The sequence below is a fragment of the Castor canadensis genome, chromosome X (genome assembly GCF_047511655.1).
Source record: "Castor canadensis chromosome X, mCasCan1.hap1v2, whole genome shotgun sequence".
NCBI lineage: Eukaryota > Metazoa > Chordata > Mammalia > Rodentia > Castoridae > Castor > Castor canadensis.
The window spans coordinates 99,618,911-99,686,840 of record NC_133405.1 but is presented as its reverse complement, the minus strand read 5'-3'; the positions used below and the strand labels follow the sequence as shown (position 1 = coordinate 99,686,840).

The 67,930-nt window shown below is 49.5% G+C and overlaps 4 protein-coding genes across 12 annotated transcripts in view; 3 read left to right on the top strand and 1 right to left on the bottom strand.

Annotated features, from left to right (window-relative positions):
* The window catches only part of Rbm10 (RNA binding motif protein 10), a 33,810-nt gene extending 8,126 nt beyond the window's left edge, over positions 1-25,684 (top strand). For 2 of the 6 annotated variants that reach the window (XM_074064022.1, XM_074064025.1), the window contains exons 3-24: positions 10,427-10,610; positions 12,115-12,345; positions 14,131-14,200; positions 16,008-16,081; positions 17,487-17,573; positions 19,572-19,632; positions 19,770-19,946; positions 20,317-20,477; positions 20,648-20,745; positions 20,833-20,920; positions 21,610-21,796; positions 21,907-22,046; positions 22,164-22,281; positions 22,367-22,458; positions 22,567-22,731; positions 23,909-24,058; positions 24,153-24,218; positions 24,296-24,484; positions 24,569-24,643; positions 24,957-25,063; positions 25,147-25,276; positions 25,371-25,684. In XM_074064022.1, the coding sequence (XP_073920123.1) occupies positions 10,427-10,610; positions 12,115-12,345; positions 14,131-14,200; positions 16,008-16,081; positions 17,487-17,573; positions 19,572-19,632; positions 19,770-19,946; positions 20,317-20,477; positions 20,648-20,745; positions 20,833-20,920; positions 21,610-21,796; positions 21,907-22,046; positions 22,164-22,281; positions 22,367-22,458; positions 22,567-22,731; positions 23,909-24,058; positions 24,153-24,218; positions 24,296-24,484; positions 24,569-24,643; positions 24,957-25,063; positions 25,147-25,276; positions 25,371-25,496 (2,776 nt within the window). In that variant the 3' untranslated portion in view covers positions 25,497-25,684. The remainder of the gene's footprint in view (positions 1-10,426; positions 10,611-12,114; positions 12,346-14,130; positions 14,201-16,007; positions 16,082-17,486; positions 17,574-19,571; positions 19,633-19,769; positions 19,947-20,316; positions 20,478-20,647; positions 20,746-20,832; positions 20,921-21,609; positions 21,797-21,906; positions 22,047-22,163; positions 22,282-22,366; positions 22,459-22,566; positions 22,732-23,908; positions 24,059-24,152; positions 24,219-24,295; positions 24,485-24,568; positions 24,644-24,956; positions 25,064-25,146; positions 25,277-25,370) is intronic. The other 4 variants (XM_074064024.1, XM_074064023.1, XM_074064027.1 and 1 more) reach the window with 4 other exon arrangements.
* On the bottom strand, positions 3,436-4,257 carry LOC109699786 (histone H3.3A-like). The gene has a single exon (XM_020184641.2). It carries the CDS (start codon positions 4,147-4,149, stop codon positions 3,739-3,741), a length of 411 nt encoding a protein of 136 aa, XP_020040230.1. The 5' UTR covers positions 4,150-4,257; the 3' UTR covers positions 3,436-3,738.
* A 5,220-nt stretch (positions 25,685-30,904) lies between the features above and the next one.
* Uba1 (ubiquitin like modifier activating enzyme 1) lies at positions 30,905-50,690 on the top strand. Of its 2 annotated transcripts, none has more exons than XM_074064251.1 (26): positions 30,905-30,925; positions 37,573-37,689; positions 37,817-37,875; positions 37,974-38,142; positions 38,247-38,381; positions 39,351-39,457; positions 39,696-39,786; positions 39,936-40,068; positions 40,591-40,688; positions 40,793-40,939; positions 41,070-41,246; positions 41,358-41,462; positions 41,552-41,632; positions 41,981-42,136; positions 43,724-43,889; positions 44,021-44,217; positions 45,590-45,654; positions 45,897-46,092; positions 47,100-47,174; positions 47,281-47,470; positions 48,048-48,136; positions 48,403-48,495; positions 48,620-48,811; positions 49,876-49,977; positions 50,076-50,176; positions 50,353-50,690. In XM_074064251.1, exons 2-26 carry the CDS (start codon positions 37,573-37,575, stop codon positions 50,486-50,488), a joined length of 3,177 nt encoding a protein of 1,058 aa, XP_073920352.1. In that variant the 5' UTR covers positions 30,905-30,925; the 3' UTR covers positions 50,489-50,690. The 2 variants fall into 2 exon arrangements, with proteins under 2 accessions (XP_073920352.1, XP_020029544.1); XM_020173955.2 differs by lacking the exon at positions 30,905-30,925 and adding an exon at positions 37,180-37,354.
* A 3,209-nt stretch (positions 50,691-53,899) lies between these two features.
* Cdk16 (cyclin dependent kinase 16) lies at positions 53,900-65,488 on the top strand. 3 transcript variants are annotated; one of them, XM_074062164.1, is made up of 16 exons: positions 53,900-54,264; positions 59,048-59,255; positions 59,842-59,975; positions 60,079-60,204; positions 60,300-60,356; positions 60,453-60,567; positions 61,295-61,389; positions 61,487-61,549; positions 61,799-61,922; positions 62,118-62,238; positions 62,333-62,430; positions 62,515-62,620; positions 62,682-62,745; positions 62,886-62,976; positions 65,055-65,132; positions 65,216-65,488. In XM_074062164.1, exons 2-16 carry the CDS (start codon positions 59,054-59,056, stop codon positions 65,251-65,253), a joined length of 1,512 nt encoding a protein of 503 aa, XP_073918265.1. In that variant the 5' UTR covers positions 53,900-54,264; positions 59,048-59,053; the 3' UTR covers positions 65,254-65,488. The 3 variants fall into 3 exon arrangements, with proteins under 3 accessions (XP_073918265.1, XP_020029543.1, XP_020029541.1); XM_020173954.2 differs by lacking the exon at positions 53,900-54,264 and adding an exon at positions 54,308-54,706; XM_020173952.2 differs by lacking the exon at positions 53,900-54,264 and having other exon boundaries at positions 62,703-62,745.
* The last annotated feature ends 2,442 nt before the right edge of the window (positions 65,489-67,930 follow it).

The following is a 67,930-nucleotide window of genomic DNA, read 5'->3' as shown; positions in this document are numbered from 1 at the left end:
AATATTTACCATATTTTGACTTTTTTTTTTTTTTTTGGCAGTACGGGGGTTTGAACTCAGGGCCTACACCTTGAGCTATTCCGCCAGCCCTTTTTTGCATTGGATTTTTTCAAGATAAGGTCTTGTGAACTATTTGCTGGAGCTGGCTTTGAATTGCAGTCCTCCTGATCTCTGACTACTAAGTAGCTAGGATTATAGGTGTGAGCCACCAGCACCCAGTTTATGGTTAAGTTTTAATCTGCTGTGAAAAGTTTTTTCTGAGCTATATGCACCCTATTTTAATGGTTTTTTCTTAGTGTGGACTTACAAACTTACTACAGGTATCCTGAGCCAGGAATACAGTCAGCTTTTAGGCCAGTTTGATACTGCTATTCTTAATTCTTTTATGAGTGTAGGACTTCACATGTTATATCAGTGGGGCTGTGCTGTCTGTGAATTTAGTAAATTTATCATTTTCTTCAGACTTGAAGAACAGTGATAAATAAAGCTTAGCATCATGGGATGTTAATGTACATCTTAAGGACTGAAATTTTTATAAATCAATTGTGGATTATTAAATGATTTTCTAGTATAAAACTGCAAGAACAAAAGTAAGTTCTCTGGCTAAAAAAGAATCTAGCCTTTAAAAAAATCAAGAAAATTCTCGAATCTTAGTTTGCAAAGGTTGGCCATAGGACTGGAGGTGTAGTTCAGTGGCAGAGCACTTGCCTATCATTCATGAGGTCCTGGGTTTGATCCCAAGCACTGCCAGAAAAAAAAAAATCATAAGTGAGTACCAAACTATAATTATGTGCTTTTTTCTCTTTTTGCCCATTAATTTTACAAATTGCATTAAATTACATTCTTGGCATTCTCAAGTTATGTCCTACTTATTTGTGGGATGTATCTGTTTATTTATATTTTGAAAAATTTCAGGCTGAGGCAGGAGGATCACAAATTCAAGGCCAGTCAGTGCTACATAAAAGGTTCCAGACCATCCTGGCTACATAGCAAGATCCTGTCTCAAAAAAACCAAAAAAGAAAAAAGAAAGCCAAGTATGGTGGCGCATGCTTGTAATCCCACTTACTTGAGAGGCAGAGGCAGGAGGATCACAAGTTTGAGCCCCGCCCAGGCAAAGTTAGCATTTAGACCCTGTCTCAAAAACAAAAGTGCTGGGGCTATAACTGAAGTGGTAGACTAGCACTAGCATGCACAAGGCCCTTGGCCTAATCCTTAGTGCCACAAAAAAAGAAAAGAAAAAAGGACAAAAGAAAAAAATTTCAAATTTATAGAAAAGGTTTAAGGAAAAAAACATGAACTCCCATGTGTTCTCTACCCAGAATCATTAATTGTAAATACTTTGCTATATTCGCTTTATCACTCTATATGTACACACGCACGCACACACACCATGTATTTTTGAAGGGGGAAGTACTGGAGTTTGAACTCAGGGCCTCAAACTAGGCAGATGCTCTACCACTTGATCCACTCCACCAGCCCACATGTTTTTCCTGAAACATTTGAGTTAGTGCAGACATGACTCTTTAAGCCTGGCTGCATGTGTGTCCTGAGAACAAGGACTCTATTCCATAACCACAGTATACTAACCAATATCATGAACTTTGTCATAAAATACTTCTATTTTATGTAAAGCTCATATTCTTATGTCAGTAAGTATCTCAATAATTTCCTTTATAGCTGCTGTTCCCCAGTCTAGGATCCAATCCAAGTTCAAGCATTGCAGGCCAGGTGTGATGGTTTATGCCTGTAATCCCAATCATTTGGAGGCAGAGGCAGGAGGATCTCAAGTTTGAGGCCAGCCTGGGCTACATAGCAAAGATCCTCTCTCAAAAATAAAACAATAAGATCAGTCATTGCATTGAACTATTTTGTATTTTTAGTCTCCCTTAATCTGGAAGTTATTCAGTCTTTTTTTGTCTTTTATGACCTTGGCATGTTTTAAGGTCAGTTGCTTTGTAGACTGTTTCTCAAATTGGGTTTTTCCGGTGCTTACTAGGAAATTTTGGGCAAGGTCTGGTGGAGTGACTCAAGGTGTAGGCTCCAGTATCGCAAAAAAAAAAGAAAGAAAGAAAAATCAAGGTAGCTTCGTGGCATAAATTGGGACTTTTGCTATTTCTCTCCTTGTTGGGGAAATTTCTGTAAGAATTATTTTTACCTTGCAAACTTGATAGAAATCACTTTTTAAAGCATCAGAGCCTAAGTTTGCTTTTGCAGTGCTGAGGGTGGAACCCCGGGTTGGGCATGCTAGGCAAGCTTACTGCCGATGAGCAGTAAGCCCTAGGTTTGTGGTGGGGTTGTTTTTGTTTTTGGAAGGCTGGCCTCAAACTCATGATCCTCCTACTCAGCCTCCTGAATGCTAGTATAATAGGTGTGTGCTACCACAACTGGCTGTGTATGGGGTTTTGATTGTCTTTTTTGTCTCTTTTGCTAATTTTGGCATTTTATATTTTTCCAGAAATATATTCATTTTGTGGAGGTCCTCATGTGTTGTGATTCAGTCTAGATTCCTAGAATTATATTATAAAAGAAGACTGCCTTTGGAAGGTGTTTATTCAAAGTATTCTGTGGCCAATTAAAAATATCCTTTACTATCTAAATATGTTGTCTTTCCTTAATTTAGATAGGAAGAGTTCATACCTAAATTTGTTTGGTTTGGATCCTGGGTATCAGTTTAAGATTTCATCTAAGAATTTAGGAGGCTGGGAATATAGCTCAGTAGAAGAGTGCTTGCATATCAGGTGTGAGTCCTGGGTTTGATCCCTAGCACTGCAATAAACAAGTAAGTAAATACATAAAAATATGCTGGATACCAGTGCCTCATGTGTGTAATCCTAGCTACTTGGGAGGCTGCAGTTTGAGGCCAGTCCAGGCAAATAGTTTGAGAGACCCCATCTCAAAATAACCAGAGCAAAATGGGCTGGAGGTGTGGTTCAAGCAGTAGAGCGCCTGCTTTGCAATGAAAAGCCCTGAGCTGAAACCCCAGTCCCACCAGAAAACCTTTATTCATACTGACTCAGTTCATGAAATTCTGATGGTGAGGGAAATATATATATACATACATAAAATAAGCAAATATGGAGAAAACATTGAATACAAACCCTTAAAAATACTCATACCTCTTGACAGTGATTTCTTGTGTGGGCATTTATACAGAAACAATTTGGGTTCCAAGCTGAGCTCATGAAAACAGGGAGTTTATTTTGTTCACAGCAGTATTTCCAGTCCTAGAACAGTGCCTGACTTATAACAAATGTTACATTAGTATTTGTCACATGAATAAATGAAAAAAATTATAGAAAATTAAAAACTGGTTGAAATGTCTTAAAGGATATTTTCTCCATTTGTTACTTTATGATGTTTTCCCAATATTTGTTTTTTTTTTTTTTTTTTCCGTCAATAAGAAATTTACTTATTTTAATGCTGGCATCATCCAGAAAAATTTAACAGGTTTATTTATAATTGTTATAAAGTTGAACTGCTGAAACTTGTTCACTGAAACATTTGACTTGCATTAATGCTTTACATCCCTGCATTTATATTAAAAATCCACACACAAATGAAAATGGAAAAACTGCCAATATCTGATTTCTGTCCCCTATTTTTCCACTTGCAATCATATACTTAGGTACCTTTTGACCCCATGGGAAAAAAAGATCTAACATTCAGAACTACCAGTAACAGGAAGAAGAGAAAAAACAATTGTTTAAAGAATGAAATGTTTCCCACCCTGGTGGTTCTTAAGCACGCTCTCCACGTACGCGGCGTGCTAGCTGGATGTCTTTTGGCATAATTGTCACACGTTTGGCATGGATAGCACACAGGTTGGTATCTTCAAAAAGGCCAACCAGATAGGCCTCACTTGCCTCCTGCAAAGCACCAATAGCTGCACTCTGGAAGCGCAGATCTGTTTTGAACTCCTGAGCAATTTCTCCCACCAGACGTTGGAAGGGGAGTTTGAGAATCAGAAGTTCAGTGGACTTCTGATAGCGTCTAATTTCACGGAGTGCCACAGTACCAGGCCTGTAACGATGAGGTTTCTTCACCCCTCCGGTAGAGGGCGCGCTCTTGCGAGTGGCTTTTGTAGCCAGTTGTTTCCTGGGCGCTTTACCACTGGTGGATTCGCGGGCGGTCTGCTTAGTACGAGCCATGGCACAGAGCTCTCCTTACTTAACCCCCTTCTCCTTCGGCTGGAGCTCAGCGAGCGAGAGGCAGCGCTGGCGTTAGAGAGCGGCGGCGGCACGGGGGCGGCTGCAAACACAATTCCCAATATTTGTAAACACAGCAAAGTTGAAAAAATTTTACAGTGGATACTATCTACCCATCCACTAGATCCTGCCATTTTACTGTACGTCTACTGCACTCATTTTATCTCATTTATTTCTCTAAGTTTTTTAGGGTTTGTATTTTTTTTAGTGAAAGTAACAGTAAAGTTTATTTGGAAAGAAATTTAGTATAACAGGATAAAAGTGGGAAGAAACGGAGGAAAAAGGAGAAGCATTTCCTGCTCCTCATGCAGGAAATGGGAATAAAGACTCCCAAGTTTAGGGTTTTTGTTTTTTTACACTTTAGATATTTTTAACTGTTACATAAAGTCAGATTTATCCATGTTTTCTTTTGTGACTCTTGGGTTTTATCTTAGGAAAAAATCCCATTTTTTCCCCCAGCAGTACTGGGTTTTGAACTCAGGGCCTCACGCTTGCTAGGCAAGCGCTTTACCACTTGAGCCACTCTGCCAGCCCTTTTTGTGTTGGGTATTTTTCAGATAGGGTCTTAAGCTATTTGCCCCAGCTGGCTTTGAACCTCGATCTTCCTTATCTTTGCCTTCCAAGTAGCTAGATTACAGGTGAGAGCCACCAGCACCCAGCAGCATTTCCCATTCTTGAAGTGATAACATTTTTTTCTTTTGTTTTCTTCTTGATGTATTTTATGGTTTCTATTTGGGATTTAAATTTCTGATCCATCAGAAATTTATTTGGTATAAGAAGTGAGGTAGAGCTGGATGTAGTGATATACATCTGTAATTTTAGCACTTAGGAGGCAGAGTCAGGAGGATAATGAGATACATATAGTGAGACTCTGTTGCCCTCTGCCCTGCCGGCCCCACAAAAAAAATGAGGTAGTCCCATTGCTTGTCGTGCTGAGGCAAGAGGACCCCTTGAGCAAAGAGTTTGAGACAAGCCTGGGCAATGTAGTGAGACTCCGTCTGAAACGAAAAAAAAAAGCTGGGCATCCACGGCTCATGCTTGTAATCCTAGCTACTTGGGAGGATGAGATGGGGAAGATCTCTGTTCAAGGCCAGCCCAGGCAAAAAGTTTGTAAGACCCTATCTCAACCAATAGCTGGGCACAGTGATATGCACCTGTCATCCCAAGCTACATGAGGGGCTGGGATTGGGAGGATCAATGTTCCAGGCCAGCCTGGGTAAAATTAGTGAGACCCCCATTACAACAGAAAAAAGCTGGGCATGGTGGCATGTGCCCATCATCTCAGTGACGGTGGGAGGTATAAAATGGGAGGAGCATGGTCTGGGCTGGCCTGGACAAAAATCGAGACCCCATCTCCAAAATAACCAGAGCAAAAAGGGCTGGAGGTAGAGCATCTGACTAGCAAGTGCAAAGCTCTGAATTTAAGCCCCAGGACTGCCCCTCCAAAAAAAATGAAGTGAGGTAGATAGACAACTTCACTTAGAAAGTGAAGGGAGCCAGGCACTGGTGGCTCACACCTGTAATCCTAGCTACTAAGGAGGCACAGATCAGGAGGATCGTAATTCGAAGCCAGCCGAGGCAAATAGTCCGAGGGGCCCTATCTAGAAAATACCCATCACAAAAAAGGGTGGAGTGGCTCAAGGTGCAGGCCCTGAGTTCAAACTTCAGTACTGCAAAACAACCACCACCACAAAAAAAGACAGCAAAGGAAAAAATGGAGCCCAGCAAAAATGTGTCATGACAGTATCCATGATAGCAGACAAATTGACCTTGATACTGAACTAGCTCTGATAGAATAACTTTCTTGCTCGAGATGGACCTGTGTGCTGGATGCCCATGGCTCATGCCTGTAATCCTGGCTACTCAAGAGGCCAACATCAAGAGGATCGAGGTTCAAAGCCAGCCCAGGCAAATAGTGGCGAAACCCTATCTTGAAAAAACCCATCACAAAAATAAGGCTGGTGGAATGGCTCAAGGTATAGGCCCTGAGTTCAAACCCCAGTACCCCCCCCCAAAAAAAAAAAAGAAGAAAAAGAAAGTGAAGTGGGTCAGCACATTTGTAGAGGACCGTGTAAATATTTTTGTTATTGCAGACAGTATAGTTTCTAATGTAACTACTCATATGAAAGCAGGCACCGACCATGTGTAAATGAATGGGTAGAGCTATATTCCAATAAAACCTTATTTAAAGCAGCTAGATTTGGCCTGCTGGCTACAATTTGCCAATCCCTAGGCCAGGTAGTTATTACCACTATTATTTGTTGACTAATCCATTTTTCCTTGTTAATTTGAAATACAACCTTTAGCTTCACTAAATTTCCTTGTATTTTGTTATATGCTATAGACTCTTAGGCTCTTATTCTATTTTGCTGATCTTTGCACTCACTTTTTAATTGATCTACCTTTATAATATGTTTTAATATTTGCTTGAGCTCTTCTTCCCTTGCTAATCTTTTTTAGCAGAATTTCCCTGATTCTTTTAAGTTGTTTCTTGCCCTTTTTTATTTTTTTGGTGGGCCTGGGGTTTGTTATTTATTTTTTAATGTATTGAGATTTTAACCTAGGACTTCATGCTTGCAAAGCAGGTGCTCTATTACTTACTTAAGCCATACTTCCAGTCCATTTTACTGTGATTATTTTAGAGACAGACTTGAGAACTATTTGCCTGGGCTGGCCTCAAACCACAGTCCTCCCATTCTCAGCCTCCCAAGTAGTTAGGATTACAGGTGTGAGCCACTGGTATCCGGCTTCCTTTGATGTTTTAAATAGTGCTGAGATGAATAACATTTTTGCACATGTTCAGATTTATCTGTACATTCAATTCCCAGAAGTAGACTGTGGTTCAGAGTGCCTATAGATTTAGTTTTGCCAGCTGTTGCCCAATTCCTTTCCTAGGGGTGGTTGTATTTTTATCCCTACCAGCAGTATGAGAGTTTATCTCCCACACAGCCTTGCCAGCAGAATTTGTTGAACTTTTGGGCTTTTGTAAATATGTTGGATTAAAAATGTTCTGTCACAGATCTTCCTTATAGAAAAGTTCCAATACTATGTGTAGATATTGTCACCTCCAGGAGGCAGAACTTAGTTCCTGTCTTGATTATGGGCTGGTTTAGTGACTCACTTCCAAACAATAGAGATGGAAAAGAGAACTAGAAACTTTACAGGGGGAAATAATGGCAAATACTGACTTAACCATCTTATATATCATGATGATACCCTGTACTGCTCACTGTGGTACAAGCAGAAGGGCTTCTCACTTCTGTTGCATGCTTGTCAAAAAAAAAAAAAATCCAGAATATCAAGTCTAATTAGGAGAACACCAAATTGAGGAGGGACATTATACAAAATACCTGACCAATACTCTTTAAAAAAAAACTGTTATGATTCTTTAAAAATAAACAAAAAACTGGGCACAGTTATTTACACCTGTAGTCCCAGCTACTCAGGAGGATCAAGGTTTGAGGCTAGCCTGGGCAAAAAAGTTACGGAGACCTCATCTCAACTAATAAACTGGGGGTGGTGGTACATGCCTATCATCCCAGCTACGTGGGATATTGGAGATAGGAGGGTCACGGTCCAAGGCAGCCCCAGGCAAAAACAAAAGACTGTACCTGAAAAAATAACTAAAAGCAAGAAAGAACTAGGGGCATGGCTCCATTGGAAGCATGAGGTCCTGAGTTCAAACTCTAGTACTGAAAAAAAAATTTCAAGGAAAGACTGAGAAAGTTTTACAGACCAGAGGAGACTTGCGGGAGCATTATGACTAGATGCAGTACAGTATCCTGGATTACACACTGGAAACTACAAAAAGGCCACACAGGAGAAAACTGGTGGAATCCTATGAAAGTCTGTAGTCTAATTTCTTAGTTTTGAGAAATGTGCTATATCTCTCTGAATATTAGGAGAAGGGCAGAGGGTTTATAAGATTCTGTTATCTTTGAACTTTTCTGCAAGTCAAAAATTATTTCAAAATAAGTTTGACTTCATCAAGGTTAGAAACTTTTGTACATCAAAGGACACTATCAAGAGAATGAAAAAGACAACCCACAGAATGGGAACATGTGTCTGCAAGTCATATATCTGATAAGGGCTTCATGTCTAAACTATATAAAGAACACAGCTCAAGTAATGGACAAGGGCTAAGGATCTAGCTCATTGGCACAGCCCATGCTTAGCATGTGTGAGGCCCTCAAAAGGCGCTCAGCACCACAAAAGGAAAGAAAGGAGAGGCAAAGGACTTGAATGGCTATTTCTCCAAAGAAGTTACACATGACTGAGGACATACTTTGATGGGATGGTGAAAAGGTCGGGGAAGCTAATGGTGAGAGTTAGACAACTGAATTATATACTTAAAAATGGCTAAAAAGTAAGTCTCATGTATATTTTACCTCTGTAAAAATGATTTAGGAAAAAATATACAGAAGTAAGACTTAGTCTGTTTTTAAATGGTCTATTCATCTTTCATTATGAGTAAGTGTAGTTTTGATTTCATCTTTCATTATGAGTAAGATAAAGTATCTTCAAATACAAATCATTTGTATTTCTTTCTGTGAATTCTGTTCATTTCCTTTCCCCTCCCATATTTTTTCCAGTTTATTCTTTTTGGTTGTTTCTTGGTGTGTTTTGGTTGGTTGGTTTTGAGACAGTATCTTACTGTGTAACTCAGACCAGCCTCAGAGTCTCAAGTGCTGGGATTACAGGCATGGGCATGTTTTTGTTTGTTTTTGTGTTTTGTTCTGTTTTGGAACCCAGCCCCTCATATCTGTGTCAAGTGCTCTACCCCTGAGCTATACCTGCAGCTGCTAGTTTATTATCTTTTGACTTAACTTATGACTGTTCTTTTTCTTTTTTATATTTTTTCCAAGCAGAAGTGTTTTATTTTTATATAATTGAATTTAATAATCTCTTATCCTATGGCTTCTGAATTTCGCTCATAATTTTCTCCCATTTCAGGTTATAGGGCTGGGGGCATAACACCCAGGTGCTTTGCAAATCAAACCCAGGGCCTTCTGCATGCTGGCCACGTACTCTCCCACTGAACTATATCCACAGCCCTAATTTCTTTCTTTGAAGGCTGGGTCTTGCTATTGTAGCCCAAGCTGACCTCAAACTCCTTTTCTTAAGTGATCCTCCTGCCTTAGCCTCTTGAGTATCTGGGACTCTACAGGCCTAGTAATTATTTTTGTTTTTGCTGTGCTAGGGGATAGAATTCAGGGCCCCTTCACATGCTAGGCAAACACGCTACCACTGAGCTACATCCTCAGCTCCTATAGTAATTTTTAAGATTTTTTTTGGTGGTAGTGGGATTTGAACTCAAAGCCTTGTGCTTGCTAGGCAGGCACTCTACCATTTGAGGCATGTCCCTAGCCCATAATTGTATATATTTTTTGACTAGCCCTTGCCAACTTGGCACTCACTATGGAGCCCAGGCTGGCCTCTGGAATGTTGGGATTATAGGCATGTATCACTACGGCCGGTGATCAAAGAAATTAAATTTTTAACTAATTAAAATTAAATCAACTTTGAGATAATTATTTTACAATTATTGTAGTAGGAGAATTTTAAACAAAAGTTATCAGTGCTAGTAAGGTAACTGAAACGAGCAGGGTGGCATGCACAATGAGCAGGGACCTTACCCTGCAGAATCCTGCAGGTCTAATAGGTTCTTAGTGAGCATTTGGGTGTTTTATCTGGAGACTAAGAGAAAGCAGCTGAAGGGAATGATGTGGTTGGGTTGATTGGCTTTGCCTTAGACAACACTCACATTTGTGATTTGGTGTGCAAAGACAGAACTGGTAGGAGATGTGGGATCAAGTCAGGAGGCCACACCTGAGGTGCAGGAGGGGTGGAGAGAGGTGAATTGATTTTAAGAGCCACGTGGCAGCCAGGTGCTGGTGGCTCACACCTGTAACCCTAGCTACTCAGGAGGCAGAGATTAGGAGGAGCATTGTTTGAGGCCAGCCTGGACAAATAGTTCTTGAGGCCCTATCTTGAAAAAACTAATCACAAACAAAGGGCTGGTGGGGTGGCTCAGGGTGTAGGCCCTGAGTTCAAACCCCAGTACTGCAAAAAAAAAAAAAAACGCCACGTGGCAGTTGGCCCATGCTGTGTGATGAGGTTTTCAGAGTCTCTGAGATGTGGAAATGAGGACCTTAGATGGAGGGGTGGGGCCACCATTGCCTCTTGCACCTTTCAGAAATCCCATTGCTTCTTCCCCTAGAGGTGGTCGTGGTGACAGGACCGGCCGCTATGGAGCCACTGATCGCTCTCAGGATGATGGTGGAGAGAACCGCAGCCGAGACCATGACTACCGGGACATGGACTACCGCTCATACCCGCGTGAATATGGCAGCCAGGAGAGCAAGCATGACTATGACGACTCCTCTGAAGAGCAGAGTGCAGAGGTAAGGACAGGGCCAAGCCTGAGGGCAGTGCTCCTGAAGGGCCCATGTGTCTGGCTGCAACACCAAGTGCAGGCAGCACTCTGCTCCTGTGCCTTTGGACTGCTCAGTGGCTTTGCCTCACCTGGAGAGTCTATCCCTGTCCCCTTCTCTAAGGGCTCCTCTCCCAAGTTGGGTCTCCCTGGCTTCCACATGCTTGCCTCTGTATTTCTGAGGGCTCCTGGCCACCACCTCTTTCCCTTCTTCCCTGTTCAGTTTTGGCCTGTGGTTCACTGCAAGCCCTATACTGCCTGCTCCCAGCCAATTTAGGGTATTCAGTCTTTTCTGTGGGACCAGTGTCTGGGGTTGGGAGGGAAATCATGGGATAGAACATCACCAAGCCAAGCAGCTGTGGAAGGCCAGCCATGGGCATTCCTAGTATTGACAGAGCCCCTAGAGAGAAGGCAAGGAAAGGACCCCTAGGGGAGCCAGTTCTGTGCGGGATAGTTACCCCCGCACATGCTTTCCATCAGGGAGCTCACATCTGAGGGGAAGAAGCAGCCTTACCTCAGGGGGACCTCCATTTTAGGGGGCACGAAGGCAGGCAACTCTCCTGTCCAGTAGAGTAGGAAAGGTACTCTTGCAAGCCCAGCCCTGGGAAAGCAGGGTGAGCGCCACCCTCTGCTCTCTGGAGGGCCTACTTCAAAGACCCCATAGTAGACCACTAGCTTGAGTCAGAGGCCAGGGGCTAGAGGCATCCCAGCTTCCCCAGTGGCTGCTGTGGAGCTGCACCTGGATGTCTTCAGGGACTCAGTGGGCCCAGGGAGGGACCATTGGCAAGTGTGGGAGTGGAGCACCTAGTTATCTGGCTCTAATCCCCCTGTAGTCAGGCAGGTGTAAGCCCGTAGGCCCAGCCTAGCCTCCTTAGTCCTGGGGTAGGTGAGTTGGGCAGCAGCCACACTCTGTTTTGAAGGAAACTGGTAGTGCCAGAGCCCTGGGCAGAGCTGAAGAACAGGGACCAGTGGAGAGCATCTGTGGCTCACACGTGGGCCAGGTCCTGCTGGCTACCTTTGGCCCATATCTGAAGCTGTTCCTGTGCCCAAGCGCATGCTGGAAACTAGAGGAGATAGGTGGCTTTCAATGGCACAGGGAACAATTGTGTACATGCCAGCTGAGCTGGTAAGGGAAGAGGAGGGGAGAAATTGAGGGCGGTGTCTAGTGTGCTGACCCTAGGGCAGCTCATCCCAAGGAGGTTTAAGCCGTATTATCACCTGCCTTTGGGAGTTCCTCCTCTATACCAATGCAACCATCCCCTGAAGGCAGGCCCCCAAAGTATCCTGTGGAGCATTTCCAGTCCAAGAAGGGTTGCAGTCCAAGGCCTACCTACCCTGCCTGTCAGAGCTGTTAGCCGGAGCCCGCCCACCCCTGGCTTTCAGAGCCTGCCTGCCTCAGAGAGCCAGCGGCCAGCCCCTAGACCTGGCCAGACTGACTGCCCGTCTGGTGTCTCTCATCTCATTCTGTCGGCCAGGATTCCTACGAGGCCTCCCCGGGCTCCGAGACTCAGCGTAGGCGGCGGCGGCGGCACAGGCACAGCCCCACCGGCCCACCAGGCTTCCCCCGAGACGGCGACTATCGGGACCAGGACTATCGGACCGAGCAAGGGGAGGAGGAGGAGGAGGAGGAGGATGAGGAGGAGGAGGAGAAGGCCAGTAACATCGTCATGCTGAGGATGCTGCCACAGGCAGCCACTGAGGATGACGTACGTGCCCCCCATGGCCCTGGGCAGGCGGCAGATCAGGAGGCCAGGCTGGGTCTCCTCCAGGACCCAACTTCTCCCTACCCCTGCCTCACCCGCCAACCTCAGCACCTTTCCTCCCTTCTGTCCACCAGCACCTGTCCTCCAGTGCTGTCTATCTGTGGGAAAAGCCCGCTAGCTTGGGGTGTGGAGAGGAGGAGTGTCTGTAGATAGGCCAGCTTGGCCCCGGGGCAGCATCTGCACCGGTGGCTGTGGGAGGGAAAAGAACATCCTTTCTGCACATTCTGTTAGTTTTCATCCTTTCTGCATATGCAGAGCAAAGATCAGAGCCCATGGGATTTTCTGAAATTCATTCTCCTCCCTCTCCGCTTTTTGTCAGTAGCATTGACTCTTATCACTGACTAGGCAGTGAAAAGCGACTAACTACTGGCAGTTTCCTCACCCTGTTTGCCTTTGTGACATTTTCTACCTTCCATCTTTCTTTTTCTCCTGTTTCCTTCTCATACAGACCTCTCATAACAAGCCACACTAAAACCCCAAGAGGACCACTAACTAGCTAGCTCCTGGTTCTTGGTTCTTAGTGCCTTCTAACCCTGCGAGTTCTCTGAGCAGTGCTCCTCTGAAGTCTCCTGCTGCCCACTTTGTGGCAGTGGAAACCTGCCTGGGTACATGAGGACTTCTGAAGTCTGGCTCACCTGCCCTCTTCAGGGTCAGGCAGTCACTGATTGCTGATATTCACTGAGGATTTATGGCACAGGGGGCCACAAGCCAGATCTCATTGAATCTTCACAGAGGCCCTGCTAGGAAGGTACTCTTTGTAGTTGGCCTTACCAAGTCCCAAGCAGCGAAGTGACCTGTCCCGTATCCACAGCCAACAAGTGGCAGAGCAGAGTTGAGGTCTGAACCTGGGCAGCTGGACCCCAGAGCCCCCATTCTTGCTGCTTCCTAGGCCCCCTTGAGTGTTTGGAATCCCGATAAGCTCTTCTGTGAATCTCTCCTTTGCATTCTCATGTGTTCATATGTGTGTAAGGCTAGTTTCCTGTTTGTTGATTAACCCAATGAGGAAACTGAGGCCCAGAGGCACAAAGACTTCCTCCCTGAGAGTGCCTGGCATAGGCTCCCCATCCTCCACTGCTCCTAACTTGCCCTTGCAGCTTTCCCTCAGGCTCACCTCCCTCGGGAAGCTTGCCAAACCCACAACTGTGCCTTTTGTCTCCGTCCCAAGTTCCTCCTCCTCTCATGGTCTAGGGTACATGGCTGGAATTTGCTCGGGCTCTTGACTTCCCCAGTTTGCTCTTTGAGTTACAGGTGTCTTTTGGTTCAAACCAGAGGAGGGAACAATCCCTTTGCAGAGGGCAAGATCGCATTCCAGCTTTCCTCGCTTCACGGCTGCCACTGAGTCCCTTGTCAGATCCCTCTCCTTACCATTCTTGAGTTGCTGGCTCACTTGCTCTCCTCTTGTCTCTGTGCCTCTGGGAGTCATCTTGCCTCTGTTCTTTACCCTGCACTGTGCCCCTGTCTTCATCTGACTCACTTTCTGCAAGTCTGGGGCTGGAGGCCAAGGTTGAGTACTGGTGTGGGCCCGGAGCTGTTGTCAGTCAGGAGAAAGCTCTGAAAGGCAGAGGAAGTGGTGGTGGTGGGTGTGTACATGCATGTGTGACGTGTATGTGCCTGTGTTTGTGTGTGTGTGTCATGGATGACCCCTCAGGGTTCAGAGGCCTCCAGCCACTTCATCCACCCAACCACCCCCTTTGCTGAGCCCACCACACTCTGTATCTTCCTGTACAGATCCGTGGCCAGCTGCAGTCCCATGGCGTCCAAGCTCGGGAGGTCCGGCTGATGCGGAACAAATCCTCAGGTGAGCTTTTGTTCCCAGTGCCCTTCCCTTCTGTTGGCCAGCCTCAGCCTCCAAATCTCCCTCCTGCCTCTGTTTCTCCCTCACCCTCCCTATCCCACCTTCCCACCACAGCTGGGAATGGGCAGCTTGGGGGAGGTACCCCCTTCTCTCCCCTTCCCTCGCTCTCACAGCTCCAGCCAGTAGCCTCTTATGGGGGTCTGTCAGGGAGAGGGTGCAGCTCTAGCCTGAGCTGAGCACTCCCCAGGGCTAGGCTCTGGGGAACCTCCTCTTTGGGACTCAGTATCTGAGGTGACCCCTCCCAGCACACTCCCTTCCCTCTCCTCTTTCCTCTGCCCCTTGCTCTCCTCCACATTTTTCTGGCAACAGCCTCTGACCAAAAAGTAGGTCTGATATGGACCCGCCCATGTGTCCCAAGAAGGGAGGCAGGGGATAGCTCTCATCTAAGGCCTCGCCTCCTGCCTCCATCCCTCCTTCCCTTCCTCCCTCTTGCAGGCTGCTTGGAGCTGGCCTGTGGTTAGCAGGGTGGGGGGGGTTGTCTCTGCAGGACCTCTGCCCAGGCTCCCCAAGGCAGGCACAGTGGGGCCTCACTCTGCCTGGGCTTCTTTCTCCATCTCAGTCTCTCTCCTCCCTACACCATCTTTCCTTCCTTCCTCCCTTCCTGCCATATCTCTCTCTCTTTCTTTCTCTCTCTCTCTCTCCCTCTCTCTCTCCCCCTCCTCTCTCTCCCCCTCCTCTCTCTCCCCCCTTTCCCTGCCTCTCTCTCCCCTCTCCCTTTCTCCTCTTCCCTCTCCCCTCCTCTCCCCTCTCCCTCCCCCTCCCTCTGATTAGATTATTCTATTCTGTGCATCCTAATGGTGATTCTTTTGGAGACCAAGCATACCTCACTCCCAAGACCCACCATATCCAAAGTCTCCTCTATCACCTCAGAAGGAAATGCTTTCCTGAGGCCTCAACTTGAACTCCTTTTCCCTGGCCAGGCCTGGAGTCTCTCTTGTAGACCTTGCTCTGTTTCACTCCAGGCATGCTGACAGATTCACTCTCTTCCCCAAGGAGGTGTCCCAGGTGTGGCCTCCCAATGACTCTGGTCACTTCTCCCAGGCAACTACTGATTCTCACCTCTAAGATCCTCCTGGCCAACTCCAGCCACCATTCTCCTTCTGTCTAGGAGAACTGGATTGTTGGTGGCTTTAGTCTTCCCAATGTGGCCCTGAGGTAACTCTCTAGTGAGGTCTCTCCCTTCCCTGCTCCATGGTTAGGCAGGAGTTGTGTCCCAAGTTCCCATGCCCCCGTAGCCTCACAGACCAACCTAGCCTCACTTCTCTTTTGCTCCTTTGATTAAACACTTACTCCAGGACATTCCTAGCCTGGCGCTGGGTCTGCCCTTCAGTTATTTGCTCTGGCCCCTGTGGAGTCAGCAGGCTGTCTACCCTCCTCCTCTGGAGACATGTCCTTGCATCCTTTCCCTCCGAGCTACCCTTCTCCATCTCTGTCACTCCAGGCCGGCTGGGCAGGTCTGCCTGAGCCCCATCTCTACCCAATTGGAGTGTATGTCTCTCTCTACCCTAATATCTTTCCTACGCTGTTTTCCTCCCTCCCCATTCTCTCTTCCCTTTTCCTCCCAGCCATCCACCTTGCCTCCCATATTCCCTACTCTTTCTCTCTCTTATGGCTTTTTTCTTTTCCTTTTTCTTCTTACCCCTTCCCTTTCTGCCCCTGGTCCTCTCCCCTCGGGTCCCGCCCCCGGGAACGCCGTGTGTCCAAAGCTGTTGACTAACCCACTGCGTCTGTATCTGAATGCTGTCTCCAGGTCAGAGCCGGGGCTTCGCCTTCGTCGAGTTTAGTCACTTGCAGGACGCTACACGATGGATGGAAGCCAATCAGGTTGCTTTGCCGCACTTGAACCCCCCCCCCAAACAAATACTACTTTATAATCGAGCGCTCCCCATCGCCTGAATCTTATGGACACAGCTCCCTGCCCTGTGGCCCTGTGTCCCAGCCCCTGTCCCCTCTCTCCCCCTTCCTGACCCTCACTATCTCCTGTTCCCATCTCTCGCTACCCAGTGGGCTTCCCATCTGGAGCCCATGCTCAGCACCGGCCCTCTCCCTTACCTCCTACCCCCTTCCTCCTACCAGGCACTAGTGCGCTGCCTCTCCCGGCTGAGCTTTCAGAGAAAGAGCTGCCAGGGTGGGTTCTTTCCCCTAGCTTTCCACCCTAGGGGCAGGCGGGTGGGTCCCAGTGGGACCTCCCTGCTGCCACCAGAGTCAGCCAGAGCCAGTACTTGATTGCACTCTTAGGACCACTGGAAGTCCTGCCATCAGGGAACAGAGCTGTTGGCACAGTAAACTAGCAAGACTTGTTTTGTCAGCCTTCTCCCTGCATGTGAATTTGGGTTTTTGAGTTCCGTGCAGAGGGGACAGCACTGCTCTGTTGGTTGAAAGTTCCATTCAAGTGTGACAGTTTTGTTGATAACCTGGGCTCACTTCACTCACCTTTCCCCACCCACAGGAGGCTTCACCTCTGCCTTCTGAGCAAGGAGCTGTGTTTGGTCAGCAACAGAGGGAGCCTGCTCCCTTAGGCTGGGATCCCAACCCAGCAACTTTGGGACCTTCCAAGACCTAAAACTCTGCCCTGGCCACCCAGCCCCCATCCCAGCTCTGACCCCTAGAAGCATCGGGAGGAAAGGGTAGCTGTGGTGAAGTGGAGGGTCTCAGGCAGAAGCAGCCCTGGGGCCAGCTCTGCTGGGTGATAGGCTAGTGTGATGGGCCTAGGACCCAGCCAGCCTTGAAAGGTGGCCTCATGGTGGGATCTTCCATCCTTAAATATGGCTCTTTCTTTTTCCCCTTCTCCAGCACTAGCGTGTGTGCGTGCTCTCTCTCTCTCTCTCTTTCCCCTCCTCTCCCTTCCCTTCCCTTCCCATCTCCCCTCATCCCCAAGTGTAGCCTGTGTAGTGCAGGCCCTGGGTGTGGCCTGCCAGTGTCAGGACTGAGTTGGGGGTTCTCCCCATTGTCCGGCAGGCATCGGTCAGCCGAGCACTGTGTGCCTGGTGGTGTGTGTTCACGTGTGCGTGCGTGTGCCCGGAAAAGCAGCAAGCAGCTGCGCCCGAGAGCTGTGGCGCTTTCCCTCCCTCCCTCCCTTCCTTCTTCCCTCCGTCCATTCTCCAACCTCCCTCCGTTCCCTGTCCCTCATCCATCCAGCTGAAGGGCTCGCTCACTCTCTTCTCCTTTGCTGAAACGGTGCGTGGGGCACTGTTGCCTGGGCCTCACTGTGCTCTGCTTTTCCCTACAGCACTCCCTCAACATCCTGGGCCAGAAGGTGTCCATGCACTACAGTGACCCCAAACCCAAGATCAATGAGGACTGGCTGTGTAATAAGGTACAGGGGTAGTGGGCAGCAGTGCATGGATAGGGGCAGCCCTTCTCTCTCTGGGCCTGTGAGGAGGTGTAGTGTTGAGGATGGGCTTTCTAGCTCCAGCCAGCCAGGCTCTGCCCTCACCAAACAGTCTTGCCTGAAGGCCTAGCAGGCTTGAAAGAAATATTTTCGTAAATGACTCATTAATTAATGACAGTGTAGCCTGAACTGAGAGCAGTGTGTAGAACATGGCCTTCAGAGCCAGGCTTTGTACAGACTGTAAATCTTGGGTAGATCTTGATGGTGGTCAAGGTGCTTTTCCTATCTCTGCCTGTCCCTAAGATGCAAGCACTAATGAGGAGGATGAAACTGTTGATAGGAAGGTAACACTCAGAATGACTCCTGTCCCACAGCACAGTATAAGTGGTCATGGTTACAAGTGAAGACAAGCACAGAGTGTTCTGAGGGCCCATATCAGGTGACTCTGATACAGCCATGTCACACCTGAGCCTGGAGGTTCAATGTGTTGGTTTTGTGGTCACCTCCATAATTCCCTAAGAGGAAGCTGAAGCTTGGAGAAATGGAACTGTGGGTGAGCCTTTGGCCAGTACTCCTGATCATAGGGACCATGGATGCCCCAGGTGGCCTCAGGTCTTCCCCAGGGCCCAGCTTTGCGATTCCACAGCCCTACCTCTCAGTGTGATCTGTCAAACCCAAAGTCTAAGGGGAAGACTGAAAGCTAGTAGAAGCCCCTGCCTTCTCCCTGAGAATTACCCTGCCTGTTCGGGGAGTGGCATCTGTCATCTTATCAGAGGGCTGGTGCTCAGCCGCTCTAGAGAGAGAGGGACAAAGTGAGACTGGCACTCCACCCTTCTTTTTTCAGCTGTTCCTTGACAGCACGATTTTCTTCACCTCCTTCCTCTCCTTTGTGTCCTGTGTTCCTGTTGGTTAGCAGGTCTTGTCGCTTCAATCTCAGAAATGCCACCTTTCCTCACTCCTTGCCATTCCCACTGCTCATGCCAATCCTCACGCCCTGCCACCCAGTCCCTGCAGAGCCCTTTCTGGTATGCTGGCCCCTTACCTCTTTCTCTGGTCCTCACCTGTGAGGTTGCAGCTGAAATCCAGCTCCAACCACCTCCCTCCCTTTCTGCTTAACCCCTAACAACCCTAAGCATGAGATTTTCCATTATCTAGCATCAGCTTCCCTTCCTAGCCTCGGTTTTTTTCTCTCTGCTTGACCCCTAACACAATCTGCAGAAAATCTTTTATTCCCTTCATTAGGATCCCTTCCCAACAAAACTAAACTTAGCCCAGCCCAGCAAGCTGTGTACCTCTTGGCCCATTCCCTTCCTGAACTCCTGTCAGGACATAGTCCCAGAAGACTGGCCTGACCCTCCTTATGCTGCATCTGCCTCCCTGCTATTAGGTCCCCAGGGCAGAGGCCACATGGGGCCACGTGGGGCAGAGCCTGGCACAGGAGCACTGCTTAGTACTTGACTATGGCACAGGAATAGAATGTGGTGGAAGGAGGGTGAGGTCTCTAGAGGCTGGAATGTCTGAGAAAATTGTCCCAAAGTAGCAGGATTCAACCCACTCCTAAGATAAAGGAGGGGTGGAGTCTGGCAAAAGGCTGCTTGCTTCTAGGAGGACACGTTGAAGGTTCCTGAGTAGAAGAGCAGGTCTTGGGAAGAGGAACATACTAGAGGGCCTGAGGGGAGCAGTCCTGAGAATTGGTATCCCCAAAGAGGCAGAAGGGAGAGGAGGAGGCAGCTGCTATAATGTGTGAGGGAGGGAGTTTTGATTCCTGAACTATGGGGAATAGAACCAAGGACCAAGAAGTCAGAGAAGATTCATAGAACTGAGAATGACAATGAACGTTCCAGAAGACCTCTGCTGTCTAACTGTGGGACTTCCCAAACTCTGGGATATTATTGCGGGGTTTGCTGGGGGATCTTGGATCCAGGTTTGGAGGGTGCCATGGAAAGGCTTTCCCCATTTGACCACCTGGCCTATGCCTCACAGTGTGGTGTCCAGAACTTCAAACGCCGAGAGAAGTGCTTCAAATGTGGTGTGCCCAAGTCAGGTAAGACCTACCAACCCCAGGATATGGGGTGGGGAGAAGGATGAGGGGCCAGTACTCAGGATTGGCATAGTAGGGGGGAGGGTGACCCATCCATGGAGCCTCCCCCTTTGTCACTAGTCTCTCACTGTCCCCAACAGAGGCAGAACAGAAGCTGCCCCTTGGCACCAGGCTTGATCAGCAGGCACTACCACTGGGTGGGCGGGAGCTAAGCCAGGGCCTGCTCCCACTGCCACAGCCCTACCAGGCCCAGGGAGTGCTGGCCTCCCAAGCTCTGTCACAAGGCTCAGAGCCAAGCTCGGAGAACGCCAACGACAGTGAGTCAGTTGTTCTTTTCCTCTTCTCCTGGGCCCTGGGGTATCTGGGCTAGGCCTCTCAAGTGCAAAGAAATGGTAGTGAACAGACTTGGGCTTCACGGGGGTCTCCACCTGACGGGGGAAGACATACATGATACAGAGAGAGCAGGGGGAGGAGCAGCTACCAACCCGACCTTGGGAGTGTATTGGGAAGGGCCTCAGCAGCTGAGTGAGCAAACTGGCACCTGGACTGACAAGCAGAGTTTATCCAGAAAGAAGAGGTGACATGAAGCAGCAGGTGCACAGGCATGGGGGCCAGAGGACAGGGAGCAGTGAGGGGCTGGAGCAGACTGTCACAGGTGCCCCCTAACACTGAGCCCCCTTCCCACAGCCATCATTTTGCGCAACCTGAACCCACACAGCACCATGGACTCCATCCTGGGGGCCCTAGCACCCTATGCGGTGCTGTCCTCTTCCAACGTGCGTGTCATCAAGGACAAGCAGACCCAACTGAACCGAGGCTTTGCCTTCATCCAGCTCTCCACCATCGTGGTGAGGGCGGCACAGGGGGGGGCCGGGCATCCAGGGTCCCGGCCCCCAGGGTGGAGAGGAGGGACCCTTCCCCTAACCCCCACCGCGGCCCCAAGCCTGGAAATGGGGCAATGGAGCCGGGGGCCTCCCCGGGCCTGACCCTTCTGTCCCTGCCGTCCTTCCACCCACAGGAAGCAGCCCAGCTGCTACAGATCCTGCAGGCCCTGCACCCGCCACTCACCATTGACGGCAAGACCATCAATGTCGAGTTTGCCAAGGGTTCTAAGAGGTCAGGTCCCCACCTATGTTCCCTCCCAGCTTGCCCCTCCAGCTTGGGGCCTCCCATTTAACTCTTGGCCTCTACCATCCTCCCCAGGGACATGGCTTCCAATGAAGGCAGTCGCATCAACGCTGCCTCTGTGGCTAGCACTGCCATTGCAGCGGCCCAGTGGGCCATCTCACAGGTACTTGGACCCCGCCACCCCCAGTACCCTGACACCTGTCTTTGTCAACCCTCCTGCACCCTCTCTGCAAACAGCAGGGCTGACTTGCTGTCAGGATGCAATTATCATTAGTTGCTGGTACCTTGCTCCTGGTTCTAGACGACCTGGTCCATTCCCACGCTGTCCTCTCCAGCTCTCATCCCAGTCGCTTCCTGGGCTTTCATTGATAATATTTTTGGGGCTGGTGCTCTTTTCTGTTGGGTGAAATTATTGTTCTGAATTGGTATAATGTGTTATGTATTCCTCCTATGTGTCTGTCTATGTTTGTGTATATAATGTATTTATATATGTGTATATATCAAATGTTCCTGAATAAAAAAGGAACTTATAAGTGGTTGAAAGAAATTTGGAAGAGAATAAAGAAGTGGAGGAAGAGGTGTCTTCCTTGGTCCAAGGTCCAACACATGTACCATATACACCAGTATTAGCCCTCGGAGGATTTGAGTGTGTGTCCTTTCTCCAGTCTTTTTTTTTCTACCACTGCCCTGTTCTCTCATGGCCACATGGCCCTCACATTTCACTTGTCTTAAGGCTTGATGCTTTTCTGTCAGGCGGAAGCACTAGCCCCACATGTAAGACAATTGCTTCTAACAGGTCCCTCCCCTCATGTTCCTGGCTGTTCTAATGAGCCCCTCCCACCTGCCCCTTAGGCCTCCCAGGGTGGGGAGGGTGCCTGGTCCACCCCCGAGGAGCCACCGGTCGACTACAGCTACTACCAACAGGATGAAGGCTATGGTGGCAGCCAGGGCACAGACTCCTCCCTCTATGCCCATGGCTACCTCAAGGGCACCAAAGGCCCCGGCATGACTGGAACCAAAGGGGACCCAACCGGAGCAGGTGAGCCTCACCCTCCGCATTTCTCCCTGACCCCGTTGGTGGGGCCTACAGGCATAGGATCCTACACCTTGCCATTCATGGGCATTCTTCTCCTTCCTTGTCCCTTCTAGGTCCTGAGACCTCACTTGAGGCTGGGGCAGATTCTGTGTCACTGCAGGCTTTCTCCCGTGCCCAGCCTGGTGCTGCCCCTGGTCTCTACCAACAATCAGCTGAGGTGAGCAGCAGCCAGGGCACTGCTGCCAACAGCCAGGTGAGGGTTCCAGGAGTATCCCAGGGAGGCAGGTGGGCAGGCAGGGAGCATCCTGGGTGGGCATGGGTGGAATTGACAGACACTAAGCCCTATTCCCCCGTCTGGCTCCACGATCAGTCATATACCATCATATCACCTGCCGTGCTAAAATCTGAGCTCCAGAGTCCAACCCATCCCAGCTCTACCCTACCACCGGCCACCAGCCCCTCTGCCCAGGAGTCCTACAGCCAGTACCGTGAGTAGCCATGGCCTGAGGTAGGGGTGGAAAGTTCTTAAGAAAGCAGGGAAGAGTGGGACCCCCTTGCTTTTCCTCCCTGCAGCTGTTCCTGACGTCTCTACCTACCAGTATGATGAGACATCTGGCTACTACTATGATCCCCAGACTGGCCTCTACTATGACCCCAACTCCCAGGTAATGGGGCAACTCAGGGAGAGCTGGGGTGCGGTCAGGCGGCAGCTGGCCTCCAGGTCCCCTCCTCAAGGTCTTCCCTCATGCCCCCTCTTCACACCCTTCCCTCAGTATTACTACAACGCGCAGAGCCAGCAATACCTGTACTGGGATGGGGAGCGGAGGACCTACATTCCTGCCCTGGAGCAGTCAGCCGATGGGCATAAGGAGTCGGGGGCACCATCAAAGGAGGGCAAGGAGAAGAAAGAGAAGCACAAGACCAAGACAGCCCAACAGGTGAACTGTAAGCCAGGAGCTACTGCCTGGCTGTTTGGTGTGTGTGTTGTGTCATCCCTTGCTGTTTCCTGCTGGCAGAGGTGGGGGTGGACATGGACAGGGCGGTAACTGCTTAAGATGGGGTCTTGAGGCAGAGCAGTCTCCTAGGTACGCGATAGGGATGCCTGCCTCCATGAGGTGGCTTTTGCCATCTAAGTGAGCCTTGTCAGCTTTCCTCTGTCCCCTAAGAGGAACCCTAGTCTATATATATCCCAGGGTAATTCTCACAGGCCCATAAGGGGATAGGCAGGGAAAGAGCCACTGAAGTGTTTTGTGGTAGTGGGCTGTGGGAGATATCCTCAGGTGTCTCTGGAGAAAGAATATGGCAGTCCAGGCACAGCATTTAGAAGCAAGCACTAAGTGTTCCCTCAGCAACCTGGGGATTTTTTAAATGGTAATGTGTCTCAGGGAAAACACAGAACATAGAAAGTGGTGTCATATCACACAAGTGCATTAAAATGATACATGGGGGGCTGGGGATGTAGCTCAGTGGTAGAGCATTTGCTTAGCTCAAGGCCCTGGGTTCCACCCTCAGCCTCACACACACAAAAAATATACACAGGTAGATAGTTCTCTGTGTTTCAGAAAGATAAAATGGAAACACAGCAAATGGAACGTTTTCTCAACGCAGAGAAAAAGAGGAAAATAAAAAACCAGTGCAACTACCTGTCAGAAGGGTCCTGGTGACACCAATAACAGAGAAATACGAACTTGGCAATTCCACTGCCTCTCTCACCTTCTGCATGTTCTGCCTTTAAGGGGTTGTCTGTCTCCCAGATGCATTTGCCCCTCTACGCAGAAACAAGGAGTGGGAGGCACGGGGAATGCTTGGAAATGGGACCTGTAGGGGTCAGGGTGCCTTGCAGACCCTGCTCACAAGTTTGGGTTCTCCAGGTGGTAGTTTGAAGGAGGTTGGGTGGGAGGGAGACTATTACAGTTTGTAGAAGAGCACTCTGCTAGGAGAGGTGGTACGAGAGCTGTAGTCCAAAGACCAGGTGCCGCCCTTTGCAAACTCTGGTTTGACGCTGCAGGACTGGAAGGGTGGTAGACTGCTGCAAGAGCTGTGAGTCAGTGGCCTGAGCTGGTGACTCCAGCTGAAGGGTTCCTGACAGTCTCACCTGTACCCCCTCACCCCCAGATTGCCAAGGATATGGAGAGGTGGGCCCGCAGTCTCAACAAGCAAAAAGAGAACTTCAAAAACAGCTTCCAGCCTATCAGCTCTCTGCGAGATGATGAAAGGCGGGAGTCAGCCACCGCAGATGCTGGCTATGCCATCCTTGAGAAGAAGGTGTGTTGTGGCTGCCCACGTGCACCCTGCCTACAGTCTTGTCATTCCTGAGGGCCCTGTGTAGAAACCTGAATTTCTGTGTTCTCTACCTCAGGGAGCGCTAGCTGAGAGACAGCATACCAGCATGGATCTCCCGAAGTTGGCCAGTGACGACCGCCCAGTGAGTACCAGGGCAGAAAGGGCTGGGACCTCTGATCTGGCCAGGCCTGACCACTTGAGCACCTTTGCCCTCTACAGAGCCCACCTCGAGGGCTGGTGGCAGCCTACAGCGGGGAGAGCGACAGTGAGGAGGAGCAGGAGCGTGGAGGTCCTGAGCGGGAGGAAAAGCTCACAGACTGGCAGAAGCTGGCTTGTCTGCTCTGCCGGCGCCAGTTCCCCAGCAAGGAGGCACTCATCCGGCACCAGCAGCTCTCAGGGCTCCACAAGGTGACTGAGGGGAAGGTTGGTGTGGCACCCCAAGCCTGGCCCAGCCCAGCCCAACTGCTTCATTTTGTCCTGTCCCTCTTGCAGCAAAACCTTGAGATTCACCGGCGAGCCCACTTGTCAGAAAATGAGCTGGAAGCACTAGAGAAGAATGACATGGAGGTGAGGTGTGACCCACTCCTGAGCTCTCTGCCCCTTCCAAATCCCCATCCCCCCCAGGCAACGGGAGTTCAAGTTCCTTAGCCAGGTATAGCCCAACTGCTATCAGTCATCCTGTCCCTCAGAGTCTCTTCCCAGTTCCCCCACCGGGGATGCTTGTGCCCACCATGTCGTGACCCTCAGAACCTGGTGTCTGTTGGCCAGATAGAACTGCCCGTGGGACCCCACCCCATCTGTGCTGTGTTTGCTGAAAAAGCACCCAGCTCCCCAATATTCTTACGTGCGCACATACACGCACGCACACACAAACTTGCAGCAAATGAAGTACCGGGACCGAGCAGCAGAACGCAGGGAGAAGTATGGCATTCCTGAGCCTCCGGAGCCGAAGAGGAGGAAGTACGGCGGCATATCTACAGCCACTGTGTAAGTGCCAAGGTTAGGATGCCAGGTGAGGGAGCTTGGGGCTGCTAGACCTAGCCACTCACACTGTACACTGTACCCTGCAGGGACTTTGAGCAGCCCACTAGGGATGGGCTGGGCAGTGACAACATTGGCAGTCGCATGCTCCAGGCCATGGGCTGGAAAGAGGGCAGCGGCCTGGGCCGCAAGAAGCAGGGCATTGTAACACCCATTGAGGTAATACCCATGTAACACCCATGAGCTATTCCCTATCCCCAGCATGCCCCATTGTCCCTTGGCCAGCCTGACAGAACCTGCCTCCCTCACACAGGCCCAAACACGAGTGCGGGGCTCTGGCCTGGGTGCCCGGGGCAGCTCCTATGGGGTCACCTCAACGGAGTCCTACAAGGAAACACTGCACAAGACAATGGTGACCCGCTTCAACGAGGCCCAGTGAGCAGCTGCAAGAGCGACTTCTTCAGATGCTGGATGGTCTGAGGGAGGCCGTTCTCCTACCTACCAGCCTGCTCCCTAGCCAGAGAAGCCCTGACCAAATCAAATTTTGAGTGGTGACTTTTGATGAGAAATTAAGTTGGGCTGGAATCGTTCTTTTTGTAATAAAAGCTGAAAAGCCTGTGTCTTACATCTTCTTGCTCATGCCCTAGTATGGTTTATGATGCACAGACACGGGATGCAAGCATATCTACAAAGGTCAAGCTGGGTGGCACTGGTGGCATTCAGTGTCTATCACGTGGCTACCAGAACTTGGGATTCTGGCCTATACCGCAACCCACAAGATCCTGATGGTGGGCCCTCTCCCTTGTCAGAGTCTAGCAGGTCCTGCTATATCAGAACTCCAGTACCACCAGGCTTCGAGTCCCTGGTTCAGAGCCAGGACTAGGAACCCCCTACCCCTATTCTCACTATTGCCTCCCTGCTCTTACCTATGGTCCCAAGACTAAACTCTACACTTTGCCATCTCTAGAGTTGGGGGTAGTGCCTTTACATATCTCTATGTAGAAAACCGGTGTCAGCCAGGCATGGTGGTGCACTCCTATAATCCAAATACTTGGGAGGCTAAGGCAGGAGGATTGAGAATTCTAGACCAGCCTGGGCTACATAGCAAGACTGTCAAAAAACAAAAGTGAAAAAAGGTGGCCTCACACATGCTAGGCAAGTGCTGTACCCTAGCCCCAGGACTCCATTTTTAAGACTTGCCAGGCATGGTGGCACACAACTATAGTCCTAGCTCCTGGGGTGGGGGATTAAAGCAGGAGAATCAGTTGAGCCCAGTTCAAGGCCACATCTCAAAACTTAAAAAAAAAAAGGCTGGTGAAGTGGCTCAAGTGGTAGGCTGCTTTGCAAGCATGAGGCCCTGAGTTTAAACCCTAGTGATGCCAAAAAACTAAAAATTAACTAACATATAAAGGGTTCCTAAGACTCCCCATTCCCCCATCTGCACCCCGTGAGGACCTGAAGGAACAGGCACTCATACATTGCTGGGGCAAGCCCTTCCTCACTTTCTTGTGCCTGCTTTCCCGCATCCAATTGAAATGCCCTTCCCTTTCGTGAAAGTCCAAAATCCTGCTTCAGTTGCTGTATATATTATATGTAGTGTGACCACGTGTGTGTATGTATGAATGAATATTACATGCTTAATGTATTTCACCAATACAATTGAGGGCAATTCTTCAGTGTAGACCCACTCCCTGAATTCCAGATCTGGTCCCCAATTGTTCTCTAGACTGACCTCTCTACTCAGATGTCTAATAGGCATCTCAAATGTAACACAGCCAAAAACAAAACTGATCACACCCCAGGCCTGCTCCTAGTGGAGTATTTCAAAATGTCAGTGGATGACATCCTCCCAGTGGCTCAGGACAAAAACCTGGAGGTCAGCCATGGCTCTTGTTTTTCACACCCCAAATCTGATCTCAGCAAATCCTGGCATCTTTACCTTCAAAATGAATCCAGAATGGAATCCCACCGGGTGCCGGTGGCTCATGTCTGTAATCCTAGCTACTCAGTAGGCAGAGATCAGGAGAATCTCAGTTTGAAACCAGCCTGGGCAAATAGTTCACAAGACCCTATCTCGAAAAAAAATCCATCACATAAACACTTGGTGGAGTGGCTCAAGGTGTAGGCCCTGAGTTCAAGCCCCCCCCACACACCAAAAAAGGATGGAATCCCTCCTCTCCACTTCTCTCACCATCTTAGGATATCACTATTATCACTTCCTAGATTCTCAGCAAGTGCCTTCCCACTGGTTTCCCTGCTTCCACCCTGCAAATGTTCTCTCTCCACCCACAGCAGCCAAAGTGCTTAGGAATGAATCTGGCTGAGGGGTGTGGCTCAATGGTAGAGCAGCCGAGCAGGTGCAAGGCCCTGGGTTCTATCCCCAGCACTGCTAAAAATAAAAATCTATTTAATATTATGTGACTTTCCTGCTTAAATATCGTGTTATGACTCCTTATGTATCTTAGAATAAAAGCCAAACATCTCAGCCTGGCTTACAATGCCCTGTATGGCTGTAACCCAGACCTCATCTAATGATCTTCCGTCCTCATTCCTCTCCAACTCTACAAACTTCTGTGCTTTTTCTTAAACTTACCTTCCCAAGGTGCCTCCAACCTCAGGGTTTTTTGCATCTCGTGTTTCCTCTGCCCATATGTCTTTCCTCTGGGTCTCCGCAGGGTTCACTTCACTTCTGATTCCTTCATGCTCACATGTGCCTCCTTGGAGGCATCCACTGACTGCAGGAGAGTCTCTGAGGTGAGGCAAGGGATAAGTAAGATGGAAAAATCCAAGGGAAGAGTGTTCTTGAGGATTGCAAAGGTACTCAGAGGTATTCAGTCTCCTTACTATGTCCCCAGTGCCCTGATCCTTGTAGGAACAATAAATCTTTTTCAAATGAACAAGTGTGGAGGTCATTGATAGCATATCAAGACAATTTGGGATAAGGTGATAAAGGCATTTTTGTGTTAAAACACCTTTGCTTTCATGGAGGCTTTCCTTGATCATACTATCTTAAATTGCAACCTGTCCCCACAAATTTCCTCTTACCTTGGTCTATTTTTCTCCATACCATTTAGCAGTTATGTACAGCAATCTGCCAAATAATGCTGTTTTGGGTGACAGACTGCATGTATGACAGTAGTCTTATAGGCTATAATGAAGATGAAAAACTTTTTTTTGGCTGAATTGGGGTTTGTTGAACTCAGGGCCTCATGTTTGCTAGGCAGGCACTCTACCACTTGAGCTACTCCACCAGCCCTGTTTTGTGTTGGGTATTTTTGAGATAGGGTCTCATGAACTATTTGCCCAGGCTGGCTTCGAACCACAATACTGATCTCTGCCTCCTAATAGCTAGGATTACAGGTGTGAGCCACCAGTGCCCGGCTTTTAATTTTTTTTTTTTCTCAAGCACTGGTGTTTGGATTCTGGGCCTCACACTTGTTAGGCAGGTGCTTACCTAAGCTTTACCACTTGAACCACACTACCAGCTTGAAAAACTATTTATTTTCTGTGTTTTGTGTGTGTGTGTGTGTGTGTGTGTGTGTGTGTGTGTGTGTGTGTGTGTGGTACTGGGGTTTGAACTCAAGGCCTACACCTTGAGCCACTCCACAAGCCCTTTCTTGTGATGAGTTTTTTTGAGATAGGGTCTCATGAACTATTTCCCTGGGCTGGCTTTGAACTGTGATCCTTCTGATCTCTGCTAGGATTACAGGTGTGAGCCACCGGCCCCTGGCTTGTTTGTTTTTGATGCAGTGCCAGGAATCAAAACCAGGCCTTGCCGGGCACAGTGGCTCACATCTGTAATCTCAGCTATTCAGGAAGCAGAGATCAGGAGGATTGCCAACCCAAGGAAAAAGTGAGACAAGACTCCATATCTCAATAAAAAAAAAAGCTGGATGTAGTGTCACACGCCTGTGGTCCCAGCTATTAGGGAGGCCATAGGTAGGAGGATCATGGTCTAAGTCTTGTCCAGACAAAAATGCAGGACCCTGAAAAATAACTAAAGCAAGAAGGGCTCCAGGGATGGTTCAAGTAGTAGAGTGCCAAGCATGAGGTTCTGAGTTCAAAGCCCAGTACCACAAAAAAGAAACACAAAAACAAAAACAAAACAAAACAACTCAAGGCATGCTAGGCAATTGCTTCCACTAGGCTACACTGCCAACCCTGAAAAGTCCTTTTTCTGTCTCTGGGTGGAACACAGAGCCTTGCACATGCTAGCTAAGCACTTTACCACTGAACTATACCCTCTATGGTCTAGTTTACTTATGATCTAGTTTGTTTGTTTATTTAGCTAGGGTTTGAACTCAGGGCCTTGCACTTGCTAGGTAGGCACTCTACCACCTGAGCCACTTTCCTAATCCTTTTTAATATACACATTGCGGTATTGGGGCTTGAACTCAGGTTCTACACACCTTGAGCCACTCCACCAGCTCTGTTTTGTGATTTTTTTTGTCCTGAGATAGGGTCTCACACACTATTTGCCCAGGCGTCCGAACCGCGTTCCTCCTAATCTCTGCCTCTTGAGTAGCTAGGAGCTAGGATTACAGACATGAACCACCAGCACCTGCCTTTTTTTTTTTTTTTTTTTGAATAGAGTGTCACTGGCCTGGACCAAGATCTTCTCATTTATGCCGGTATGACAGACACATGCCACCACACCCAGTTTTTTTTTTTTTTTTTTTTTGGTGAGACTGGGGTTTGAACTCAGAAATTCGCGCTTGCAAAGCAGGCGCTCTACTGCTTGAGCCACACCTCCAGCCCATTTTATTCTGGTTATTTAGGAGATGGATTCTTGGGAACTACATGATCTGAGCTCTCTTCAAACCATGATCCTTCCTATCTCAGCCTCCCAACTAGCTAGGATCACAGGCATGAGCCATGGGCGCCCGGCCAGATGCCCAACTTTTTATTGGTTGAGTTGGGGCGGGGTGAGGGGCTGGCCTTGAACCTCTATCCTCCTGATCTCCACCTCCCCAGAAGCTAGGGTATGTTAAGATACACAGATAAATACCGTGTGTTACACGTGCCCACAGTATTCAGTACATAGCATATTGTACAGGTTTGTAGCATGACTATATATAATACATAGTTACGTATAAACCTTACAGTGTATATTCACGTTAAGCCATCCCTGTAGTCCCGGCTGCTCTGGAGGCCTGAGGCAGGATGACCCATTTGAGCCCAGGATTTCAAGACCAGCTTGGGCAATATAGTGAGACCCTGTCTCAAAAAAAAAATTATATAGCCACAACTATCTATTATAATACATATTTGCATGTGAAGCTAGAAGTTTTGCTTATTTGTTGTTTATGGTCTGTCTCATGCTAGAATATTAGGTCCATGAGGGCAAAGCACCTGGTCTACAGCTTGAGCTCCATAAATAAAAAATGAACGAACTCTTTTGGCCACGTGAACCTCAGTTTTTTCCGTCTGTAGGATGGGCGTGCCTTTTCATCTGAAGGCACCATCACATTCCGTTCCCTTTTCCCACCCCCACAGAACACAGCTCCCGGAAATCCTCAGCCCAGGCTTATATTTTCCAGTATTCTAGGCGCTGATGCCCACCACGTGCACCGGGCACTGGCCAGACAGGACTACCACCCCCAGCATGCCTCGCGCATTGGGGACGAACCACAATCTGTAGGGGCATATGGGCCTGAAACGGGCGCCAGCGGTGCGGCAGCAGGGGCAAACGCCCCTTTAGCAAGGTGTCTGTGGTATGTCCCAGACCGGGTCTTCTAAGGCCCCGCGCTTCCGAGCTCCGCGCAAACTCTGGTTCTTCTTGCTAGGCAGAGGTGGTTTGCTCTTCCGTCGCCCCGTGGTTTCGGCTCATCTCCAGAAGGAAGGCGAAGCTTCCGCCCGGCACTGGGGGTGAGCTGGAGCACCTTACCCTTAAACCTCATTTGGGCAGCATTTGGAGGAAGGTGCTCCCCTAGTCCCAACTTTTGGGATCCCATAATGGACATACTTGGAGGCTCCGGCCCGGGGTGGTATTTAGGGGGTGTCTGCTTTTGAGGAGACTCTTAGGAGACTGCGTTTGGGGACTCTCTGGGGTTTAGGAGTCTGTATAGGGGGTAACTCTTGCAAGCAGATTTATACTTCTCGGAGGCAGGGCTTTAGGGAGCGATTGGGGGACACTCAGGGGCTGTGTATGTGTTTTCTGTCCGTGGGCAGGGTACCAAGGGGAGAGAAGTTTGAAGTTACTGAAGTCAAGGCGGGAGTTGAGGAGGGCTTGTTTCAGGAGGGCACCTGGTGACAGTGGGAACGTTCGGGACCGACGTGGCATTGTGGAGTTACAATGGGCATTGTGACCTCGGGTTCTACAATGAGGTCTCTGCCCCTGGACACTCGGCGGCTATGAGATTAGACACCTGGGGGCCCAGACTCCGAAAGGGGAGCCTCCCAACTTAGGCTGGGAAAAATGGGGAATGTCTGCTAGGCTCTTCCTGAGCGGACGTAATGCCACCGGACGGTAGTTAGTCGCGGCTTTATTCATTATTCATGAGTAGGTGGGGCTGTGGTGGGAAGCAGATTTTTGCCTCATTCGCACTCTGTCCACTGGAGGCATCGGTTCTGAATTACCCACGTGGGGGCGGATTAGCGTGCAGGAGGGGCACGTTGAAAGGGTGTTCCGAAATCTGAGCAAACTAGAGTTTATTGATATTCATGCAATAATCAGTGAAGGTGGGAAGCACCCCTAGTTTTCTGAGGTTTTAAATTCCAGCAGAAGGTAAGTTGTTATTCCAATTTTCTGGATGGGGAAACAGTGGCCCAAGTTGGGAGTTTCTCTATTAGCTGGGTATATCCTTGCCCATAATAATTTTATATTAATGGAAAATGTGTTTACATATTGTTTTTATAGTTATATATATAATATTTTAAAATTTAACAATGCCTTGTGACAGCACTGTTTTCAAGCTCATTCCATTATTCTCTGATTTTCATGATAACACCTTTCACCTCTATTACTATCAACATTTTTGCAGTTGTGGAAAGTAAGGCTACTGCCAAAGGCACATAGTCTGAATTTGGTTGACCACAGCAGCCCTGTTTCCTGAGCAGTTAGTCAGGGGTGGGGAGCAGGGACCTAAGCTCCTCTTGGGATTCCCCTGTGGCCCTGCAGGGTCATCCTTTATTACTTCTGAATGGGAAGGCATGACCACTTTGCCCTGATTATAGTATCATAATCCCTATTTGCTGGGCAGGGCTATTTTGAGTGTTTCTGACCGCCCACCTCATGAATAATTCATGAACTGAGTGGGACCTTTTTTGACCTCTGAGTTTCCCGGTTGAGCAGCAGCAGCAGCATTATCATTCATTATTCAGGAGCTGCAGGAGTGCTTTTCCCTGCAGTAGCCCGGTTTCCTGGCTTAGAAAGTATTGGATGCAGCAATAGGCGGGCTTGCTTCTTTTGTTCCAGCCCACTCCACTGGGCCTCATGCATTATTCATGACTTAAGATGTAGCCTTGGTCTCCTTGGCTCCGGGCTGCTGCATGATCATTCATTATTTATGAGAAGTGGGGTGTGGCTGCCATGTTTTAACCTCTGCTTTCTGGTTGCCTGGTGTTAATCAACCAACCACTCAACTTCATGCATAATTTACGGCCAGGAAGTGTGGCCTTGAGGGCCTTTCTTGGTTTCCATGACAGCCTGGCTGCAGCAATTCATTCTTTATTCATATTCCATGGGGCGTGGCTTCTTGTTTTACCTGTTTTTTTAGTTTCTGTCACAGTATCCACCAGGTGGAGCTGTTCCTTCTTCTAATCTAAGGAGTCACGAACTGGACTGGGAACCTCATACATGATTCATAAGTGGGCGTGGCCCGTCTGCATCCGGGCTCCTGGGGGTGGGGCCCGAGGTTTTGTTCCGGCGTTGGGCTCGGCAGCCGCCATCTTGTGTTGGCGGCTGAGGTGAAGGAGGTGGCAGGGACGGCCACGACCACAACGGCCGGGGGAGGAGAAGGCGACGGCGGTGATTCCAGGCCCAGGTGGCGGGGAGGAGGAGGAGTAGGAGGGTGGCGGCCGGGCTTGGCTTCGGCTCCTTGAGGAGTTGGCGGCGGCGCGACCCGGGGAACCGGCATTGGTAATATCCCTTCTTGGCACCTGGCCCAAGGCAGGGGGTACAGGAAGCATTTGAAGGGCCGGCCGGTGCCGTGTTGAGCTTAAGTCTGGGCGGGCTTCGGTGTCTTGAGCACCAAGGCGCATCGCGGGAGGGGGCAGGCTCTGAGGCGGGGCAGATATTTCCGTGTGGGACCACCCGACCCACTCGGGCTTCGAATTCTGGGGTCAGACCCCCAGATTTACTTTCGAAGACTCAGGTTCAGTGTCTTTGTTCAGGTACCTGACCCCGTCCCGAACCTTGTATTTTATCTCAAAACTCCCCGTAGTCTCCGGTAAAGACACTGCTGGTGAAAGCCGTTCACAGTTGGATACCCTTAAAGACCTGCCCCAGAATCTCCCCTGAGACGCTTCCTAGCCCTTCGGTATTTGCCCTTAAAGTATCCAGTAGGGACCAGACCTCAGGAGGTCCGAAAGCCTTCATTTAGCGAGCCTTCTCTAGCATTTTCCTTAACGACCCGCCCCCCCCCCCCCACGCTGTTCGCCCTTCGAGCTGCCGTGGGGATTAGACGCCGTGAAGAGCCATTTAGACCTGCCCTTCCCCTCGGGGACCTCTGTCTGTCTCCGAGGTCTGCCAACCCTTCCCTGGTCTTAGCATTCCCCGCTTTAGAGCTCCCTCTTAACATCTGCTTTCAGAGACTTCTTCGGTTCCTAGAATATGCCCTTAGAGACTTTTCCTACTTTTAGGGAATTCCACCTTTATGTTCCCAGTGTGCTCTTCTGAGACTACCTCTCACAGGTCTCAGCATCTTCCGTATCAGACATCCTTTTTTGTTTGTTTGTTTTTGTGGTACTGGGGTTTGAATTCAGAGCCTCACGCTTGCTATTTCTCTGGGCTGGCTTGGAACCGCGATCTTCCTGATCTCCATGTTCTGAATAGGCTTCTACCAGACATCCTTAATCCCCAGTTGTCTTTTCCCCAGAGCCTTTCAGGGGACCAGACACTGGGGAGGAATCCTCCATTAGAAATTCCCTGCTACCATCTACCCTTGCAGACCCCTTTGGCACTTCTAGCCACGTCCACCACTCACTTCCCCAACCCAATCCTAGACTCAACTTCTGCCTTCGGAAGCTGACCAGAGTTTTAGTTTCTCTTTTTACAGATTCCTTAATCTTACATCAGGCCTGAGAATCTGCCCAAAGATCCTTTCAAGGTCCCAGCATCTTTGGTTAGGAGGCCTTCAGCTTCTGCTGTCATCCTCATAGAACACCAGTATCATAATCAAATGTCCCTTCCTCTAAAAGGGACATGTGTAGAATGTCCATCAATAGAAAATCTTCTCAGCTTCTGCTTGTAGAGTTTCCATGGGGTTGAGCATAATTGGTCAGAGAAACCTAACTCTGCTCAGGGACCTAGCCAACGTTTGCTTATTAACCTTTTTTTTTTTTCTTTTTGTTGGTACTGGGGTTTAAACTCTGCCTCACACCTAGGCAGGCGCTCTTACCACCTGAGCCATTCTCCCAGCCCTTACTAACCTTTTTTTAAGGCTTGAACTGTTTCTGGGCTCATCTTCACTTCATCAGAGTAGCTATGTCAGAGATCTATACAGGGCTTTTGTGCTCCATTAGAAATTCCTCCCCAAGAGTCTGTCATGTACATCCCAGCCCTTCAGCTTCTTGGGATTCTAGCACCTCTCTCTCTCTGAATTCCTATTATTTTTGGTAGAGGGTTTCTCCGGTCTCGGTCCCTAGAGAGACTCCCCAGGACCCCAGCATCCTCCTGATGGACAGTACTCCTCCTCCCCAGGCCCCACATCTTCCTGCAACATTCTTGGATTCTAGAGTCCCCCACCTATTCTCTGTGCAACTTCCCCAGCAAGTGACCTCCCACCAACTTACACCCTCTGGGGACCTCTGCTATAATTTCTCAGTCCTTCTCCACAAGGTTCTTTTCTAGAGACCCAGATTTGAATCTTTCCTAACACTTTTGTCCAGTGTCCCTTCTCATACCCCACCCCCGGACATCTAACACCCATCCCCTTGCCCATCAGAGTTCCTTGGGCTCAGATAAATATTTTCTGATACCCCTCTCTCTCATTCCCAAGGAAGTTTGCCCCTCCCAGGAAGTTTGGCAGGCCACTGAATCCCTTCTCTGCCCTAGCTTCTCCACCCTGCTCACCTGGCCCTGTGCCTGCCCCCTCCCAAACTTACTTCAGATCTCCTTCCTCATCCCTTCTCTACTTTGGTGGTAGAACGTGTTCTGGCTTCACAGTCATCAGTTTGGAGACCCTAGGTAAGTTTTGAAATGCTCTTAAGCCCCAGTTCAGGTTTGCCAAGCAATTCACAGAGCATGTGTTCTAATAGGAGCCTGAGCACATGTTGAGGGAGAAAGGGTGTGGGTTTTTTATTTCCTCCTTTTTGGATGGAGGTGAGTAATCTTTTAACTGCTGTCCAGGAGTTTCCTCCCCAGATAGCTGCTTGCCTAGAGACAGAACTACTCCAAAACCTTGGCACACGAAATTCACCTTTTTTTTTTTTTTTGACCGGGGTTTGAAGTCAGCTTTATGCTTGCTAGGTAGGCACTGGACCATTTAAACACTCCACAAACCTGAAATCTACTTTTTTTTTGAGACATGGTTTTGCTCTATAACCCAGGCTGGCCTCAAACTCATAATCCTCCTGCCTCAGCCTCCCAAGAATGGGGGGATTACAGGCGTATGCCACCACACTCAACTTTGAAATCCACTTTTTTATTTTTGGTACTGGAGCTTAAACTCAGGACCTTCACCTTGAGCCACTCCACCAGCCCTTTTTTTGTGATGAGTTTTTTTGAGATAGGGTCTTGTGAATGTATTTGCCCAGGCTGTCTTCGAACTTCAATCCTCCTGATTTCTGCCCCCTGAGTAGCTAAATTACAGGAGTGAGCCACCGGCGCCCAGCCAGACCTTTACTTCTTTAACCTTCTCAAGCAACCCCTTGAGTGTAGTTCTTTTTTTCATAGGTTTTGGAAAAAATGGGGCTCAGAAGAAATGAGATCCCTGTGCTAGGTTAGAGAGCCAGTAAATGGAAAATAAGAATTCGTTTCTCTCCCAACTCATCAAGCCTCTTCCTCCTCAGGTTGGGTCTTAGCATTCACAGCAATTTGACTGCCAGCCTCCCGCCTCCCTTTGTCTCCCTTCCTTTATGTCTCATCTCTTAGTTCTCTGGACTGGACCCACAGCTGGGTTCTGACTTCTCTTCACCCAGGAAAATTTAGCAAACTGTTCCCCACCAGCTGTGTGACTCTGGGCATGTGAGTGGAGTTCTCTGAGCCTTTGTTTTCTCATTTGTGATGTGAGCATAGAGTTACATGGTTCATGGGCATTGTTAGAATTAGACAAAGTCCTTTACCTTTGATAGGCAGTAAGCTCTGGATAGATAGTAGAGAGCTTTTGTCATTGTGGTCAGTATTACAATGTGACAGTGCCAAGATGGACTCTTATGTACATTAGTGGTACTTGGTGTGATTGAGTGTCAGAAAAGGTTTAGTAGGAGTAACTGTGGGAAGAAAAGACTTGTGTGTAATCAAAGACTCAGTACTTCAAGGAACATTGGGCATGAGGGGAAGTGATTCTGGGTCCTGTTGTCTCCAGTTTGTTCTGAGACAAGGCTTATAAAGTGCTTAGTATGGCATTTGGCACAGGGAGGACTCCTAGTAGATACTCATTTCTAGTATCATTACTGTTAATTTGTTTAAGGGACTCCACATACAGATGAGACTTGGGAAATGTGTTTTCTCTCTTCCTGCAGCCGGCTTTAATGGCCTGGGTTCATTTTCCCCTTCCAAAGCTGGGGGGAGAGGCACTTTGTAAAACTCCTCCTGAGCTTCTTTAGGGACTCAGCAAGGTATGTCCTGCCATCACACCAGTCTTATTTCTCTCCTGCACACACCCTCCTACCCCTGAGACTGAGGGAGAGGAGAGTGAGGAGAATGGCTGCTACTTCCTCTGTGCCAGGTCTTTGGTCTGTGTTTTTTTCTCATCTCGACAACCCCCTTGGGAAGCCATATCATTACCCCTGTTTTACAGGTGAGAGGAAACAGTCCCATAGAGGTTAAATACCTGTCAAGAAGTGATAGGGCCACGATTTGAAATCCGATCTTTCCTGAGTCTATATCCATATGTGACCTCCTTACAAGTACAGTATCATTGCTCCTTTCACCCCATGGAGTTGGAGTCCCTTCTTATCCTGGATGAGGGAGAGGTAAATGACTTTGCAGTCAACCCCATAGGTTTGCAAGCTAGACCACCTGGGTTCAAATCTTGGCTCTAACAGTGGTGTGAGTCTGGGCAAGTCATTTCATATCTCTGCCAGTTTCCTCTGTAAAATGGGGTTTCTACTACTTTAGTCTTTCTTCCCCTACAGTCAGCCTTAACAAACAAAGCCCCAGACTAACCTTCTACCCTTCTTTTTCCCTACAGATGTCCAGCTCGCCGCTGTTCAAGAAACGTCGCGTGTCCGGGCCTGATCCAAAGCCGGGTTCTAATTGTTCCCCTGCCCAGTCCGTGTTATCTGAAGTGCCCTCGGTGCCAACCAACGTGAGTGTCTTCTCCTTGGAGATTGGCCACTGACGTGGTGGATGGGAAAGTCTTTTTATCACTGTTCACCTGTCCGCACCCCACTCTTGCACATCTCGCTTTAACTGTTACTGTCCTCCATCTCCAGGGAATGGCAAAGAACGGCAGCGAAGCAGACATAGATGAGGGTCTTTACTCCCGGCAGCTGTAAGTGAGGCTGAAACCTGTCTGAGGTTGGAGGGAACACTGAAGAGATAGGACTAGGTGGGACAGACCCTGACCTGGAGTTCCCCCTAACTTGGCAGGTATGTGTTGGGCCATGAGGCAATGAAGCGGCTCCAGACATCCAGCGTCCTGGTCTCGGGCCTGCGGGGTTTGGGTGTGGAGATTGCTAAGAACATCATCCTTGGTGGGGTAAAGGCTGTCACCCTACATGACCAGGGCACTGCCCAGTGGGCCGACCTCTCCTCCCAGGTACCTCTTCCCAGCTCACTTCCTCCTGCTGAGGCACCAGCCCCTCTGCATGCTGCAGCCACCTCACTACTACTTCTGCCCTCCCCGCCCCCCCCCCTTTGCAGTTCTACCTACGGGAGGAAGACATTGGTAAAAACCGGGCTGAGGTGTCCCAGCCCCGCCTTGCTGAACTCAACAGCTACGTGCCTGTCACTGCTTACACTGGGCCCCTTGTTGAGGACTTCCTTAATGGCTTCCAGGTACTTCACACCATCTAGCCTCCTGCCTGAGGCTGGAGGATGGGTTCCAAGAGAGCTCATCTCTGCTCTTTTCAACATTGTTCAGTATTTAAAGGGTAGACTCAGATGCTAGGTTGTTTGCTGGGGAGCTTAGATGATATAGGCAGGATGAAAGCCTTGGCCTACCTTTTTGGGGGAAAGATGGTGGGCATGTCCACCGTGTAACACGGCAGGTACAAATAGACTGTGTCTAAACTGCACTGCTGTGAACCTCTAGTTCTACTAGTATGACTTCAGGCAGTTCATTCAGACCCTGTGTCTTGGTTTTCCTGTTTGTTGACCAGGAATGGTAGCAGTACTGCTTTCATAGGGTTTCTGTGAGGATTAAGCTTGTAGAACAGCAGCTGGCATATGGGAAGGGCTACCTGGGTGTTTGCTAATTTAGCCTGCATTGGAAAGAGGGTCTGTGGAAGCTGAGATTCTGCCATGAGGGGTACCTTAAGGGCCAAGGCACCACTGCTGCATCCTGACATAGCAGTAGGAATTCACCCTGGTGGGCAGGGATGAGCATTCAGGTGAAGAACAGAGTCCCAAAAACCATGGCTGAATAGGAGATGTCTTGAGAGCCAGGAGCAAGTGGGTGTGGTAGTGATGAGCTCAGACTTTGGCTAGGAACAGTTTTATCCTGCCTGTGTCTCCCAGGGCACAGCAGGGCTGTAGGCAGGCAACAGTGGGTGTTTGTCAAACAAGTGAGTCAGTCTGTGTGCCCAGCTACCTCTCCACCTTTTCTAACACAGTCTAGGGATTCACTTCTCTCTTCACTGACTTTCACCCTTATTGAGTCTGACCCACAGAAAGTCTTTATGAAAAAGGGCTGAACCAGAAAGGCGTGGACATCTCTGCCTTGAGGACTCCCTGAGCCTCCCTACTGGCCTTCCGCCATTGTTCTCTACCCTTCCCCTCTTGGCCTGAGCCTCCACTTCTCCACAGGTGGTGGTCCTCACCAACACTCCCCTGGAGGAGCAACTGCGAGTAGGTGAGTTCTGTCACAGCCATGGCATCAAGCTGGTGGTGGCAGACACTCGAGGCCTGTTTGGGTGAGTGCTACTCCTTGTCCCTTTTTGTCCCATTCCTTCCATGTCGAGTCCCTCATCCCTCTTCAGTCACTGTACCCTCTGTGTTTACCTCCTCCTGTGTGGCACTGGTGCCAACTGATCCCTGCCAGTGGTGGGCTGAGTTTGCTCAGCAGATATTTAATACTGCACCTTGAAGGGATGTAGGGGCCTACCTGCCTGTGTAGTCCTCAGGCATCAGCCCTGTTGCCTCCCTTTACAGGCAGCTCTTCTGTGACTTCGGAGAGGAAATGGTCCTCGCAGATTCCAACGGGGAGCAGCCACTCAGTGCTATGGTTTCTATGGTCACCAAGGTGAGTAGACCAGCCTCAGGGGTCTTGGCAGGCAGAAGGACAGTGACAAGTCCTCCTGTCTGCTTCTGGTACCCTGAGCCTTGCCTCTAAGGCACACTTTTTGTTTGTTTATTTTGCGGTACTGGAGTTTGATGCTCTTTTTTAACCAGGACAACCCTGGAGTGGTTACTTGCCTGGATGAGGCCCGACATGGATTTGAGAGTGGCGACTTTGTCTCCTTTTCAGAAGTACAGGGCATGATTCAACTCAATGGAAGTCAGCCCATAGAGATCAAAGTCCTGGGTGAGCTAGGGCCATGGGGACATCAGAGGGGACTTGGCTAGGTTGTTGAAGGGAGGAGACATGCCTCTGGGTTCAGAGTGAGGGGAAATAAGTCCTGAGTGTCTGAGAGGAGCCAGAGGCAGAGTCCCTTGGGATCCCAACAGAACTGTGTTGGTAGGCATGGGGGAGAAGAGCTGTCTTGTATTTGAGTTGTTTCTGGGAACGTAGGCCTTTGCTATCTGATGTGTCTGTGTTGGCGGCGGGGGGTGGGGGTCTGGTGTATGAACAGGGCAGATCAGAGGATGTACTTAATGTCTGAACTGATTTGGACAAGAGAAGAGGCTTTCTAGTGTAGATTTGGAGTCAGGGACACAGGGTCTCATGGGGTTTGAGTTAAAGATGGTTTCTGATGTCTAAGTGGAGCCTGGGCTGGAGAGATGGCTCTTGGTGTGTGAGCTGAGTTGGATGGATTTTTCCTTATTCTACGGACATTATGGACTTCAGGGAGGGTGGGTAGACTGACATTCTCCCCATCCACCCTAGGTCCTTACACCTTTAGCATCTGTGACACCTCCAACTTCTCTGACTACATCCGTGGCGGCATCGTCAGTCAGGTCAAAGTACCTAAGAAGATTAGCTTTGTGAGTGTGAGGGGGGTGGATAGCAGACCCATGGGGGTTAGTTCTAGAGAATTTCCAAGTTCTCCATTTCTTTCTTCTGGTTCTGATGCCCTGCCCTGCTACAGAAATCCTTGCCGGCTTCACTGGCAGAGCCTGACTTTGTGATGACGGACTTCGCCAAGTTTTCTCGCCCTGCCCAACTGCACGTTGGCTTCCAGGCTCTGCACCAATTCTGTGCTCAGCATAACCGGCCACCTCGACCTCGCAATGAGGTGGGTGGGTGGGTCAGCCAGCCAGGACAGATGTCCTTGGCACTAGAGCACTGCCATGCCTCTACCTTTCCAGTCTCCCTCCCCTACCATGGCTTGCCAGGTCCTCATTTGGTTTCTTTTGGCCCACCAGGAGGATGCAACAGAACTTCTGTCCCTAGCACAGGCTGTGAATGCTCAAGCCCTACCCACAGTGCAGCAGGACAACTTGGACGAAGACCTTATTCGGAAACTGGCCTATGTGGCTGCTGGGGATCTGGCACCCATAAATGCTTTCATTGGGGGCTTGGCTGCCCAGGAGGTCATGAAGGTCAGCATGGGGCGGGGGTGGGCCAAGTGCCTCCTTGACTCCCATCACTTTCTATCCATTCTGCATCAGGCTCTGATGCAGAGCACCTTCTCTCTCTCTTGCCCTCACCAGGCCTGCTCTGGGAAATTTATGCCCATCATGCAGTGGCTGTACTTTGATGCTCTTGAGTGTCTCCCTGAGGACAAAGAGGCCCTCACAGAGGACAAGTGCCTCCCGGTATGTGAGTGGAGCCTGTGGAGAAGGCATTATTGGGGACAATTCTGAGGAAACCCTCTCTCTGACCTTCCTCCCTTCATGTTCCTCAGCGTCAGAACCGTTATGATGGACAGGTGGCTGTATTTGGCTCAGACCTGCAAGAGAAGCTGGGCAAGCAGAAGTATTTCCTGGTGAGTAATCACAGGTACACTATGTGTACCTCCCCTGGCCTCTGGCCACCTCTTCTGGGGCTTCTTTCTGCATCCTGAGGGAGAGTTGCCTTATTCCTATGCCCATATCACATCCCTTTTGCTGTTTTTGTTACCTCGAAGAAAAGCCTGGCATAGCCCCATAAGTTTCCCCCTTTGGTGCCACTTCCTGCCAGATGTTTGTAGTTATTTCTTAAAGGCCTGGGACCTGAAGATGTGTGGTGTTAGACCTTCTTGCCCTCTCCTCTTAGCTTCAGAAGGAGTGATGCGTGGCTTTGCACCAACTGTATCACACTGACTGTCAGGGTCTCTTCTTTTGCTGTTCCTTAGGTGGGTGCAGGTGCCATTGGCTGTGAGCTGCTCAAGAACTTTGCTATGATTGGCCTGAGTTGTGAGGAGGGTGGAGAAATCATTGTCACAGACATGGACACCATTGAGAAATCAAATCTGAATCGACAGTTTCTGTTCCGGCCCTGGGATGTCACAGTGAGTTCAGTGGATGTAGGAGGTGGGGTTTTTGTCATTTCACTTTCCTCCTGTCTTGTTTCCCATTCTTACAGAGATCTTTCCACCTTTCTTTTAGCCCTTCATTCTCTTATTTCTTACAAGAAACATTAAGTACCCCTCCACTGAATATGTAATTTTTCATTTCCTTTCTCTTTTTCCTTGACCTCTTATCAGTATTGCTTGGGGACAGTGTGTTGGGGGTCCCCAAACCACCCCCAAGCTCAGTGGTTCACTAGGAAGACTCCCTGGACTGAGCATATTGTCATTTGTGGCTATGCCTTATTACAGAGAAAGACCACAAAGCATAATCAAGCAAAGAGAAAAGGCTCATGGGGCAAGTTTCTAAGAGTATTCTCCCAGTGGAGTTGCATGGATGCTTAACTCCTCCAACAAAAATTATAACAATACATGTGAAACATTGCCAAGGAGGGAAACTTGTTAGATAATTTGCATCCAGGGCTTTTACGGGTGGCTGGTCATGCGTCAAAATTCTGGACTCCCCAAAGGAAAGAAGGTGTTCAATATAAACCACACTGTTTCCATGAAGGGTTTAGGAACAGTGAACAGTAAGCCACTGTTACCAGGTAGGGAATGATGGGAACCTCCCTGAAGCCCAAGTTCCCAGACTCCAGCCAAGGGCCAACTTTGGAAGCAGGCCTTCTAAGGATTTGGTTTAATCAGCTAGGTTCATTCTTCTCTGTACAGATGGAAACTGAGTTATATAGGGTTCTGTCTGTGAAGCCTTCTGTAGGGACTAGTGTCATTTTTGCCTGCCTAATAATTGCTCATGATCATTTATTCACCAAATAGTTACTGAAGTAGGTACTGTTCTAGACACTTAAGATAAATTAAGATAAAAGCAAAGATTGATATAACAGTGAAGTGTATAGTTAATGTTGGTGATGAACAGGTCTGCAAAGGAAGGAAGCAAAAACGAGAACTGGAAATTGAGTGTGCCAGGGAAGTTAGTCTGCAGCTTTGATTACTCTGATTAAGGAAGGCCTCGTTTCCTAAGCAAAGCTTTGGTGGGCATAAGGCTCTTAAGAGTGCACCCTTCTGGAGAGGAGTGCTCAAGGCCCAGATGAAAAGCTTATGTGGAGATCCTGAGATGGGAGAGGTCTTGGGAGTTAATAAGTTTACCCTAAGTGGAAATGTGAACCAGGGAGGGTATTGAGCAGAGGAGTGATGTGACCTGACTTGGGCTTTGAAAGACTCTTGCTTGTTTGTGTGCTAGCATCCTTGGTGCTGCTACCTAAAAGAGCAGTAGATGTTGGGTGGGGCAAAAACAACAGATGTCCAGCCTATTGTCTCCAGTGTGCCTGTCCTCTGCTTCTCTGTCCATTTAGCTCCTGCCACATCTGTCATGGCCCTGGCCATGTGGCTTGTCACAGACTATGTGTGTCTCCTAAACCAGGGTGTCTTCTGAACTCAGGGCCTGGTTCTTTTCCAATATTAAACAAATTCTCAGGTGGTCTGCTCTCTAAGAGAGTTCATTGAGTGAATGCAAATAACTGAGTTCTGCTTCTCCCATTCCTACTTGAAACTGTATCTCTTCACCCTCCCTAGAAGTTAAAGTCTGATACAGCCACTGCAGCTGTGCGCCAGATGAATCCACACATCCATGTGACAAGCCACCAGAACCGTGTGGGTCCTGACACAGAGCGCATCTATGACGACGATTTTTTCCAAAACCTGGATGGTGTAGCCAATGCCCTGGACAATGTGGATGCCCGTAAGTTTGGAGGCGGGTAAGAAGGTTGAGAACAAAGTTGTATGTTTGAGTGTGAGGGCTGCTGGTCTTCCCGTCCTCTCCTCATGTTCCTGTTCTGGCTCTGACATCATTGTCTCCCACCTCCCTTATAGGCATGTACATGGATCGCCGCTGCGTTTACTACCGGAAGCCACTGCTGGAGTCAGGCACACTGGGCACCAAGGGCAATGTGCAGGTGGTAATTCCCTTTCTGACAGAGTCATACAGCTCCAGCCAGGATCCACCAGAGAAGTCTATTCCCATCTGTACCCTGAAAAACTTCCCCAATGCAATTGAACACACTCTGCAGGTGAGTGGCTGTTGGGGGAGGAAAGAGGGAAAACTGGCCACCTTTCAGCCACTAGGTCCTTGGCGTTTGGGTGTGTCTTTATTTGTGCACTTAACATTGTCTTACTAGAGTACATACTACCATTAATTTTACTTCTTTGTGCCTCACATTCTTCCTCTATGAAATGATGGTGGCAGTAGCATCTCTCTCACTGGGCTATGTTAAAGCCCTTAGCGTTTACTTAACCCTTAGTAATTAGCACTGTTTTAAGAAACCTTTAAATATATACCCAGGGGCTTGGGTACACATGAGACCCTGGGTTCCATCTCCAGCAGTGTGAAAAAAAATGCACATGCACACAAACATTTGTTTATTACTTTCTAGCCACTCCATGAGATAGGCTTTGCTGTTACACAGGTAAGGAGAAGTAAAGGTGATGTCATATGTTCCTGAAGTCACAAAGCTAGGTAATGTAGCAGAGCTGGAATAGGAACCTGAAAACTTCAGTATTCTTCAAATCATCTACCTTGCTAATGCTTGTATTTGCTACCCTGAAAATTCTCAAAGGGCAGAGCTTCAGTCTTCTTTTTTTTTTTTTTTTAACGGAGTCCCTAGAGCCTGGATAGGGGTCATTGTTGGGTTTAGTCTGAGATTTTTTAACTGTATTGGGATTTGAACTCAAGGCCTTGTTCTTCTTAGGCACGTGAACCACACCCCCAGCCTTTTTTTGCTTTAGTTATGTATCAGGCCCAGTGCCTGGCCTCAGATCACAATCATCCTGCCTGTTTCCTGTGTAGCTGGAATCACAGGCATGTGCCAGATGGGGTCTCAAACCATGCTTCTCTTGATCTCTGCCTCCAGAGTAGCCGGGATTATAGGCATGAGACACTGATCCTGGCCCTCTTTTTTTTTTTCCCCACTTGTAAAATGTACATTTTTAAAATGTCAATCTTAAAATTCTTTCTTCAGAGAAGCTTTTTTCTTTTTTTCTTTTTATCAAGGCGCATAGCATATGTACAGTAAGGTACACAGATCTTAATAAGTTTTTTCACATATATGTTGGTGTAACCACTCCCAGGTCAAGTTCATTGATTTTGGTTTTTTTAGTTCTGTTTTGAAAGGGTCTCAGTATGTAGCCCATGCTGGCTTAGAACTTGAGATCCTCCTGCGTTTGCCTCTCAAGTACTGGGATTACAGACATGTACCACTCTGCCCAGCTCAGTTTGTTGGTTTCTAAATTGAGAGGTCCAGGGTAGAGAATTAAGGAAGATTGGGGGGACTTCTTTCCAGAGCAGCTGTGACTTTCTACTTGATTTATTCATTACTTTCTTATGGCTGTGGAAACCTATTTTGTCAATCATTGCCCCATGTAACCCTTTTGCTCTGTCTGCAGTGGGCTCGGGATGAATTTGAAGGCCTCTTCAAGCAGCCAGCAGAAAATGTCAACCAGTACCTCACGTGAGTAACTCATATGCCTTACTCTCACCACTGTTGCCATCTCACTTCCACCAGCCAAGACATTCTGTCTGGTCTCCACTACTATCATTTTCAGCACTAGACACAGGTTTCAAGGGACTTACTGAATGCTTGGGCTTCATACTGTTGGGTGTCAGTACTGTCTTTTCCATGAAGAAGGTGGGATTGCCTTACAGCCTACTTTGGGGCCACTGTGTAATCCTGTCCTCTCTGCTCCTGTATAGAGACCCCAAGTTTGTGGAACGAACATTGCGACTGGCGGGTACCCAGCCACTGGAGGTGCTGGAGGCTGTGCAGCGCAGCCTGGTGCTACAGAGACCACAGACCTGGGCTGACTGTGTGACTTGGGCTTGCCACCATTGGCATACCCAGTACGCTAACAACATCCGGCAGCTGCTGCACAACTTCCCTCCCGACCAGGTAATGCCCATTTGTGTATGCACTTGGCCCCATGCATTTCCCTGCAATTGAGGCCTGCCGTGGACTCTTCAGGTGGCTTTTCCCAGGTACTAGTTCAGGTGTGGCAGGGGACCTCAAAAGAATGATTAAACCTAGTCTGTTTGTTTCTATCCCATTCTTTGGAGCAAGAAACTTGGGTTTCTATTTCCATTGCCTGTGGTGCCGCCTGAGTCATATCCAACTTCTTATTGGGACTGTAGAATCCATAAGGGAGAGAGATTCCAGAGTTTAGAGGAGTCAGTGTGAGCTCAAATCTCAGTTCTTTTTGAATTTTGACAAGTCACTTCACCTGTTTCCTTAACTTTGAAGTGGAAATAATAATTTACCTGATTGGGCGTTTTGTGAGGATTCATTGGTATTTATTAAGTTACTTGCAGAATGGCTCAAGTGGTAGAGCACTTGCCTAGCAAGAATGATATTCTGAGTTCAAACCCCAGTACCACCAAAAAAAAAAGTACAGTGCCTGGTAGTTCACTCAAATTTGTTAAATGGCTTCATGTCTTCTTACACAAGGTGAGTGTCCAGAAATTAGTGTGGTTTTTTGGGTTTTTTTGGTTTTTTTGCAGTACTGGGCTTCAACTCAGGGCCTACACCTTGAGCCACTCTGCCAGCCTTTTTTTTGCATAGGGTTCTTTTCAAGATAGGGTCTCACGGAACTGTTTGCCTGGGCTGGCTTCGAACAATGATCCTCTTGACCTCAGCCTCCTGAGTAGCTAGGATTACAGGCATGAGCCACCAACACCCGGTGGAATCAGTGATTTTCTTAACCAAGTTCCTGCTTTACCCTGGCTTTAGAAATTCCATCTACAGGACCTTGCAGTGTGAATCTTTTGTGTTGACTCTAGCCTCCTTTTAGTGCTCAGCCAACAATAGTCAGTTGGGTATATCTGGAGCCTTGGCAGCGAGTCAGGATTGTCAGGTTTCCAGTCCAAGGTCCTGTTCTTCAAAATTCTTTCTCTATTCTTTAGCTCACAAGCTCGGGAGCCCCATTCTGGTCTGGGCCCAAACGCTGTCCACACCCGCTTAGTTTTGATGTCAGCAATGTAAGTCTCCTCCTTGGGGGGTCTGATAGAGAGTGAGCGGATGGGAAGGAGGTACTGGCTCCCCATCTGAGAGCTGATGTGTTCACCCTACCCTGCCTTCCTTCAGCCCCTGCATCTGGACTATGTGATGGCTGCTGCCAACCTTTTTGCCCAGACCTATGGGCTGGCTGGCTCTCAGGACCGAGCTGCTGTGGCTACACTCCTGAAATCTGTGCAGGTCCCCAAGTTCACTCCCAAGTCTGGAGTCAAGATCCATGTTTCTGACCAGGAGCTGCAGAGCGCCAATGCCTCTGTTGGTGAGAGTGTTTGGCCAGTTGGCCAGGAATTACCACCGCCCCCCCCCAACCTGTCCCCAACCTACTCTAGCCTCTCTACCAGTCTTTTTCCACTGGCTCTGTGACTTCAGGTCTGAGGCTGACCCATACTTTCCTTTACACTTTCCTTTTCTCTATGGCACGAAGAGGGTCTATTGGGGCAAATCCTTTCTCTCCTCCCCTTCCCCACTTTCTGGCCTTCAGGAGAACAAGCTGTTTGTTCCTCTTGTTTTGTATGTATTTGCCTTGGTTTTATTCTTCTCTGTTTCTCCTCAATCTGTTCATCCTGGGGTACGATGTCCACCAGTGGTCTCTCCCCCTTGGATACCTTCCCACTTGTTTCCTTCTACATCTCTCAGTCTTAGCATTTGCACAACCCCCACCCTGTTGCACCTTGTTTTTCCATTCTTCTCCACCTCCTTGCCCCTCCACTCTCCCAGGATGTCTCCTTCCAAATTCTGTATCTACTTGAATTTCTTTTTCCACATTCTGGGCTGTCATTTCCACCTCAGGCTGTCCCTGGATGTAAAGAGCTGTCTGTGTCCTTCTCTTTGTACAGATGACAGCCGTCTAGAAGAGCTCAAGGCCACACTGCCTAGCCCAGACAAACTACCTGGATTCAAGATGTACCCTATTGACTTTGAGAAGGTGCTGAGAGAGGGGACCCTGGGTAGGGCAGAAGGATGAGCTAAGACAGATGGGCTGTAAAGAATGGGTTTCTGGGGATCTGGAGGCAGTCCCAGGCCTTTGTGGAGGTCATCTTGTAGGCTTTTCCATGAGGGTCTAAATGAACAGATGTTCTCAGCTGTCCCTCTGTGTCTTGGGGAGACCAGCAGGTAATTTGCAGTGGAGGGTACTTGGTCTTTAGACCAGGAAACCACCTCATCTGATCCACTTTTCCTATTCTTTAATAGGATGATGACAGCAACTTCCATATGGATTTCATTGTTGCTGCATCCAACCTCCGGGCAGAAAACTATGACATTCCCCCTGCAGACCGGCACAAGGTGAGGGGAATCTAAGCCTGATGTGGTGATCTGAACACTTCCCAGACTTGAATTCCTCACATCTGTCCTCTTCTGAGCCTCTTTGACACTTAATTGCCACCTTCCTTGGTCCTTCCTATTACAGAGCAAGCTGATTGCAGGGAAGATTATCCCAGCCATTGCCACAACCACAGCAGCTGTGGTTGGCCTGGTGTGTCTGGAGCTGTACAAGGTAGTACAGGGACACCGACAGCTTGACTCCTACAAGAATGGTTTCCTCAACTTGGCCCTGCCCTTCTTTGGCTTTTCTGAGCCCCTTGCTGCACCCCGTCACCAGGTAGGGGCCCACATTAGGTGGGTTTATGGGTGAGTTGTGTTTTGGTACAGGTGAGTCTAGTTTGCATCATATCCTGTCACTGGATGAGGGTGCCCTATTTCTTTTGCACTCCTCGTCAACTTATTTTTAATCACATTAAATACCTGCTATGTGCTGAGCACTGCTCTGCCTATGAAACCAAACCGTCAAGAAAGATGGGATAATTGGTTTGTGCCATAATAGCCAACATTTATTGGATGCTTACTGTGCTAAGTTGCTTTACTTAATTCATTAATTCAATCATTCATTTGTCACCTACTATATACAGGTAGTCTTCCAGGTGTGCTAAGGTTATAGTCATCAAACAGGTTATAAATAACATTTTGGGAACCCACCCCCGCAAAAAAAAAGGTTAAGGAGGACTTGAGAATACCAGGGGCAGGGTGGGATTTTATTTTATTTTAGTGCTGGGAATGGAACCCAAGCCCTCCCTCATGCTTCTGAGCATATGCTTTACCACTGAGCCATGACCCAAGCCCAGGTTTTGGAGTTTTAAATGTGGAGTGGTTAGGAAAGGCCTTTCTGGAAAGCTGACCTGTGAGCTCACAGGATGTGAGGTGATAAGCTATACAGGCTTTGGTGGAGGCAGGGGTACTGGTCCTTGCAAGAGTACTGAGGTAAAGTGTGCCTGGCATGTTGAAGAAATACAAGGTTAGTAGAGCAAAATATGGATGAGAGGATGAGAGGGTAGGAAAGATGAGAATAAAATAGGGTTCCAATGGCCTCAGGCCTTGTCATGCACTTAGGGTGACATGGGGACCACAAGAGGGCTTTTTTGGGGTTTTTTTTTTTTTTAGTTTGAGACAGGGTGTCACTGTGTAGCTTAGGCTGGTCTAGAGATCTTCCTACCTCAGTCTCTTGAGTGCTGGGATTACAGGTGTTCATCACCATGCCCAGTCATGGGAGAGTTTTGAACAAAACATGTTGGTGATCTGATCTCTACATGAGTGTGATGGGGTAGAGACAGACAGGTGTTGAGTCCTGTAGGGTAGTCCCCATCCTACTCTCCCCTCCTTATGCCGCAGTACTATGACCAAGAGTGGACATTGTGGGATCGCTTTGAGGTGAAGGGACTGCAGCCTAACGGTGAGGAGATGACCCTCAAACAGTTCCTTGATTACTTTAAGGTAAGGTCCTTCCTCACTCTTACCTACCTGGGACATGGGATGTGCCAGTGACTTGTTGGCCTATCTCACCCCCATAACACTGCTGTTCTTCCCTCCAGACAGAGCACAAACTAGAGATCACCATGCTGTCCCAAGGTGTGTCCATGTTGTATTCCTTCTTCATGCCAGCCGCCAAGCTCAAGGAACGGTTGGATCAGCCGTAAGTTGGAAGCTGCCAGGCAGGCGGGAAGAGGTCCCGTGTCCCCTGTGTTAGTTGTAGAGCCTCAGCTTATAGCCATCCCTTACCTGTTTGTTACTCTTCACCTGCTCTGCCCCCACCTACCTCCCTTTATCTTTTTGATTCTGGCTTTTCCCTTACCTCACTCACATCCCTAGGATGACAGAAATCGTAAGCCGTGTGTCGAAGCGAAAGCTGGGCCGCCATGTGCGGGCGCTGGTGCTTGAGCTGTGCTGCAACGACGAAAGCGGCGAGGATGTCGAAGTCCCCTATGTACGATACACCATCCGCTGATCCCCCTTTATGCTCCTAGACTGGCCTCAGTCCCCCTCGTCCCCACCCCAAGACCCCTTACAGCTCTGGGTTCCCATTTGGCCTTTGGCAGTGGTTCAGCTTGCCAAGCCTGGTTGGTGTTCCTCATCACCCTTATCTGAACCCTTCTTGCAGCTGCTTTCTACCTTGTTTGGAATCCTAATAAAAAGTTATTAACCCAGAAGTGGCCTGCCCTGCCTTCTATTTTCAGGGAAGGAAGGGGCTTCTGGAGCTGTCTGGTTCAGAGGGCTACCTCAGCTCCAGTTTTATAGGCTGAAAAAATACGGAGTTACCTCTTCCTGTCCTCTCTGCTTACACAGATATGGAGGTACTGGTGAGGCCATACAGAACAGATACCTGGGTCCATGTGACTTGAACTGTTTGAATTGGGTTTAAATTGACCTCCATGTCCTAGCTGCCCCCCTCTGTGAAGAGCAAAGTTAATGAGCAGATAATCCTTTCCCACCTGACTCAAAGCACTCAGACCCTAGAACTGGCCTTTACAATCATGGTTCACCCATGGCACTGGGAATGCCTTCTCTGCCCTTAGTTCAACTCCTTGCTGCAGGGGCTGAAGGCTCTGCCAGCCTGAGGAATGCCAGTCCCTTCAGGCACACTGCAGTTTTTCTGGGAGTACTTGGCTGAGGACTATGGAGAAGAAAAGCCCCTTTCCTGCTTTGCCAGGCCCAGGTCTCAGGCCTTCTGCCTTCAAGAGGAGAGATGGCTATGGGAGCCAAGGGGTAATAATTTGGTTAGTGCTGACAACAGGAGGCTCACCATCAGCCCCACCATGATCACAGAACTGCCATGCTCCATCCTTTAACTGCCTTGGCTGAGCCCTCCAGACTGTTGAAAGCATCATTCTGGTTGGCCACTTTCATGTTGGTTCCTTCTTCCACTAGTACTGGCTCCTGGTGCCCAAAGATACATTCATGCCTCTGTCCCTCACCTAGCCAGAAACCAGTTTCTCTTTCCTTAGAAACAAGACCCCTCAGGGCAGGTGGAGTAGCTCAAGTGGTAGAACACCTGCCTAGCAAGCTTGAGACCCTAAGTTCAAACCCCATTGCTGCCAAAAAAGAGACCCTTCCCTCTCCACTCAAACCCAAGTAAATAGCAGGGCCCAGGTGGCTCATGCATGTAATCCTAGCTACTCAGGAGGCACAGACCAGGAGAATTGCATTTGGAGGCCATCCTGGGCAAATAGTTCAGGAGACCCTATCTTGGAAAAAACCCATCACAAAAAAGGGCTGGTTTAGTGGCTGAAGGTGTAGGCCCTGAGTTCAAACTCCAGTACCTGAAGAAAAACTTTAAAAAAAAAAAAACCTGAGTGAATAACAACCAGTCCCTAAACCTGGCCTGATTCCCCCGCAGCTTGTCCCCACATCTGCAGCTTCCTGAACCAGCTTGTCCCAGGCAGTACATGCCCTTGCCCACCTCCACCCTCTTGTGACCATTTTTTTTCTTGGCACGCTCTACTTGGGTGACCTTATCCTTCCATGGTTCATTTTAAGTTCCCACCAGGACACTTGGTCAAAACAGAGATGCTTTCCAGGTCTAGAGGAGAGGTTTCCCCACGGTAGGTACTTTGACACTGCTAATGCTGCCCCCAGACATCTGCCCACTGTCTTCCCTCCATCACAGCAGCTGAGGCTTGCACACATGCTTTATTCCTTTGCTCCTTTTCTCAACTACACATGCTTTATTCTTTTGCTCCTTTTCTCAACTACCCAGCTCCTCCATGGGTACCCTGTATACTCCTGATTCTCCAGACCAGTCTTCACCACAGCTGCAGGGTTCCAACACCCTTCTCCATCAAAACCAGCTTCTGAGCAACCAATAATCCTGGTCCCTCCCCAACATACCATTTACTGACAAATTTGTCCATGTCATAATACCAGGCAGATCGGAGACCAGGGCCCAGCCAGCCTGGTCACTCTACTGAGCTCCCTGCACACCGTAGACACAAAGGGTGGGGTTAGGACAAGGGTTTAGTGCTGAATATAGCCAGGCGTTGTTGGCATTTGGGACACAGCAGCAGATAAAACAGATCCCTGTCCTCCTAGGGCTTATGTTCTGCTAGGATGAGACCCAGTATAGACAACAAGCACAACTGTTAGAAGTTGATCGAGACTGGGGGTATAGCTCAGCGATGGGGCACACATGAGGCCCTGGGAATCAATCCTAACTGAAAAAACTTTCAAAAGGTGTAGAGCCAGGTCTGGGGATAAGGAATTATAGGAGTGCAGGCAGGAATTTTAAGATAGGGAAAACATTGTGGAGAAAGTGACTGACTTTCGTACTTGGAAGAAGTGAAGGAATGGGGCAAGAGCATTCCAGGTAAAGGGATTAACAACTGTGAAGCCCCAGAGGCTAAATTGTACACATTTTATCCAGGAACAGAGTAGCTGGAGTGAATGCGAAGGCTAAGAGATGCTGGTTAGGTGATGGACCTGATGTCTATCCTGCGATGAGAGGATTTTTGTCTATTCCCATCATGGCTGAGGAAGTCCTTGCTAATATGGACTTTACTGAAAATCCTAACGTGTTGACAAGGGCTGGTGGAGTGGCTCAAGTGATAGAGCGCCTGTTTAGAAAGCGTGAGGCCCTGAGTTCAAACACCAGTACCACTACCACCAAAAAAAAAAAAAAGTGATGTGACTAAGGTTGCCCGAAAGGGAAGCCCCAAAGAGGCATAAGGCAGTCCCAGAAGGTCTCACCATTTGGGCCGGATTTTGAGAAAGAGTAATTTTCCAGGGATTAGATATGCCTGGCAGTGGATGGCATACAACCGAGCCCAGTAAAGTAAAACAGAGAAAAAAAGGAGTGAGGGGAGCCTCTTGTAGAACCTTAGCGGGCGAGAGTTGGCAAGAGAACCCCATCCCCATTTAAAAAGCATACGCAAATGCTCGCGTGAAGCAGGAAGAGACCCCGCCTCCCTCATAGTTCCAAACATGCGCAGTAGCGCAGCCCGTTCCCTAAAGGTCCGCCCTTCCTCTCAGCTTCGGCTCCACCCCAAGAGGCCCTCTGGAGGATATGGGACCAGTTAAAGGCGGGGCTAAGACTAATTGAACGCTCTTTGGACCAATCACCTTGCGGAATATTCAGCCTATAGTGAGAGGAGGAGCTCAGAACAAAAAGGAGACCACCATCTCGGATGGTGAAAGCCAATGAAAACCTGCGGGAGGGGGAGGGGGGAAGCGAAATCACGCCTCCACAGCTCAGCCACGCCCTTCATTCTTGCTCTGCCTCACACGGAGTAAATCCAATTGGCTGGGCCACAACCTTAAAGGGCGGGGCCGCACACGTTCACAGCGGGAATGAGCTAGCGGTGGAGGTGGGTAGCAGGGCGGAGCTAGATTGTCCTATCTAAGGTGGTAAAAGCCAATGATTATCCAGGCCACCTCTCCTAGAAAAGTAATCTCTCGAGCCTTTAAAACTCCTTCTTCCCGAGACACCTCAAGAGACTAGTCTGATTGCCTCATCTGTTCTTTTCCTCCTTGCAAAAGTCCCGTTTGCCACCATGGGGATGTACCAAGTGAGACCGTGTATGGGGAGCGAGTGGTGAGTGGCACGCCTGGTTACTGGCTGCTGCTCATCTCGGCGCTAGCAAACTTCTGGCAACATCAAAACTGAGTACTAAGCAACCTCTACATTTCCCCCTGGCGCCGTTCCAGGGCCGGCGCCACATTCTCCTGTGGGCGCGCAATGGCCGCGCCCCCTCCCAGTGCAGACGGGTTTTTTGGTACACGCAGTCCGAGGTGAGTCCCCTCCTTCCTACTTCACCCTTTCCAGCGCGTGCGTGCGCATGCGCGAAGCGCGGCGCGCGCGGCGGTTGGGTGGTTGGTTGTTCTTGCCCTGGGATCCGCCGCGTCTCCGAGAGCATTCGGCTCTGAGCCGCGAGCCTCTGTGAGCACTCGGATTAGAGGAGGCGCCAACGAACTCGGGGGCATCGCCCGCAGTGGCCAGGCTCATGGCCGGCTGAGCGGGACGCCGCCTCCGCCTCAGCCACCGCCGCCGCCGCCGCCTCCTCCTCCTCAGCCGGCGGCGGCCCGGGCCCAGCAGCCATGGCCGAAGACTACTGGGACGGGCGCCTGCGGCGAACTGGAGGAGAAGGAGGTCTCGCGGCCTCATCCCGGGCCGCCGCCCCAGGCGCCGCCGCGCCGGCCCCGCGGCTCTGAGGTTGCTCGCGCGCCCCCGCCGGTGAGCGCGTACCCGAGGCCTGGGGTGGGGGCTGCCCCTCTAAGTGTACAACCAACCCAGGCCTCGGGCGGTGCCCAGGGGTCTGGGCTGCTCGGCTAGCAGGTGCCCCCTCCCCCATCGAATTTCCCAGACCCAGAATGCACCGGGGCGGGGGTCATTTGGGGCCTCCCTGACCTTGGCCCCGCCCTGGGCCCGTCCTGTAAGCTGAGGTTGGGAAGTGCTGTGGATGCTAAAGGGGAGCAGAGTGACCAAAGGACCAAAGGGTGTGGGAATGGATGATAGAGTGATGAAAAACTCAAGGTCTGCTAATGGGGGCCTGAGCTGTGCAGAGGTCGGAACATGTAGTAATAAGCCTGTGCCTGGGTAAGGTTTGAGGTTCACTGTGTGCTAGTGGAAGGGGTTGCAGGGCTGTGAGGGGCCTGAGGATGTATAATAGCGGGTAGGGTGTTGGGTGGGGGGAGCGGGGGTGAGGCAGTTCCAAGACACACTAGTGGAGGTTAAAGCTGTAGAGAGGCCCAGTGTATGTTAATGGGGACAGGATGGTAGAGGTACCAGAAGTTGAACTAATATAACCAGGGCTCTGAGGCCCCGTGTGTGGTGGCGAGGGTCAAGACGGAGTTAATACTGAATGTTTGTCCGTGGGGATCTGCAGGGTCCAGGGTGTGTGCTCAAGGAGGGGCAAGTCTTGACTGTGTGCTAATGAGGGTCATGGCGGTAAGGCTGTGTGTGGTAATAAAGGTCTGGGTAGTGGGAGGCCCGGTGCACATCAGTGGGGGCAGAGTGGTGGAGGGACCTGAGGGTATGTCATGGTGGCAGGATGGTGGAAGACCTGAGCCTATGCTGTGGGAGGGTGATGGTGAGGGACGTGTCTTAAGAGCTTAGTGCACTAAGGGTCAAGGTAAGGTGCTGGTGTCTGTGAAGACAAGGAATGTGCCATTCCAGAAGGTGCAGGGTAATACTGTATATGAAGTTCTAGTGGCTGATAATGTGGGTTTAGAGCCAAAGGGGAACTTGAATGTGTGCCATTGGGGGAGAGCTGAGCAGTCGGAGGCCTAGAATATGCTAATGATCATCAGAACATTGTGAAGCCAGTGTATTCCTGTCCATGGGCTCTGGAGTGCGTTGAGGTTCCCGGAGTGCTAATGGGGAAAAGGGATCCAATGTGTAATAGGGGGACTAGGGCTATGAAGGTATCCAAGTGTGAACCAACAGGGGTTATGACTGTGGAGGGTTTGAAACAAAGAAGTACAGGGCAGGTATAGGTGTAGGTATGCCAAAGTGGACTCGAGCCATGGAGGACTGAAGCGTGTGTTAATAGGGGTCAGGGCTAAATAAAGAGCTGTGTGCACTAATGAGGGTCAGGCTGTTATAGAACAGTGTTTGTGTGTCCCTGGGGGACTAGGGCTGAGTAAGGGTTCCAGATGTGTTAATGGGAAGGCCCAGTGTGTGCTAGCAGATCAGCATGGAATGAAGGGCCAGCTTGTGCTGATGGAGGGGACAGGGCAGTACAAAGATCAAATGGAATGTGTGTTAAGGATGGTCGTAGCTCTAAAGGAGCCTGAGTGTAGGCAAAACCCCAGTCAGGGATCTGCAAGGTTCACTGTATGTTAGTGGGATTCAGAGTAGTGTGAAGGTTCAGTGAGTGTTAATTCGGGTCAGCTGCCTAACACTCCATGTGCATGTTAATGAGGGTCACAGTTGTGGGGAGAGCAGTATGATAATGCAGGGATCAGTGGTACGGAGAAGCAGCAGCTGGGCCAGGAAAGGGCCCAAAAATGTGGTGGCAAGAATTTCTTAGAGGAGGCCAAGTGTATGCCAACAGAATTCAGTGCAATAGGTTAGGGCTTTCAGTGCTGAACAGGGTTAGAGATAAAAGTGGAATCGTGGGTGCTAACAGGAGTTGAGATGTACTGAGGATTCTTGTGGGTCCAGTGTGTGGCCACAGGCATCAAAACAGAATGTGGAGGTGGATGCCTATGGAAGTAGCAGAGTATGATGACTGTGTCCTCAGTGGTCCCTGTGGTGTGAGGTAGTGAGTATCCTTGGGTATGAGAGTAGTCTGAGCATGTGTGTCTTTGACTATCAGGAAGAACATAGGCCTGTAGGGATGGAATTACATGTCCATTTTCTTGTTCCTCCATGTGTTCTGAAATCTATAAGCCTAGAAACCTGAAATTCTAATATTTGAAGGTTTTGCTGCTTATAAATGTTCAAGTGTGTCTGTTCACAGGGGTCTGCCCAGCTCTTCCCTACTGCTGAGAGCGTTACATGATATACAGATTTTGTACTCCTTCTTCCTAAAATTCTCCTAAAACAACTGCGAACATGTCTGCCTTTGAGGGTTCCAGTTAGAGGTCATGGACCCCTGGCTCCTTCTGGCTCTCTTCTCATCCTCCATTAAGCTCTACTTAAAGTTTACCCTAGACCCTCCCTCCATTCCCTGTCTCCACATGCAGAGCAACTGGATATCTGGCCATATGGAGACACTAGGTAGTCCTTAGAAGTTGGCCATGCTTCACCTTCCTCTACCTTCAGTCCAGTGCTCAGTCTCTGGGGTCAGGCTTTTAATGTCGTCATTCTGGGTTCTTTGTGGATGGACCTCATCCTCCACTTTGAGGTGTTTCTGCCTGCCTGGCTCCTCTTCCACTTCTGGGGGTGGCGAGCTCAGCCAAGCAGAAGTAGGGCTGGGAACTACTGGAGTAAGCACTCCGTTTCAAGGTAACAGATGACCCATTTCTCTCCTCAAATCCAGCCCCAGCCTCCTCATCCACCTCCTGTCTAGCTCTACTTCCCTTGGGCCCGGGGCCATGTTAGGCCCTGCTGTGAGTCCAGATGGTTCCTGGGCCAGGTATTTACCCCTCCTTGCTGGCCCAGATCCCAGGTGGAAGCAGAAGGCGGCCAACCTAAACCTTTCAGTGGCCCCATTCCCTTTAGCCCATCTAGGTCATCTATTGATGCCAACATCCCCGGGCCACCTTTTTTGGGGTTGTTCATGAGTGTCCGGGACTCACAACCTCAGCAAAGGTTGGTCCTAGGCCCCTCAGGCCCCTGATTCATTCATTTCTGCTGTATGTACTTTTTGAGCTTCTACTTTGTGTCAGTCACTATTCCAGGTCCTCAGGACATAGCCGTGACCTAAACAGACAGAAATCTACTCTGGCGGAGCTGATCTTCTAGTTGTGGCGGTGAGGAGACAGAAAGTAAAGAGCAGAGAAACCAATAAGTAGATGATGTCATTTCTGAGGAGGTGATGAGTGCTGGGGCAGGGGGAGAACATTGTCAAGGTGAGGAAGCTCAGGATGGTGGAGATTTTAAATAGAGTTATTCATGGGGGCCTCATGAAAAAGGTGACATTTGAAAAAGGGCCTGAAGAGGGTGGGGAGTGAGCAATTTCACAATCTTGGGGAATGGTGTTCCAGGTACCAGGAACAACTGTGCAAAGGCCCTGAGGTGAAACTTTTCTGGGTGTGGTCACAGAACAGAAACCAGGAATGATCATGGGGGAGATGAGGCCAGAGAGGTAATAGAGGCAAATGGGATAAGACCTGTGGGCCACATTGAAGACTGGGACATTTATTTGTGGTGGTAAGGGAGATGTGGGACATTCTCGTAGAGAAGAAATATAACCTGGCTTTGTAAAAAACTGGGTTGGACCCTGTGGGTCCCAACCAGATGGAACCTTTCCAGCAGCCCTGACAAGATGGTGTGTCTGGAGAACCACCCCCCCCAGCCCTATCTAGTGGTTGGGTCTGGGCAGGATCTCCCCACCCCCTATCTGGATAGAGAAGTGGGACAGTCCTCTGTTCACCATGACAGTGATTGCTGGGGGAAGTGGGAAGGTTCCTGTGACCACAGGGAGCATTCTGCCTTGGCAGCTAGGGGCAATGTGGGGCTGGTGCCAGCGGAACATGCCATTCTATGTGTGCACCCGGAACTGTATTACTGGTCCTGCGTTTTTGAGCGAGCCTCTTGTCCCATCTGTGGCTGCGTCCATCACTGCTGCTGCACCTGAGGATGCCTGCTGTGGGGCCTTGTGCTCTCACAGCAAGCCTGCCACCCTAGAGACCAACAATCTACTGGGTGGGCCCTTGCCCTCAGCCAGCCACCCAATTCTGAGTACCCAGGTGGACTACTTAGGGGTAAGCCAACAATGACAAGAGCCCCTATCCATTCTAGGTTTCTACACGTTTCCTGAGTGGTTCCAGAGGTCCATAGTGGTTGGGCAGGCACTGACACATTCATATCAGTGGCCTCCACTAGGTTGCCGTGGGCTTTAGGGGGCCCATGGTTGTCAAGCAAATCCTAATGTGTGCCCGCTTTCTACCCATGCCCCCTACTCAGGTCGCCATGGATCGGATGAAGAAGATCAAACGGCAGCTGTCAATGACACTCCGAGGGGGCCGAGGCATAGATAAGACCAATGGTACCCCTGAACAGATAGGCCTGGATGGGAGTGGTGGTGGTGGCGGCAGTGACCTTGGAGAGGCCCCGACACGTGCTGCCCCTGGGGAACCTCGCTCTGGACGTGGCCCACTCAGCTCTGCACCAGGTGTGTCCACTGTCTCTCCCTGTCCCAGTTCCTAGATGCTCCCTCCCAGCCAAGTTCCTCTTAGACTTGTGTTGTTTTGGTTTCCCTTTCTCCATTTTCTCCTCCTTCCTTGCCATCTTTTCCCAACATCCTTTGTTTCTCTGTCTGTCCATCTGTGCCCCTTTCTTTGGCCTTATGTTCAGGCCTCAAAGGGAAGAAGGTAACTTACCTGTTGTAGCTGCCCAAGGCTCCCTCTGCCCTTTTGCATTCTGGGTGCTCAGTGTCTGCCTGCCCTGGGCCTGCCTTCCCAGGCAGCTGCCTTCTTGGTTACCCCTGCCACCAGCAGCCTTCTGGCCCTGGCCAGGTATAGTCTCAGCTCACCCCTGGAATGGGGCACTCCACTAGGTAACTATTGCTCCCTCTCTTCATTCAACCTGTCCTGGGTCCACCTGGACTTCCCTGGGCTCCACCACCCTCCTGAGGGATTCCAGGCTCTTCTAGGGACCATGTGCACACATGAATGTGATGAGAACTGATATTGTATTGATGAGGGGAGGGGATGTTCTTGACCCCACCTGGCCTGGCCTCCTCCTCTCCCCACCACCAGAGATTGTACATGAGGATTTGAAGATGGGGTCCGATGGGGAGAGTGACCAGGCTTCAGCCACATCCTCAGATGAGGTGCAGTCTCCAGTGAGAGTGCGCATGCGCAACCATCCCCCACGCAAGATCTCCACTGAGGTGCTTAACCCCCCCACTCTTGGTGATGGAGGAGCTGGGAAAGGGAGTTGGGTCTGGAGAGGTAGAGTTCATGTTCCTGCTTTTCCCTTGTCTTACCTTCTAGGACATCAATAAGCGCCTATCACTACCAGCCGACATCCGGCTGCCCGAGGGCTACCTTGAGAAGCTGACCCTCAATAGTCCCATCTTTGACAAGCCCCTCAGCCGCCGCCTCCGCCGTGTCAGCCTGGTGAGCACCTGTTCCTGTCCTCCCCTCCTTTTCCTACTCCACTTCCAGTGCCTTTCCCAATCCTGTGTTAACTTGTCTTCTTCTTCACCCTATAGTCTGAGATTGGCTTTGGGAAACTGGAGACCTACATCAAGCTGGACAAGCTGGGTGAGGTAAGAGATGGCCAGGAGGCCCATGGGTACTTCCCGGGGATGGGAGTCAGTGGGAACTCCCTACACCTTCATAGTGCCTCTCCTCTCACCTCCCAGGGTACCTATGCCACTGTCTACAAAGGTAAAAGCAAACTTACAGACAACCTTGTGGCACTCAAGGAGATCAGACTGGAACATGAAGAGGGAGCTCCCTGCACCGCCATTCGGGAAGGTACAGACCCTATCTCATCTGCACCAGGCTTCCCTACCTCCATGGTACACATGCATGTGCATACACACACACACACACACACACACACACACAATGTTGAGATTGACTAAGGGTCTTTGGACATCCCCTCCAAACTCTCCTACATTAGAAGGACACATACCCAGGTAAATAATCTGGGTAGCCAGGAATCTGAATGAACCAGGGAAGGTGAGTGAATTGCAAGCCATGGCTCTTGTTTGGTTCTGAGAGCACCCCTTAACATGCTCGGAATATCACATGGAAGGGACTGAAGGTGTGGCTCAAGAGGTAGAACACCTGCCTACCAAGCACAAGGCCCTGAGTTCAAACCCCATCACGTGGGATGGATTTGAATTGCAAAGAAAGTGAGTGTGCAAATTCAGTTTTACACTGTGCTACAGGTCTGTGTACTGAGGGTTGGAGTAAGGCTCCCTTCCCCAAAACCAAAAATAGGTTGTGAAAATCTAGTGTCATGTGAACCTGGGGCTGCAATCTCAGGATTTTGCTGGATACTCTTCTCTGAACCTTACTTTTCTTTATCTGGAACATGGAGGCATACCTTCTTCCTGGCATAAAGTGGGTTAGAGCCTGTTACCATGAGGCAGAGAAAGAAGGAAACCCTAGCTCATCTATATTTGATCTTTGTCATTGCCTTTATCCTAGAGGTGGGGCCAGACTCTTACCCCATCTCACTCTGTGCTTCCTGCAGTGTCCCTGCTCAAGGACCTCAAACATGCCAACATTGTTACCCTACATGACATTATCCACACAGAGAAGTCCCTCACCCTTGTCTTTGAGTACCTGGTAAGGTTGGGTGGCAGGGGGTCCTGGGGGAAGTGGGAAGACAGCCAGGAGCCACAAGATGTGATCCTCATTCATATACCACCTCTTCCCTCCTTAGGACAAGGACCTGAAGCAGTACCTGGATGATTGTGGGAATGTCATCAACATGCACAACGTGAAAGTGGGTGTGGGGCAGGAAGCAGGGGCAGATGGGGATCCCTGCTCATCCACTCCATCCCACAGATCTCCCAGAAATGGCCTTTTCTTGTTTGTTTAGCTGGGAGCTCTTTGGGGGCATTGGGAGCCTGCCCTCTTATGTGACAAAGCTCTGGGCTCAGTGTCTTGTGTTTGGGAGGGAGCAGTACCTACTTGCTAGGGGTTGTGCCGGTGGATACCCTTTGACCTCTCCCTGCCATTCCTGCATCCTCAGCTGTTCCTGTTCCAGCTGCTCCGTGGCCTGGCCTACTGCCACCGGCAGAAGGTGCTACACCGAGACCTCAAACCCCAGAACCTGCTCATCAATGAGAGGGGAGAGCTCAAGCTGGCTGACTTTGGTACTGTCAGCCTCCCCCTCTTGCCATTAATCCCCCAACCTTACTCTCCCAGCACCCTACATTTCCATGAGTACCTAGTCTTATTCTTCCCCTTCAGCCTCTCCAAATGTTGCTTAGGGCACCTCAGTCCCAACTCTACTCCCCCAGGCTTTGCCCACGACCACTTTATTCTAGCTTCTTCTCTTCACTTCCAAGGCCTGGCCCGAGCCAAGTCAATCCCAACAAAGACATACTCCAATGAGGTAGTGACACTGTGGTACCGGCCCCCTGACATTCTTCTTGGATCCACGGACTACTCCACCCAGATTGACATGTGGTGAGGAGAGGTGGAAGTGTTGGCAAGGGCCAGGTAGTGAAGAGGGTGGCTTGGTCGCAACTACCTCCCTATTCAATGTGTTCTCTCTGCCCAGGGGTGTGGGCTGCATCTTCTATGAGATGGCCACAGGCCGGCCCCTCTTCCCGGGCTCCACAGTGGAGGAACAGCTGCACTTCATCTTCCGCATCTTGGGTGAGGAGGAGGCATGTGCCTTATTTGCTGTGGAGGCATACAGGGAGAACCTAGAGACTTGCAGTAACTCTTCTTCCCTGCCAGGAACCCCAACTGAGGAGACGTGGCCAGGCATCCTGTCCAATGAGGAGTTTAAGACATACAACTACCCCAAATACCGAGCCGAGGCCCTTCTGAGCCATGCACCCCGGTGAGGCTGGTGGGTGGGTGGGCATTGGGGGGCCAGAGTGCCCAAACTCAATGTAAAGCAGGTCCCCTTGTCCTTGTGGTAGACTTGATAGCGACGGGGCTGACCTCCTCACCAAGCTGCTGCAGGTGAGACCACCTTCCTGGATTAGCTTTGTGGGGGTGGGGCTTCCAGGTGTGGGGAAATAGGGATCCCCAGGGCAGGGTCTGAGGTGGGCAGGAAAGGAGACCTCCTTGTTGAAAAATACCAACTCCCCCCCCCAACTCAGTTTGAGGGTCGCAATCGGATCTCCGCAGAGGATGCCATGAAACATCCATTCTTCCTCAGCCTGGGGGAGCGGATCCACAAACTTCCTGACAGTGAGTGGAGCTGGGGAATGGATGGGCTAGGATAGACTGTGGGGAATTGGACTGAGTGAGATGGGGAACAGGACATGACACTGAGGAGAGCAGCTGGGACTACTGAGCTGGCTGTGTGGGATGCTGGCTGTGCCATCTCTAAAGAGGGAGGGGCATCCTCATTCACATATGCAATGGGTCATATTTATTATAAAAATGTTTTTTAGTTTTTAGTTCCTTTTACTATTCATGAAAATTCTCATGTAATTCATAAACATAGATGCAATATTACTTTACCTTTTTTTTCCAGTCTATTTTTGCTCTGGTTATTTTGGAAGTGGGGTCTTGCAAACTTATTTTCTCGCTGATCTCAGCCTCCCAAGTAGCTAGGATTACAGGTGTGAGCCTTCAGTGTCCGGCACTCTAGCTTCTTTTTAAGTAGACATTTCCATGCACAAATCATAAGTGTACAACACAAAGAATTCTAACAAACTAAACACACCATGTTAACTGTCACACAGAACAAGAACAGAGTGAGATAGGTGCTGGTGGCTCATTCTAGCTACTTGGAAGGCTAAAATCTTGAGGATCGCAGTTCCAGACCAGCCCAGGCAACAATAGCAAGACCCTATTTCAAAAATACCCAACACAAGGGACTGGAAGTGTTGCTCAGATGGTAGAGTGCCTAGCTGGCAAGCGCAAAGCCCTGAGTTCAAACCCCAGTCCCACAAAAACAAACAAAAAAACCCCAGAATGATAGACACTCCCCTGGAGCTCCATCATACCTTCTTTGGTCATTCCAGGCTCCTTCTTGGAACAGTGGGAATAGTTGTTTTGATTTGCTTCCTTTCCTTGATCCCAGGTTCTGGGGATGGAACCCAGGGCCTTACACATACTAAGCAGGAGCTTTACCACTGAACCACATCCCCGGCCCTGATGTTTTGATTCCTAACACCATAAATAAGTTTTCCCTGTCCTTAATACTTTATAGAAATGGAATTACATGGAATCTTCTGCTTTTATCTCTGGCTTTAAAAAACTTTAACATGGACTTTCCTAATATTTACATATTAGACAAAATAGTGTAAGGAGTCGACAGTACTCTAATAGATAATCAACTTAAGACCAATCTAATTTTCTCTATATCCCTCCAATTATTTAAATCAGTTTCCATCCCAGATACCATATTTGTCTTTAAATTTTTTTTGAGATATGATCTCACTATGTAGCCCTGGCTGGCCTGGAACTCACTATATAGCCCAGGCTGGCTTCAAACTCACAGTCTTCCTGCCTCTGACTTCTGTATGCTGGGACTACAGGCATGTAACACCATGCCCATCCTTAAATAATTTTGCTGTGTATATAAATACAATCTCTTAAAAAGATTTTTTAAAAGAATACCTATCGCTGGGCAATGGTGGCTCATGCCTGTAATCCTAGCTACTTGGAAGGCTGAGAGCAGGAGCATCGCAGTTCAAGACCAGCCCAGGCAAATAGTAACTATCATTATCACACCAAAAAAATTACCTGCTTTCCCCACTGAATTAATGTTTGAATCAAATCCCAAAACGCCATCTATCACCTAGATTTAATAATTGGTAACTGCAGTACCACTATCACACTTGACAAAGTTAATGATTTCTTTGTGTCATGCAACAGGGAAGATGGGATATCCATCTTCCCTGGTTGTAGCTGGTTTGTATGTGGAATTGATTTTTTTTTGGTACTGGGGTTTGAACTCAGGGCCCACAACTTGGGCCACTCCACCAGTCCTTTTTTGTGATGGGGATTTTTGAGATAGGGTCTGATCTCCACCTCCTGAATAGCTAGGACTACCAGCATCTGGCTTAAAAAGAAAAAAACCTTCTTTTTTTTTTTTTCCTGTGGCACTGGAGTTTGAATTCAGGGCCTCATATTTGCCAGGCAGGCACTTACTGCTTGAGCCACTTTGCCAGCATTGTATGGAATTATTTCACACATGAGTCAAGCCTTTCAAAGAAGGGGCAACTTGTTCTAATTCCTGCAGTGGGGCTATGTGGGAGGTAATCCTGGATGGCTCCATGGGTCATCCCCCACTTCTGTGTCTGCTCTATCCACAGCTACTTCCATATTTGCACTAAAGGAGATCCAGCTACAAAAGGAGGCTAACCTTAGGTCTTCATCTATGCCTGACTCAGGTAAGTGTGACCCTCCCCTCCCCCTGCCCCACCCACCTGCCTGCTTGCTGACCAACAGCCGTCTGCTCTGCTTTCCCCTGCAGGCAGGCCAGCTTTTCGTGTGGTGGACACCGAGTTCTAAGCCAAGTTCTAGGCCACAGACCAAGGTCCCAGCAGGCAGCAGCTGGAGGGATGCCACACCCCTCAACAGGGCAGCCCCCCCAACTGCATCCTCCCTGCTTGCTGCCTGCCTACCTGCCTGAGCCACGCTGTCCTGCCCACTTATCCCTACCATCTGCACAAACACCTGACCATTGGCCTGTCAACCTACCCATTGGCCTGTCTGCTGGGTGCTAACAAAGCTCTCATCACTCCTTTGTTTGGTCTGTCTCTGTGTGTTGGTAGTTGCCGGCGGACAGCATGGCCATACCAGCCTCCCACACTGAGGCTAGGCCTACCCGTCGTCATCATACCCCTCCCCCCAGGACCACTGCCCCACGGCCAGCCAGGGCTCTGGAGCTAGCCCAGGCTGGGACTCTCAACTCAGACAAGAAGGTGGCGATGCCTTGGGTCTGAGGTGTCCTCTGCCTGCTTTCCTGCCTATTCCACCTGCCTCATGTTGTGTAGGCCTTCTTTTTTGTTTGTTTCATTCATTGTTTTTTTTTTTATTATTTTAAATGAGGTTCTCATTTTTTAAATGCAATATCTCTGTATACAGACTGGCTGGGTCCCACCCCCTGCGTGTGGCCCTCCCACAGTATTTTGTGCAATGAAGCCCCACTCCCAGCCTTTCAGAGGCAGGGACACAGCCCCTATTCAGAACCCTGATCATCACCAGACCCTGGGATCGGCTATGGGAAAGCATGCCTCGGCTACTCGCCTTCCTCCTCTGCCTGACATTCCCAGTCACTGCAGGATCTGGGAATGACTGGAGACTCTGGGAGATGGACATGGTGGGTGGGGTCCACTCTTTCCCTTCTGCAGTCCCATAGCCGGAGCCTCCTTCTCAGGGTCTCCCCAGCCTGGCCCTCCTGCCCTGTCCCTCTTGGTGCTGTTGAGTAGGGGCCCTGCCAGGAACTGACCAACTCAGCGAGCAGCCATAGTGTGTATATGTGCACAAGCAGGGACAGAGGGGCATGTGGGGGTTTGTTACCGGTTGTTGCCCCTAACCCCTGGGAGGGTGGGGCAGGGCAGGGACAGTCTCCAGGGTCAGTCCTGGATGGGTGGTTACCTCCCCTTCCTCCACCCTAAGCTCCGGGGCCCTTAAATGGGGTGGGAGGGCAAGGGAGGGAGCCCTCCTAGTGGGGTTTGGGGGGTTGGGTTCCTGAATGCACCATAATCGCTGTATGAAATATTAAAAAGTCTAAACTGAAAAGTCTGAGTTGCACATCCCTATAAAGGCAAGGGGGCTTGAGCTGGGGTGATTGCTGAGACCTTGGCAAATTCATACCTGGTCCCATCATCCAGGGACATAGCAAGACTATGAAAAAGGCCTTAGGGATTTCACACAGGATGGCGGAGCATGAAGTTGAAGCAATACTAGGACAGGCCTGAAAAGTAGTGATAGGCTGAGACTCAGGCTGAGGAGCAAGGTTTATCTAGGGATATGAGGAAGCCTGACAGGGTAGGGGCTGGAAGGTGTGGAGAGAGAATGAAAGAAGGATGGATTTTGGACCACTGAGCAGATGGAGGAATCCTTTAACACGGATCAAGTTCAGGAGTAGGGCCAAAGATGGAGCTAGAAGTTTGGTACTGGTGTCCATGAAGTAATGGAAACCATGGACATGGGTGAGATAACCCTGGGAAGGATGCAATGGTTTCTGAGAGGCCAGAAGCCAAATGGCACAGCTTAGGACTTGCCCTCAGGTATGAGTTGAAGCTTTTAATGTCTTCTGTGAATTCTAGCTCCCATCCCACCATCTTGGGAAAAGCCAATAATAGACACAGGTGGGGTGGGCAGAGCCAGGCAAATGCAAGTTCTAGCAAGTTTAAGTGGATGTTTACTGAAGCTCAGCAGTGGTGGCCTGTGAACCTCTAGTCACTGCTGTGTCCTTGTAAGCACTGATATCCCAGCCTACAGCCATAGGCTGCCACAGTGGCTGTGGTGTCCCAAAGATAGGAAAGCAGCACACCCTGCTTGTTTTCTTGTAACAGGGCTGGAACTACCACAAACACCTCAGCAGAGTTGGTGTGCCATCTCTTGGATAGACCCATTTCAAATGCCACATTCTTTGGGGGCCCACAAGTGGAAGAGCTGTTTCTTTTTTTCTCTCAGGGCTTAAACAACTGAGTTGTGACCCTTTATCTGTGCCAGGTCTGGGTTGAGGGTTGGAATTACAGAATACACATTCTGCCCCACAGAGGTTAACTGAAAGTAGGTAAATAGTAGCTGGGCACTGGTGGCTCACGTCTGTAATCCTAGTTACTTGGGAGGCTGAGATCAGGAGGATCTCGATCAAGGCCAACCCAGGCAGCTTGTGAGCCCCCATCTTCAAAATAACCAGAGCAAAAGTGGACTGGAGAGGTAGCTCAAGCTGCAGAGTACCTGCTTTGCACACGTGAAGGTTTGAGTTCAAACCCCAGCCCCCTCCAATAGGTAAATGATGAGGTTATATGAAGGTGGGGAGGACTGACATTGTGCAAGGCGGCAGACCTGTAATCACAGGGGCTTAAGGGTATGAAAAGGCAGTTTGTTGCCTGTGGGGACTGTGTGGTAATAGTGAAGAAAGTAACTGAAACAGCCCCCAAATCATGATGAGCCTGTCTTGGGTAGTTTGTAGAAAGGCCACTATGTAGAGATAAGCTGGTAGATGAAGCCA

Coding starts and splice junctions, on each gene's coding strand:
- LOC109699786 (XM_020184641.2), bottom strand. CDS start 4,149: ATGGCTCGTACTAAGCAGACCGCCCGCGAATCCACCAGTGGTAAAGCG.
- Uba1 (XM_020173955.2), top strand. CDS start 37,316: ATGGAGTTGGAGTCCCTTCTTATCCTGGATGAGGGAGAG. Junction 40,069..40,590: donor CATAGAGATCAAAGTCCTGG/GTGAGCTAGGGC, acceptor CATCCACCCTAG/GTCCTTACACCTTTAGCATC. Junction 41,633..41,980: donor GCAAGCAGAAGTATTTCCTG/GTGAGTAATCAC, acceptor GCTGTTCCTTAG/GTGGGTGCAGGTGCCATTGG.
- Cdk16 (XM_074062164.1), top strand. CDS start 59,054: ATGGATCGGATGAAGAAGATCAAACGGCAGCTGTCAATGACACTCCGA. Junction 60,205..60,299: donor GCCTCCGCCGTGTCAGCCTG/GTGAGCACCTGT, acceptor TTCACCCTATAG/TCTGAGATTGGCTTTGGGAA. Junction 62,239..62,332: donor TCCACCCAGATTGACATGTG/GTGAGGAGAGGT, acceptor CTCTCTGCCCAG/GGGTGTGGGCTGCATCTTCT.